The sequence below is a fragment of the Rhododendron vialii genome, chromosome 10a (genome assembly GCF_030253575.1).
Source record: "Rhododendron vialii isolate Sample 1 chromosome 10a, ASM3025357v1".
NCBI classification, from domain to species: domain Eukaryota; kingdom Viridiplantae; phylum Streptophyta; class Magnoliopsida; order Ericales; family Ericaceae; genus Rhododendron; species Rhododendron vialii.
In genome coordinates, this window is record NC_080566.1 from 25,327,111 (window position 1) to 25,388,058 (window position 60,948).

A 60,948-nucleotide genomic window follows, 5' to 3' on the forward strand; every position below is an offset into this window, starting at 1 on the left:
GCACTTTCCTCTCAAACTAGTACGTACCAGCTGGTACGAAACGGTATTAACACCCTTGCTCGGTTTTATCTATGCTTTCAATCCTTGTCTCAAAAGCCATTTGTTTTTTGCATGCTAAGCCACTAGTTCATTCGTTGCATGGACACGTCTATTGGCCTCACATATCCATGTGTGACATGTGACACTTGACAATTCTTCGTTTCAGATGTAATTTAGTTATTTGTTTGACAATTTATCTAATGGGACCCATTGTATGCATGAAAAATCAGTTCTTGCCACTGGAAAAACAAAACACTATATGTGCAGAGGAAAATCGAAGTAAAATCAATAATGAGAGAGAGAGAGAGAGAGAGAGAGAGAGAGAGATCTATTGTTACTGATTTTACTTCGATTTTCCTTTGCATATACAGTGTACACATGAATAATCAGTTCTTGCCACTGGAAAACAAATGAAACACTATATACGCAGAGGAAAATCAAAATAAAATCAGTAACAACAGAGAGAGAGAAACTCTCTCTCAGGTAACACGCAAGTGCTCTCTCTCTCTCTCTCTCTCTCTCTCTCTCTCGTGCTACTAATTTTACGTTGATTCTCCCTGCATATATTGTGTACTCATGAATAATCAGTTCTTGCCACTGGAAAAACAAATGAAACACTATATGCAGAGGAAAATTGAAGTAAAATCAGTAACGAGAGAGAGAGCACTTACATGTTACCTTTCTTTTTCATTCCAGTTTATAAAGTAGGTATCCTTGCTTTCAAATGCATGCTCTAAAAGTATTCTAATATGGTATCGTGTCGTTAATGTTTAAACCTTTGGTACTTACGCCTACCGGTGAACCTGTATTGTGTTGACTGCCACCTCAGAGAAGTCTGAGACTCTGATGGTATGTGGGCTGTTGCTTAAGGTCTTGGAAACCTTAGTACTTTCTTTTTCACAAATAACTGGTTTTCATTTCCTGAGCTGAAGTCTTTTATGCTCTTTATTAGTAGCACTGCCAATACAGTTTCCAGTGCATGCTATTCTTATTTGTAATGGGGGTTAAGGGAGATGAATGCGGATAGGTGGTTGTTTTTGTCTCCTACTTTACCTACTTTACACTTTATTGAACACAGTGCTTTCTCAATGATGGTTGATCCCTGTGTAAATCTTGAACTTACATATTTCTTTTGAAATTCTGAAGAAATGTTCCCACGATCATAGAATCTCTCAGCGTAGATGGATCTAGCGGGCAACTTATAGAATCCTCAAAAATTGATTCGACATCAGGTGCTCCATGGTTTCCACTATTTCTATTTGTTTAGCAACATTGTAATTTGGACATATATATTAAACTGTAGAAATTACCCCCCTTTTTTTCAGCAGGAAAAGCTTTGGTTTCTCCAATTGAGAGATATGCAATCGTTCCCGATGATAACGTAAGGCTTACTTTCCAGCAATCTTCATTGCTAATTTGCTACTGCTTAAAAATAGTTGGAATGTAGAAAACGACTGCTAATAAATGGTGGAAGAGGCAAAATTAAGCGCACAAATGCGAACGCCTCTTCTGTTTTCCAGTCAATTTCTATGATATGAATTCCAACACTTGTTGGTTGCTAGTGTTGAATAATTTACCTACAGGCCCGTTATTCATGCTCCAGGGAAATTTTGAAACCAACAAGAGTCTTAAACCTATAGACCAATGGGGTTCGCTTGTTAATCGTTTCTTTAGACCAGTGGTCCATTGGTCTCTAGATGGATATAGTGAACTTTGATGTCAAGGAATTTGTCAAAATAACTGCCTTTAGACCTTGTAATATTTGTTGGAAATAAAATATGTCGATACTATTCAGAGAAAAATAACGGTACAGTCTTATCAAGTTGTATTATTTGCAAGGTTCTATTTTCCTTCTTATGTACCCCTACCCAGACTCACCTCATCTACCTGACCTTCCGGACTAACAATCAAATCACATGAAAATCTACTAGTACTAGAATGTAGGTGAGCATTCATCCAAATGAGCTTAATGGAATTGAAGTACCGACTTTTGTGCAGGTCCAAGGACAAACAGTAGCTTCAGTTAAGGGTAACGGAAGTGATGTAAGTGTCCCTGAGACTGACGTAAAAAGGATGCGTTTTGGAAATCTTTAGCTTCCACGATAGTAGTACCACGTTTTGTGTTGCAGCAAGTCTACGGACACAAGAATAATTCGAAGCATCAGTGTTCGCAGCACTGCATTCATCTTAAACGGGTGTGAAGTTCATACAGGATGAGTGTAGTGCTACAAAAACTACTGTGCGTGGTTCATTTTGTCTGTAGTCTTATTATTGGTTCTTGTTACTACTGAACTTTCCAGCAACGGTATTTTGAGATGGGACGAATATGATTTATGGAACATGTTATGTCATTTAGCCTTTATCTACTTCTGCTTTCTTTGGCGGCGATTGTATTATTGTTCAAGTTCGATATAAATGCCACATTTAGCTTCCCTAATTTCTAAGTGTAGCTTCAGAATTCCAATAGTATTCTAGTAGTTGCAACCATGCATCTCCTAGAGTCACGATTATGCTTGCCTACGATCAATTGAATGCTTGAATGGCTGCTTTGATGTGGTTGTTATTGCTACCTCTCTGGATCGACAATGGGTTCTTTATCATCCTTGTTCTTTTACACTTGTTAATGTCGTCAGCTTCAGTTGACTTCTATCTGCTTTGTTCCATGCACAGGGCAAAATTGGGTATATAGTTCTCTGGATTGGAGAGGAAGACGAAAATAGTCTTTTACGAGTTGGTTAAATTTATACAATTGAAGGTCTGCATCTACGATTTTTACCATAAAAATAGTGTCCAATGACGTACACTTTGCTTGGAAATATGATGCTTATATCTTCTATGAATCCAATCAATGGAATTGATTAAACATACAAAATTGTAGAACTGTCGTAAAACAGAGGCTAGTAAAAGGATTTCAGAAACTCAGATGTGAATATATGCGTTCTGCGTGTCTTATGTTTCATTTCTTGTATTTACAACTTAAAAGAACATTTCTTGTTTTGGCACACATTGATATAAGCCCGTCACTCAGATCAATGACCAAGAGGTCATGTGAATGCCTTGTCTTTCTTATGAATTTCGTCCACTTGGATAATCTGCTTGAATTGTCTTGGGAAATTTAAGTGTGACAATGGAGTTGTCGAAGTGTTAAAAATGGCCAACTATTAGTGTTCTATTCGAGAATGACCGGCCAGAGTATAGTAATAGTTAGGCGTATCAATGTTGACTCAAAACCCATGAATTTACCTAAGTTAACGCTCTAAAGTCTAGATTCACTCAACTCAACCCACAAATGAGACTGGTCATAATGAGTCTCAACTCAATTCAGCTCATTGTAAATTAGTCCCAAAATTGATGAGTTAAATGGGTCTACGATCTCATATCATTTGCTATCCCCATACCAAGAAAAACACTTGCTTGCTGACAGTAGTTCTTTCCCGCAATTTGATATATAATTGCTGGAAAAAAGATGACACAGATATTGGCAGGATTTTCAAAAAATGCCGAGAACAAGGCTGGAAAGCCTTTCGCCAGGATTTTCCTTAACTTGTCAGAGTTTAACAAAAACCCGCGGTGAGGGCTTATGGCGGTGGAGAAGTTCCACGTAGTTGCCTTTGCGCAATTCGTCCTTGGCCCATCCTTGGGCCGAGAACGGGTCTAATCACCCTCTTGGTGGCTAAGCTTCTCCGCTATACCTCTTTCTCATAAGTCGCTGGTTACTTTTCTTAGCTTTATGGGCCAAGTGAAAATATCCTCAACCATACTCCATATCGGAGGGCAGTAAAGTCATAGACGGGTTGTTTACACCATTTATTAACACTAATCCAGATTATGACAAGTGTCATTGATTAGTGGTTAATTTGGTTTATTTTGAGATGTAGCGGTTTAGCCTTATTTTAAAGGCAGTTACATGTGAAAATAGTTAATTGGACTAGATTAACAAGTTGAGTGCATGCTTACCTGTTTTTACACGTGGTAGTCGACTGTGAAGTACATTTTGATTGCAAGAAGACGCAGAGCAAGCAATTAGATTAACTGCCCTATCCAGAATTTGAAGAGGGAAACTACTCAAATTCGAATCAAAGGAGGGAATTGCTCAAATTCAAAATTCAAGATGAGAAGTCAGCCTATAAATAGAAGAATTGAAGAAGTTCACAAGGACACTCAATCGCCCAACGGCTTATCTTTTTATCTGTATTTGTATTTCCTTTCCTAGGAGTAGTTGTAACTTGTAATCGTCCACTCGACTATCTCAGTCGATTGTACTTCTACTTCGAAGATTAATAAAAGTTTATTTATTATTCTTCTTCCATACCTCACTCACTTCATTCAGTTTGCTTCCAAAGAAACCCTGAAAACGGCAAGGAACCAAATTCCACCTTTCCATATCCACATTCCAGCACTCATTTTAATCATCTCCGTTGATTTCAATCAATTGAGGAATTTAGTAAACACGGGTTTGGTGAAAGAAATATAGTTTGCAGGTTGTTTCAGTTATTGGTCCTGAGTTTCGCTCTACATTGGACCAAGGTGGTCACTTGAACACCCAAAAATAAAGAAAAATCTTTAGAACATATGTAATATTTTTAGTTTAACCCTTTCTTGAACACCCAACCCAAAATTATTTGAACATCCAACCCAAAAATATTTGAACACTCAACCCCAAAAAATAGAACTCAAATTAATCCAATGTAGTAAAGTGCAATCTGTGCAATTAAATGGGGGATCAGTGGATGAAAAATTGCTTGGTTACTTATATTAAACGATGTATATGATATCGTTGATAATGAGGCTATTATGCAACATTTCAAAATATGAAAACGCGTCGAGAGAAATTGTTATATCGTACTCCTCTATCCCACAAAGTTAGTTCACTTCACAAAAACGTGTAATTTTTGGATAAAAAACAAAGTAATTCCATGCATAATTTTTTCAAATTTCTTCACGTGTCGAGGGCAATTGTAATACTAGTCCTTTGTCCTAAAAGGTTAGTCCACTGCCTAGAGACGTGCAATTTTTTTATTGAAATTAAAGTAATTCCATACATAATTTTTCAAGTTTCTTCTCACTAAAAAGAATTTTATTCAGTGCAAAGAAATTGAAAAATTGTTAATGCAAGTACTTTATTTTTTATTCATCGCACGTCTTTTTGTAATGGACTAACTTTTGGGACATTTATGTATTTTCCAGTTTCTCTATATTGTTTATATTAATAGATAGATTTTTGTTTATAGATGTTCTTGTGGTTGTAAAGATATCTGAACACCCTTCTTAGTGTTTTTGGAGCCGCCACTACTTGAGTTAAAGAGGTATCATACATTTGAGATGTAAGTCTAGAACCGATAGATACTGTACCAATGACTAAAAACGGATCATATTTGGTATGGTATTCAGAACCATATTTACTACCTCAAAATAAAAAATATGATCGGACGACCGTGGATGTTACTTTGTACATGTGAATACCTGCCCCTGTGAAGAGGCATACGACGTGATAAGCACCCGATATTGCCATTGAGGGTGTGCTAAGTCTCTAGTTTAGTTTATTTACGTCGTTAATTTAGTTGTTTTTACTTACTTTTGCACGTAGGGTATGTTAGTTCCGTTTTGTAGGAAAATCGCTCAATAAAGGAGTTTTAAAGCCTAAAGCGCGTCAAAGACATTCAAGGCTCAAAGATGATCAAGAACAGAGTCACCAAGACCCGAGAAAGAAGAGTCAAAGACCCGAAGGTGACCCCAATGGCACGAAAGGTCAAGGCAAGGACCAAAAGAACAAGTGTTGGTGCTAAGAGCGTCGGTACCGATACCAAGGAAGCGTCTGTATCACCACTGAGATGATCAAGACCAAAGCCCCTAAAGACCTCGGTACCGGTACCATGTCAGTAGCTGTATCGGTACCGAGTGAGTTAGCAACCAGCAAATGGTGAGTTCGGTACCGATACCAACCCAGGAAGGGTATCAGTACCGAGGGTCTTCGGAGGAGAATTTGTAAAGCATATTTGGGAATATTCTGTACGCAAATGGGGCTTGTATAAATGGCTATGATGTCACCAAATCAAATATACTAGATATTACTCATTTTCTAGATCTAGAATAGGATTTTACTTGCTTTTTGAATTGTTCTTCAATGTTCTTCATTTTCTTAGTTAAAAACTTGCATTTTCTGCTTTAGTTAATCTTAGTTTGTTATTTTCGTCTTCATTAAAGTTGTAGCTACGCTTCTGATCTATCATAATCTCTAGTTTATTTCAAGTTTCGTTGATTCAATATGTTAGCTAGATTTTGTCTTGCTTCTATCTCTTTAGATATGAGTGAGCAGTCTTTTAGGGGCTAGGTCATGGGGTGACTAGCACCTCATGGCTTGAGTTGATATTGCTTTTCTCATCATAAAGTTTGAATCTTTGGTTCGAAAATCGATGTTTAGTTCGGGTTTGTTTGTCAAATCGCTAAGGTGTTAATCTCCTTGATCATGTGTAGGCAAGAGCTTGCTACTTGCCACACATGATGCTTGGAGCTCTGTTACTCGAGGCATTTGCCAAATGAATTCTAGAGCTCGCTTGGTAGTCGAACCATATATCTTCCAGGTTGAGAACCTTAGTTGTGTATCTCAAACCGAGTAATAGGATGATAAGAGTGATTTGACTTGAGTGGTGAGTGTTAGGATCTCCTAGACCAAGTCCTAGACCAAGCCTTTTATTTTAGTTAAATCTTCATTTTAATTTAGCCATTTATTTTCCACTACTTAAAGTAAAACAAAGTTGGTTGTCTAAAGGCCGAAAACCTTGCTTACATCTACAAATCCATCCAAGCTGTAACAAATATTCTCTTGGGTACGACACCCGGTCTTCCGAATTATTATGTTTATCTCAACGTATTAAACCCTACGCTTGGGGTGTTATTCCTTATATCGGAGATGACGAAGCACGACGTCAAACACAAGATGGTCAATATGCAAAACACTTGCTTTAGACACCTGTTGTGCATATCTATGTCGATGGTGCCCCTTGCATTGCTTGTTTGAAGTCGCGAATTGGTTTTAGGAACCAAGAATTCACATCGAGATTTTTAATTTGGGAGCCAAGGGTACGGCAAATGTTAGGCACCTATGTCTGCCTAACCAAAATATTGGCCTCTAGTCATTTGTCATAATACGTTTTAATGCACGCAAAAGTCATGACAGCAAGTAAAACCACACAAGAGAGAAGAAGGAAGGAAAAACATGCAAAAAAAAATAGCAAAACAGAAGCTATGATCGATAGAACATCTGGCCACCGACGGACCATCTGTCGATCGACAATCCTAATCTAGGAATCGGCACTTAAGGTCTAGCTACCGCCACATCCATTATACATCCTGCAACCGCCACGAAGTGTGGCGCTACACTAGAAACTCTTGGTTCAGATAGACGGCAGAAAAAGAGTGATCAAAAACCAAAGGTGGCTAGCCCATTGGGGTTATAGGATCATTCCACCATGATCCCTCAGTGCTCGTGAGATTCAAGAGCTTGATTTCGCAGCTTTTGTATGAACTCAAAGCACGAAGAATGGTTTGAATAGCGACAAACAGTGGACTGGTTGAGGTAACAACACTCTGGGTGTTTTTGCTCACAAATTCCTAAGAACGAGTTAGGGCTTGTATGCTGGAATGGCGAGGAGTTTGTGGAAAGAAATTGCAGAGCATGTATGTTAGAGTTTGGTCATTTATCGGTAAACAACCCCATTGCACGCATTTTATATTTTACTTATTCGTCAAGGATAATTAATTGAAAAATGCCAACTTTGAAAAATAAAGCATAAAGAGGACGATGTAGTTTGGGCCATGTGCAGATACACCTCTTATTGTTTAAAAGTGTGCACGTAACACCTTGTGGTTTGTGAAATGTGCAAACACACCCCATGCAGTCATCTTTCCATCAATATTAACAGAATTTTGAATTTTGGGAAAAAATATAAGGGGAAAATACCCTTTTGTCCTTTTCTTTATCCCTTCCTTCAATCCTTCCAAATGGCATTACCACCGTCGTCGCTACCTCCTCCTCCTTCAATCCCTTCTCCCTCCCACTCCGTCACATCCTCCATCAACAACAAATGCACCAAACTCCCTCTTGCCTATAATGTACCGCCCTTCTCCGACAACTGTCCTTTATTAAATTGCCCAATATTTTAAATTTTTCGGAAAATGGAGTCTACTACAGCTTTTGTCGGTGGGGGAGAGGAAGAGAGAGAGAGAGAGAGAGAGAGAGAGAGAGAGAGAGAGAGAGAGAGAGACGAGGACAAAGTCTTTTAATGCAAATGGAAAATATGACAATATGGGATGTGTCTGCATATTTCACAAATCACAGAGTGTTATGTACACATTTTTGGACCATATGTGTGTTCCACACATGGCCCAAACCACAGGGGTCAAAGTGAACTTTGCCCTAATTTATTTACAAGGTTATGCTTCTCCTTGAATTTTCTTTTTTTCTCAAATAAACAAGCAACTACAAGTAAATAAGAAAGGACCACCACAAAACCAACTACTTGAGGTTTGTAATGGAACATTGATCTGGAATCTACTTTCTTTTTGATAATTCAAGTGTCCGGGCTATCTTACATGCACCTCGGTCTAGCCGAAACATTGATCTCGAACCACTTGGTGTTTTTGATAACTACTTCCTTCTCTACCCTTTAAATAATTGCTAAGGGGAAAAAAAACCTACAGGTTTAGAAACTTGTTTGGAATGGCTTGTAAATCTTGAGATCAAGAACAACACCGGCAATAGAACCAGCAGCTGCTGCAATAGAAATTATAAGACAAGCAATGCTAAGCAATTGGAGGCATATCCATCTGCTACTCCACTTTGCTATCTTCTTCTGTGCAATATACATCTCGACTGGAATATACACTGTTAGCGGCCAAAACCCAATCGCCCCAAGAAGTCCCACCACATCGTTGAAGAAAGGGAGAAGCATAGATATAACAGTGCTGACTATAACAAAAACCGTCCTCCATACTAAACGGAAGAGGTTTAGGTTATACGGGCGAAAACCTGGGATTGGGATTTTGATTTCCTTGATGATGAATTCATTGCCAGGCCATTTCTCTGCTGCCCATTTCTCAACAAATGCAAAAAGTGGCTGGGAGTAAACTTGGTATGCCCCAACAAGGTGGATCACAATTGCAGCATTGGCAATATCAAGCAGCCAAAATGGGTTAAAAATCCCAAAACCAGTGAGGAGGTTTCCAGGTGATAGGTCCCCAAATGCTGCATATCCCATGCATCCACAAAGCATGTAGAAAGCTGTGGTCACACCAACACTTAATAAGGTTGCCTTCTTCATTGTTTTTGCTTCTGATGGTGGGGATTTGATTGTGTCCTGATATACAAAGACAATCAATCAGTTTTAACTCAAAAACCGTCTTTCAGGCTAGAGAAGACCCTAAAAGAAAATTGATCAGTTTGGATCATAGAGGCAAAGGAAATAAGACAATTAAGTGAAGAGTGAAGACCACAACATCATCCTTTTAGTTGGGACATTATTTTCTTAAATCCCTGTATAAAATCTAAGATCCAAACACAGCCTTGGTGAACTGAATGAGTGAGAATGTACCTGGATTTCGATAAGAATCATAGAGTAAGAGTAGGCGAAAGCTATGTCACCAAGAGCTTGGAAGCTCCCCCATATCTTTTGGGCTTGAGTCACAGTTCCAATTCTTACACCAGTAAGACTACCACTAATAGTCCCATTAGCTGAAAAACCCATGAAAATGAATGAGTCAGTTTTCATACAAGGTCAATTTTTTAGCTGAAAAACCAATGAAAATGAATGAGTCAGTTTTCATACAAGGTCAATTTTGTAAGTAAAAAAATGGACTTCTTCATCATTCAAACTTCTAGAGAAATAACGACCTGCAACTTTGGCAATTCCGAGGGCGAGACCAATCGATGAGTAGGTAAAAGACATGACCGCAGCAATAATTGAGAGCCACCATATTTGGTCAAAATCTGGTATCTGGGAAAATATTATTTCAGTGATGCCAAACAGAATCATGTATGGGTTGCTTGATATATGGCATGGATTTTTCCCACCACTCTCATGGAAACAATTAGTCCGTTTGATTGCCCTGTGTATCAACAGAATGTAAACCATGTAATCCGAAATCGCAAAACAATAACCAAGAAAAAGAAAAATGATTGTTTACTTACATCATGCTAATAGATGCTGCAATGGTGTATCCAATTGCAGTTCCAAATAGATTTAAATACTGAATTAGACCACACATCTTGACCTTAAGCCCTCCTGTTTAAAATACTGTAATGCTTTTCAACTGATTAAAATACACCAAACTTGGATTTTGTCTGAAATGGATGGGCAAATTAAGGATTTGAAATTTTCATACCAAGATTAGATTCCACAGCTTCCATGTAAGTATAGTTTCTCTTGCCGGTGACTGGGTCACCAGAGCGGTAACAGTCGGCGAGGAGAGCAGCAGTGTAGTAAGTCACAAAAGAGAAGAGGAGCATCACTGTTGGACCAGCTATCCATCCCAGCTGAGCAATGGCCCAGGCTAAGGAAAGAACCCCAGATCCTATCACTGCTGTTATTATGTGGGCACTTGCAGTCCAAACACTCCCTAACTCACAGAGAGAAAGAGAGAGAAAACCACATTACTTGTAGCAAACGAAGGTTCCAAGTTCCCCCTCTGAATTGTATGAAAATTGCACTTTCAGCTATAATTGTACTACTCCTAATAGAATTTACATCTTTTTTTTCTCAATTCACAATGTAACGTAATCCTTCTAAAAATTATATAAAGATGCACTTAGTGGTATCTTTAGCCCCTATTAGTAGTCAAACAAGTATGAAACTTTTAGGTTATTAATAAATAATTTCATCTGTTCTTACTTATTAGTGCGAAATATAGTAATTGTCATATGTATAGTGCAAAAAAAAATTACTGATGTAGAATTTAATAGTCTATTCTAATATTGATGTGCACACAGGTAATGTAAAGTAAAAATAAGTTTCTTGAATCCGGTTTTTGGACCGCGGAGACACGTAGTTCCAGCCGTTCAAAAGTGTTTTTAATGGTTCAGATTTGCTGAAATGGTACTTTTGCAATTTGATTGTCAATATTAATTTTGTTGAGATGAAGGACCAAGTTTGAAATTCGCCGTTGGACGGCTAAGAAGCCAGATCCTAATCGAAATAGGGGAGGGAGGGAGGCAGGGTGACATTACCGGTTCTTTTGGAGCGGCCGTCGTCGTCGAAGCATTTGGAGGTGTTCCCCGCATCTGCAGCCGAGGATATGCCTAGGGATTGTTTGTATTTATCCTTAATGGCAGCAGCACCTTCACCATTTTCAACCCCCATCTTCTTTGTATGTATTGAAAAAGACCAACAACAAACACAACACCAATTAAGTACTGTAATTAATTAGTCAATACCCACCATGCAGAATTAAGAGAGAGAGAGAGTGATCGGGGGAGGGGGGGTTGTGTGTGTGGAAGGCGTCGGTTGAGGGACGAAAGGAAATCTAAACAAGCTAAAACCCGGAATCGACCGGAAAGATAGGAGACAAGAACGACCGTCTATCCTATATCTTTTTTTGGGTAACTGTCTATCCTACGCGTTATGAAAAAATGCAAGCACCACAATCACTTTACACAAACACATGTACACAAACTTTCTCACATTAATTACAGACCCGCACATGAGTAGTGAGTTGTGTTAGTTGTATGGATCAGGGGCTAAGGCACAGAGGTTTCGTTCCGAGTTCAAAAATAAAATCCGATTCGTTCACCGTGAAGAGCCAGACGTGACCAACAATGTCGGAAATATTGAAGTCGATTAGGCATTGGCAGTTTACTGATCGAATCAAGTAATTTTGCAGTGTTTTTATTTAAAGTGTATTTGTTGTTCATGTCTTGAAGAAAAACTCGTTTCAATCAATGAGTTCTTTAAAAATCAAACCCAGTCCCGTGTTTAAAATTAAACATATTAGATTATGGGAAAAACTATAATCATAAATTGGATTAAAATTAAACAAAGGTGAAAGTACATAAACACCCCCTCAACAATCGTTGTTTCTCGTAAACACCCCCTCACATTTAAAAGTGTCCATGGAGATTCCCTCAACTACTTCCGTTACCCAAGTGACATCCTTCCGTCTTAGAACCGTTTGCTAGAAGGTCACATGTCAGTAATTTGGGCTTTTTTTGGACAAAATGCCCTCTCTCTGTTTCTTTGTCTCTGTTGACACGGCGAAATCAAAGAGGCAAGCATACATATCAGTTCCGACTCAGATAATCAGCTCTCTCTCTTCTTCTTCCCTCCAATCTCTGCTTCTCTCTCCAAAGAAATCAGCCAAGAAGAAGAAGCCCCTATGGAAACCCAAGAAAAACAGTAGCGCACGAATACAAACCAACATATTTCAACGTCACACTGGCGCAAAGGGTGTTCGGCAATGGCAGCGGCGCCGCTAACGCCAAGGCCAATGAGTTCAAGCAGATGGTCGTGGATCCACTCGTCGTGTCGAACAAGTTCAAGCAGATGATCATCTCCTCTGCTGCCGGCGAACAATGGCCCAAAGTAGAAAATCTTCAATTCTCTCCCAAAGCTCACTTACACAGTCAAATATGTCGATAAATTCTCCGATTACGGAATTTACTTGACGAAATTCTTTGTCGGAGATGAAATCCGATCATTGCCATAATGGCGAAATGCCGGATCGACGCGACGTCGGATCTAAAACCGTTGAGAGGTTCCAAACATTTATAGGCCGGCTGTGGAAAGAATATTCGAGGATGGTTATGCAATCGGGGATTGGGGATTTGACTGCTCCGGTTGGGTTGAGTAGATACAGAATAACATAAGTAAATGGAAGGGAGAGAGAGAGAGAGGACCTGATGTTTCCTAGGTCCGTCCATGGGGATGAAGTTGATGTCGGCGGGAGATCAAATCGTGAAGGGGAGAATGATCTAATTTCATCCATGGCGAGGAGGTTGATGTCAACGGCTGGCAGAAGCGCAACCCTCTGATCAGAGTAGAGCTCGTCGATTGGTGCCGGTGGTGGTGGTCGCCGATCACTCTCCTCCTCCTCCTCCTCTCTCTCTCTCTCTCCGAACCAGAACTAGAGAGGGGTGGGGTAAATAATTTCAAGGTTTTTTTTGAAATTATCATGTAAGAGTATAATATAATAAGGGTATATTCGTCAATTTATCCATTCCGTTAACGGAGTTTGTCTTTATTTTGTTTCCAGTAGTTGAGGGGATCTCCATGGGCGCTTTTAAATATAAGTGGGTGTTTACGAGAAACAGTGATAGCTGAGAGGGTGTTTATGTACTTTCACCTTAAAAGATATTAGAAAAATCAAACCCAATCCCGTTTGTCAAAGTTTTCATAAAAAAAATTCACCGCCTCACAGGATGCTAGAGGTTATCGTCCGCGTCTATCTCCCAAAAGGATAAATAATTTTAGTAGCACCGTACAATAATTATTCAGCAAACCAAACTGTGTTTGTTACTTTGTTCCTCTCATGTGAAGAACAAGACTCTGGGATTGGAAGAAGAACTCAGAAAGCTGATAAAAAGAAGAACTCAGAAAAGCTATAGGGACCGACGGATCCCGTAGGGAAATCGTACTGACGGCCACGCCGGGTCGTCTCCGGTCACCGGATGGTCGATCCCGGCTGTCCAAAAAAAATTTTAAAAAAGAGGGGGACTTTGCGAGAATCAACGGCATCAGATGTGTGTAAAATGCTTGATCCAAACACCCTATTTTTCGTGTATATATGTATATATGTGTATATACGAAAAATAAGGTATTTGGATCAAGCACCCTATACACATACATCGGATGCCGTTGATTCCCGCGTAAGCCCCTTTATATATTTTTTTAAGAATTTTTGGACAGATCGGATCGGCCGTCCGGTGGCCGGAGACAGCCCGACGCAACCGTCGGTACGATTTCCCGATGGGACCCTTTGGTCCCTAAAGCAGGACTCAGAAGAAGTTGAAAGAGGAGAAAGAGTAGAACTGATTGCTTGTGTGTCTAACTCCAAAAGATGTGTACCTCGAGCACGCGCATCTCCAGGTGTATGTATTTTCTCCTCGCTTAAATAAACTTGGCATTTGCAATTCTCATTTATCTTGAGAACGGATTTTGTTCATATTTAGGATTATTAAAATAGTGGAACAAGTCTTTCATTTTTTCAACACGGGACACTGTAAAAACTAGTACTCGATCTGAGCAAATGGTATGACTTTCAGCATAACAAATTTGTCTACAAGTGGAGTATACATACACATGTAAAAAAACACAACACAGCACACACGAAAACGAATTAAAACAAACAGAAATAGATGGGTATTTACCTGCATTATTGTAATACGAAGAACAAGAGTACGTACTGCGGGTATATAGAATTTCTGCAATTTTTGCAGTTTGTCACTCAAGCTTTATATAGGGAGCATGAAGCAGTAAGCAATCTTTGTACAGAAGAATAAATCTCATTAATGGTTAATTATTGAGAAAAGGCGGCTTTAATTTGCTTCCATTTATCACGTGCATAGCCTCCCCTCCATCCAAAGAGAATATATGCCCGTAGGTATATTTGAATGGAAGTCAATTCAAATCCGAGAATAATCTCATTCACAAAGGGTTACAGCATTATTAAAGGTTGGTTTAGGAACAACTCCGTGTGTTTTTCTCATAACTTAGGTATTTGGACCAATTTACACACAACTCGACTAATTTTGAGGGACCAACTCCTTCGTTCACTTTTGAGAATTCCAATTAAAGGTAAAGCAAAGTTCTATGAGAACTCCTTGTATTGATTCACATATGCATCCATGAAAGGTGCATACTCGGTGCGATGGACCGATGGTGGCCGGAAGAGCTAAGGACCAGAGTCCTGGTCCCCACTGAATTTTTGTTTTTTTTCTCAATCGTAAAAATATCTTAGAAATTTAAGTACTATAGCACCTCCAAATAAGGAAAATTTTACTTGTGCCCTTAGGGCAGTCCCAATACATTTCTTGACAACATATATGGGACTTGAGACTAAATGTACAAGTTTCACCAATATATGTAATGGAGAAGGGTGTTGGAACACAATGTGGCGGTGCCTTAAAACTACTAAAATAGTTGATTATGCACAAGTTAGCCTTCATCCGCTATATTTTTAATTGTTTTTGTTTCTGACTACTTAGCTACTTTAAGATAATGTGACAGTTAAACAATTTTTTTTTAGTAATAGTGACCGTTTCAAAAAAAATCAAAGTGTGTCATATTCTTATAAAGGAGATAGATTAAAAAAATATCCTTAACAAAGTTGCATGTTTTGAATTGTGCCCCACTAATATGAATTTTTTGCTTCGTCGATCTTTTTTTAAAAATAACTATAACTGGGATGATTTCTTGTAAAAAACAACTAGGATTACAATCATAGTAATCCTATTCCATTACGATCTTGTAATTTTACTAAGATTCCAACATGGGATTGAATGTAATCTTAGTAACTTTGAATGCACTTGGATTGAGTTGTAATCTTAATAATAGAGTTCTTTAAATATGCCTGGATTGAAGTTTGGTAACTTTGACGGAATAACACCCTAATACAAATTTTGGATCGTGGATTTGTTAGGGACAAGAAAAGAAAAGGGAAACGAAGTACAAAAATGTAAGTAAATTCTTTAATTCATTTGAGATACGAAAAAATAAGAATACCAATATATTTCTGGAAAATAAGGTCCATTAATTAATTAAAGGTTTCCTATAAGGCTATAACAAATGCATATTTCTTTTCTTAATTTTTCCTAGAAAAATACTGTACTTTACAAATTTAAAGGTAAGGCACAGACAAGGAAGGAGTATATTCATTTCCCTTGTGTTATTATTCCTGATGGTATGGAAAAAGGGTGGTCAAAATTTCTGTTGAAGGAGAATTAGATTTTGATTTCTTCATGACCATTCAATCTTTCATGGTTAAAATATAAACAGAATGATTCCCTCCCTCGTCTTTCAATCCAATTAAGGGCTCTTTTCTCTTTCTCTTTGTCTTTATATATAAAGTGAGTATCTTTTTGACATGCAAATTCGCTTTACAAGAGTGATGGAAACTCACTCTCTCTCTCTCTCTCTCTCTCTCTCTCTCTCTCTCTCTCTCTCTCTCTCATATTTACCATAGATGACTAATTGAGCTTGTGTTTGTTTATCTTTAAGGATGATCTTGTGATAAGAAGATTACATTTGTTGCCCGCCCCTTCTTATAATGGAGTGGAGTACTGTATTTCATAACCACTAACTCAGGACGTTCGTCTCCGACTCCAGCGGTCTCCTGCAAGAAGACAACTCACTTACTACTTACGTATCACCAGATGAGATCTGTTCCTTGTCCCTCACTCTCTTTGGTCTGATTCACCCTCCCTTTCTTAATCTACTAGTGCAAACCTACTCAACTTCGAAATTAATTAAAGAGCAATTACAGCCAGTGAAACGTTTTGGAGGTTTTATTATCATCCGAGAGATTAATGCTGTAACTTTCTGTACATATATTGTTGGAGTACAAAGAGGCTGCTGATTTTGCTCCTCCATTTTTTGTTAACGCCACTACCCTGCAAGTATATTTTTAGTGTAAAAATACATTTGTAAAAGAGTGACGTTAACAAAAAAAAAAAAAGCGGCAAAATCATTTCCCTACAAAGATATAGCTCCTATATATATAGAACCCAACATATGCACACACAACTTAACTAAAGTACGTATCAGAAACAAAGGAAACGTTCTACTAGTCCAAAACTTCTAATCTTTATTTGCTCCTCTTCTAGTCAAGGTTCCGATTCAGTTTTTTTTTTGGTTGTTTGAATGACATTTAACTCCATTAATCAGCCAAACGTCTATAGAGGAAACCATAATTGGCTGTAAGCAACCAAAGAGGGCTCGCCTCGCCCATGAACCGCTGTATAGAACGGTGTACCTGGTGAAATTAAACTACAAACAAGTCCCATACACTTCAACACTTGATCGATAAAGGAAACTGACCATTTTGTAATAACGAAATCCTAGAAAAATATGGTGCCTTCCAACCAATTGCATGCTCATGGTTGAGCAAGTATTCAGTTCTCACATAACTCTAATTGTCCAATCTTCTCCGATCCGAACATTTGGCTTACGGATGGTGAGAACAATGGGGCTGTGCCCCTTCAGAAGGAAAAGTGGCCCCAGTTCAATGTCAGCCTTGTGGTTTGCTGGTTCAATAAGGGCACTTTTTGGCCTGCCGGAGTATCCTAGTAGTACAATCCTCTCAATACTGCAACCCGAGGAAAATTGGCTTTTGCCAGAGGTATAAGGGGCCATGTTTGAAGAAGTCAGCTTCCCATCGGAGAATACAAAGCGCCGGTGTATGTAGGCTCCTTGTGCAAACTCAAAGCTCTTGCCATCATCGGTATAGAGTTCGCCTTCAGCTTCTTGGGTACTATTAAGGGCTATCACCTAAACACAGATCGTCTCAATTAGCAATTTCAATCCACCTGGAAAGTACTGTCCATACTCCAATACATAGAATACAAGAATAAGAGGAAACCAAATCAGAAGACAAGAAAATGACACACTCTTTCGACCAGAAACTTATTTAACGAACTCAATAAGTAAACAAACAACACATTGAGTGGACCACGACTTCAATAATAACTATAGCATAAAGCTACTGATACATGGAGTACACCCATCCAGCGACAAGAAGTAACGTGTGGTTTTTGCATGCAAGTATGCAACCACCTATTTCTACCAGCAGACACTGTAACAAAAGTGGTAACAAGCTGTTCACAAATAGCTTACAAGCAACTACACGGTTACAACAAAGGAAACTAACACCACCACCTAGTTCGAAAATCTTATTACAGGAAGATCCAGTTCTGTAAATTTCTAATTCTTTCCTTCTGTAGAGTATAGACCAATCATCCACCAAAGACAATATTAGAAACTTCATCACATCAGGGAGGGAAATGAGGAAAGAGGGGTGCATCTAGAGCTAATTAAGCAAAGGAGAGAGAAACTTTTGTATAGCCTACGAAGTCTTTTTGGTTTCCATTTTGTAGAGTTTAACATCTAGGGGGCTTTGACCTAACCTGGGCCGCAACTTTGATTTTTTGATAATGCAGTTTTGTACGTCATTCTGTTGTTTGGTCTTCTGACACACCAAAGGATAGGATAGTATCTTGGGTTGTATCAGCGTGGTGCTCTTGTAATACAATTCTTTAATAAGCAAAGAGAACATTTGCAGCTGAAATTTTTGGATGCCCAAATAATATGGCCAACAAGGATAGAGGATTGGAAAAAGATACTCAGCGTTAAGATTTTGTTGAAAATGGATGATCACTATTCATTTAGATGTTTTTGTAATGCTTGGTGTAGCAAATGACTATCAGGTTGGCAGGTTGCGGATAAAAATATGACTATCTGGTTATAACCACCCATCAAATACACATACCAGAGTGTAAGGATCATTGGCCATTTGTGTGGAGCTTCTACGGAACCGGTCTTTCCTTGGTATAATGGTTCCAGCCCGTTGGAAGGTAGGAACGCTATCTTCCAAAACCTCCATCTTATGAGTCGTGCCTCCTTTGTATGCAGTCCCAGAACTCAGGTAATACCATGATTGTCCACTGGGCAAATATACCGACGCATGTTTCGCTCGCTGGTAGAATGTAATGAATGTATCATCCACATTTTGACAGTTTGACTCACAAGATAAAACAATGAAATAAGAAGAAAACTGAACATAGTACAAACAAGACGACATAGAAACTAAATAGCAATAGCACCTCAGTGAATATCCCTTGCACCAAAAGACTGCTCCCAACCATGAAGGCTTCATCATTGCTGAAAGTAGCTTCATCTGCTGGGAACTCCATCCAAAGTGGACGCATAACTGGAACACCACTTGTGTTTGCCTCTCTGAAGAGTGTATAGAAATACGGCAGCAACATGTAACGAATATGTATTGCTTCCCTAATGAGTTCCGTATTTCGCTCTCTGAAATTAAGGAAACAATAGCTTACTACTAATACAAGTGTACCATAACACTAAACAGAACTACCATTTTTTCACAGCTTGAATCTTAACACCTCAATTTAACAAGTGTTTTTTGCTTTTAGCTCCAGATTAAAAACAATTAATCTCACGTAAGGTAGAGGACAGTTACCCAAATAACCAAGGTTCTCGTCTCTTGGTGTCATGATGGGCATGACCTCTAAAGAAAGGATAGTAGGCACCTAGCTGGTACCAACGAACTAACAACTCCGGCTCAGGATTCCCAAAGAAGCCACCAACATCGGCACCTGGAGAAATGTTACTATGGTAAAATATAACGAAAAGGAACTTCAATGAAATGGGAAAAAAAATAGGACAAGGAAGTTATGTTACCAGAGAATGCGACTCCAGTAAGACCAAGAGTTAAAACCATTGGAACTGAAACCTTGAGGTGTTCCCACTCTGCTGTGTTATCTCCTGTCCAAACTGCTCCATGCCTTTGGCTTCCAGGAAAAACTGCCCTAGACAGAACGAAAGGCCTGTCTTTCCCATTACCTCTCTTTACCAGCCCATCTGCAGTAGCCATGTGAAAGTAATACCCATATGCATTATGTACTTCTCGGTGCTCAACACCTCCATAATGTAAAGCATCTCTGGGCATTGTCACCTGGTCGCAGAGCAGTAGTCAGTCATAGAAGGCCAGCACATCAAATTAAATTAGAATTTAATTCGCTTCCAAAGATGTACATGTAATATCCCTTTCTGTCCATCACCACACAAATCTAGTCAATACATACCATGCAATTTAGGGGTGTGCACGGGTCGGGCGGGTCGGTTTTGACCAGAAACCCGAACCGACCATGTCGGGTAAGAATATCTAGGCCCGCAAACCGAACCGTACAAGTGGTAAGAACCGTCCGCGAGCCCGATTCTTTACTTCGGGTTGGGTCGAGTCCGACACGACCAAAAATTGAATTTAACCTTCAGATTGGTCGGGTCGGGTCCGACGCCACAGGTAAGAAACGCACCATCCCGAACCCCGAACCGAAATCTGATTTTTAACAAAAAGTAAACCCGCACTCATCCGAACCACATGCTCGACCCCGCCCGAGACCCTTCAGGTCAGGTCGGGTCCTCGGGTTTTTTTGCACACCCATCATATAGGCAGATGAGGTAATCACAACTATGCGCTAACACATCACAATTCATGATGAAAAGCATGAGAACAAAGAAAACTAATAAACCTGGATTTTTATCACTAACAGTAGTTTGAGTCTATTTTTTTATCGGAAATAATTTGAGTCTATGTTATTGCATACATTAAGCTGGAATGCTAATAGGAATTTTTGTTAAAATTTCTTAGGTTCCAAAAAAATGCCGATTCTGCTTGGTAGTTTTGGAATTTTTCTGGACACGAGCTGTGCTATAGATCTATGGGCATATTTGGAATCCCAAAAAAAGGGCTACCCGGTGCACAAGGCTCCCGCCGCTACTGTTGGGTCAGGGGAAGAGTTTGATGTACGCAGCTTTATCCCCACAAGCAGATAGATTGTTTTCGCAACTCAAACCCATGACCACCAGGTCACATAGGGTAAATCGTACCTTTGCACCCGGACATATTTGCGATCCAATTTAAATAAATCAGTAAAATGCTATCCATGGTCAAGGATAGTTTATATTATTTCACTATCGAAGTCTTCGGCCTTCTAGATACGGCAAAACTTGAGAATAACTAGAAAATATCTCCGCAAAAACAATAGAGCTTATCATGTTTTAAAAATTCTGTTTCCATAATTTTACTTGACAGCAAGTTTTGACACGTTCAGATTCCACCAATTCTTCCCTATAGCAAAGTAGCAAACTCACTATTCTCACGTTGTTCATAACCCTAACCTGGGCGATACCGATCGACTAGCTGACCTCCCCAAACCGTCACGCTTAAATTAGCCCCAAACCTTTTGTGTACTTACAGACCTTTAACAGCGCCGAAATCCTAAATATAGTTCCCATCCCTTTCATTCTCCCTAATAATTTCTTGGCACACGGTAATCTGTTACTTGGCAAACATCAACCATAATTTTAGGGCCTCACTCCATATTCACAGGGCCACCACCTTATGTCCAACAACGCCCATTTATACAACCTAAACATTGCACTTCGCACCACCGTGAGGTCTCACCTTGACCAACTCCAATAAAACTATATTCGCATTTCACGGAACACAAAACAGCGTCCAAGTTTTGTATTTGATTTTCCTAAGTGGTCCCAAAATCTCTATTCCTCTGAACTACATATCTGGCTTCCACCAGTATGTCGGAAATAGGAATAAAAATTTTAAGGTACATGTTTCCTGTATTTATCCTACCTCTTTATAGATCTACTACTATTCAACTTAGAGCTGACCTTAAATGCCAAAAAAAATCTGAAACAGTGGCGAACAGTTACCTCTGGACCATTAAAAACAGAAGGTTCATTCATGTCATTCCATATGTACAATGAAGGTGTAGAACCGACATAATTCGCATATGAGAACTTGTCAGCCCACCATGACCTGATCTCTGGGTTTAACATATCAGGGTACGAGGAGGAACCAGGCCAGCACCACCCATCATAATCCTTACCACTTGCATCCTTAACATAATAACCCTTCTCTGTAGCCTCCTTATGCAAGTGGAAGGACTCATCCCTCTTAATGTGAGGGTCCACAATAGTTACCATGTGCCTACCCTTCGCATCCAATTTCTTCTGCATCTCTTCCGGGTTAGGGAACAGAACCCTGTCCCATGTGAAATACTTCTTCCCCTCCGTATGCTCAATATCAAGCCACAAAACGTCGTACGGGATATCATGCACATCGAATTTTGAATCAACCTGCGCAACGTCCTCCTCATCCCTGTAATTCCACCTGCATTGATGATAAGCTGTGGCAAAGAACTGAGGCAATGCTGGAGTTCCCGTCACACTAGTATACTGCCGAACCACATCTTTCGGCCCAGGACCCACAAAAAAGAAGGCATCCACGACACCAGCTTCCGATATCCACATAGTATCAATTCGGTTCTGATCCGAAGGCAACCCAATGGAGTCCTCGGCATCCCAACCAGACCCGAGAACATCAATCTGCATCTCAGCAGCATTAAACCAGAAAAACCCCGAAGTCCCCCGAGCTTTACCGTGCGAGATCATTAAAGGTACTGACCCATAAAGCCCGAAGGGCGAATCGTGTATATACTCAAACACGTCTAGATTAAACAGCCTATACGGTTCAGATTCTTCTACCCCGGGCCCTTTCGTCGGCTTGAGAGCAAGACTAGTTGCATGTTCAGGAATGCCGTACACAAAATCGGCCTCGTGAAACGACACGTCGAAGCTAATCGATTGCGGCCCGTAAGGCCTTTTATCGGTATGACTCCTAAACCTCTCCTCCCAATCCTCCCCTTCCTTTTTAACCCTCAACTGTTCGAAATCAAACAAGCCATGCGAATTGAAAGACACAACACGCTTACCCCCTCCTTTTTCTCGGACATAGACCTCGAACGGGTCGTGGCGAAGGACAGCCTCGTACCCGTCCGACAAGTAGACGACCGAGGAGGGGCCCAAATCGCGGCCGATCACCTCCTCGGAGAGCTTCTGCAACCATAGCTTGTTGTTCAAGAACTCAGGAACGATGACGTCGGGCACTTGGAAGCGCTTCTTGGGCGGGTCGAGGCTCGGGTCCTCGTCGATCTGGAGGCGCAATACGCCGTCGTGGTACGCGGAGAGAGTTAGGACCAATGGGTTGACTGGGTCCTCTTGGTTAGGGTTGGTGAGCTTGGCGATGAGGTCGCCGTCAGAGACAGCGACGTGGGTCGCGACGAGGGGGGAGGATCCGGGTTTGCGGGACCGGGCGCGCTTGCAGAACGGGGTTTGGTTACAGGTCCTGAATTCGTCTCTTTTCCAGGATGAGACTGAGGAGATGATACTCAGGGAGAAGAGGAGGAGGAATAGGAGATGTGCCCTGCTTCTCATTGTTTGATTATTGGTGCTGGACCTAGTGAGTGATCAATTCCTCATGCCAGAACTCTCCTCAAGGGTGGTTTTGATTTCAGAACCCTAGAAATGGAGAGAGAGAGAGAGAGAGAGAGAGAGATGTATCCGCGAGATTAGCGTGTGCCTGTATAGAGTGGCAACGAGCCCTTTCCTCCTAATTCGAAAAAAAGAGTTCTCTTCTTTGGACAAAATATAATCGGGGTCGCAATTTGATTTTTCCTGTAATTCTGAAAGCGCAATGTAATCATTATTTTGTTTCTTTTATCAGTAGTTCTTTTTAATTTTTATGACTTATTAATTAGTAAGAAAATATTTAAGGTCAAACTTCAACAATTTAAATATCAGGACTGGTATTGGATTCATCATGCTTCGTTACAAGAAGTTTTGTTGCTCTTCTTTCTTTCTTTTTTGAGTAAATTTTAGTTTTTGTCGCGGTCAGCTCTCGGCTATTAGACTATGCCACCCCGTCACGTTTATATACTTGTAACTTTTTGCCATTAATTTGATGACCAACACCGAACAATTGCCCATGCTAGATCTCATGGTGTGTGAAACCCTTGCAATGTTCCTTATTTCCATTTATTATGCCATACTTGTCATTTGATTCTAGAATATCTGCATGTATGCGCAAAGGCTTTTTTTTTTAGGAAGGGTAAGAGGGTAATTTCACCTATCAAACTCACCTAGGTAATTGCTGACTAGGAAGAGGTAGAATGAACCATTTAAACTCACACACACACACACAAACCCAAACTTCCAAGGCCGACAATTCATCAGTACCAGTGCATCTCTAAAAACTCGGCGCTTTGTAAAAATCTGCAACGGCTCTCAGGAGTTTGGCAACACTTGTATATTGTTTTGCTGAGGGGAAAAAAAACCTTGTCTACTGTTTTTGATAATTTTGCAATTCTCTTAGCCGATCTTTGGCTCGGGGACTCAGTCCCTTGGTGGCTTGTTAGTGTAACGACACTGATTTTTAAAAAAATAAAAATTTCGTTAAATATTTGAATTTTTTTTAATTACTTAGAAATTTCTTTTTAATTTCTAATAATTCATTATAATTAGATTTAAGACTTATAAAATTATATCTTTTCGTCCCAGACGATTTAGTCCTTTCTAAAGACAAGTATGCTTGTAGAAGCACTTGTATATTTTCCTAGCAAGTTAAATAAAATCTTTAGGTTATATTTCTTGGCTAGAAATCATACTTGGCAAGTAGAATTAATTTCCAACCGATTAGTTAGAGAAACCTAAGTATCCATTCAACCTAGTTACATTCTCCTAACCCTAGATGAATCTAATGAACCTTTCTATACCTTAGTTGAACCTTTTCAACCCTAGACTAAGAAATCATTTCACTTTCATGACTAGTCATTTCAAGACTTTATTACTCATCATTACTTCTTCTAAGAATATCTTTTCTCATCATTACCTCTTTACCCATTGAATAATAGTTTGTAGGATAATTTTTATCCTTTAAGTAACAGAAATAAGACTTCCTATTGTCTAGAAAATAGTGCAACAATGGACTTGTCTAATCAAGACCAAGACCAAGTTTGTTCTTCCAAACAACCATGATTATGTATTGTCACATCAAGAATGCCATGATTCATCATCATATCTTTTCTTCCATAAGTAATAGCCTTGAACCTATTATTGACCTATAAGTAGCCTTTCCTAGATTTTTCTAGGTGCGCACACACACACACTAATAATGACTATGTACATATATACACTTTCTAGGAAAAGTATTAACCAATGGTCAATAGATTACACTTGAAAGCTTACCTTTAATCATTATCTTTCCTTAGACTTAATAGGACTACTTAGCACTTGAGTATACTTATATATACATAGTCATATATATAAGTACATAGTCCTAGGAAGAGAGAGAGAGAGAGAGAGAGAGAGAAAAAAAAAGGTGTGTGTGTGTGTGTGTGTGTGTGCATGTGCCTATTTTTCTCCTAGAAAGCTATGCTTCCTTACACCTTCTTTAGCCTTAAGCCTAGTTACCATATGACAACCCATCCCTAGATTACTTTAGACACAAAATCTAAGATCCTACTTGCCTTATATAGCCTTAAGCCTAAAAATGGAAAAGACAGGTCATGGCATGCTTAGAAGGCTTGATTGGACAAGGCCATGTAACAAATCCATGGGAGAGAGAGAGAGAGGGCCGGCCATATGAGAAAGAGAGGGAGCCAATGTTTTGCTATAAATAGGACCTCTCACATGCCATTCAACTCACACATTCACCCTTCAACTTCTCTCTCTAGAAACTCTTGTGTTCTTGCCTTGTTCTTCATTGTTCTTGAGTTCTTCAAGAAACTCATCTAAGACCGCCACTAAACCACCACTCGACCACCTTCTCGATCTAAAAGTTTAGTAGTTTAGCCAAAAACTAGTTTCGAGAGAAACCTTTCTCTTTCGAAACTACCGGAAGCTTACCGTAGGAAGTCACTCCGTTCAATTGCCGACTTACTTTTTTCGTAGCCGCTCCACCACCAAGAAGAACTGTAGAGTCTCTTGTCCACTATCCTAAAGTATAAAAGTAAAATCGTATGTTTGAAATGAAAGTAGATTTTCCCTTACTCATTAATCCTAAAATATAGAAAATTTGTATGATCATGTAGAATTTTCTTACCCCCTACCTCTAAGTATAATTAAAAATGTGTATATCGTCTATATTGCTTGAAATGCATGATAACTTGAAAAGTGTTTTACTAAAGGCTTGAAGAGAACTATGACTATGTTGAATAACTCGACTTTATTTTTCGGAAAAACATATGTTGTTTTGAACTTCCCAAAAAGAAATAGAGGACGGATTTTGGAAACATAAACTTGAATGAAAGTATTCGTATTTTGATCTTAAGGATAGTTATGTGCATGTATATGTGATTACTTGGATTACTTATTTGATGTGTAATAAAGCATAAGTAATAGGGCTCCTTGTTTATAAGGACATACTATAGGGTTTAACAAGCAATTAGTCCATCTAAAGAATTTATAGCGGCTCCAGTCCTTTTTATCACACGCGTTCTAAAATTACCCATATTACACGCGTTTTCAAAAACATTTCAGAGACGAAAAAACCTAATCGCGGTCTTTCTCGTCGATCCTTTCACGGTCGTCATCGTCGATCTTTTCATCGTCGCTGCCATCATCGTTATTGTAGGCGTTCCTTTCACCATCGCTGTCGTCATCTTCGCTGGTTTTCGACCATTTCAACAGGTAATTTAACTTTTGTATTCGTTGCTATCGTCATCGTGAACAGCGTCATTCCGATCATCGTCACTTTCCTAGGGTTTTAGCGTCATTTACTGGTTTTGTCACTTTCTTTATGTTAGGGCTCATCAATATGTTAAATATTGTATAATGGAGTATTTGCATGTGTTTACATTGTGATATTCGTATCTCCTACTTTATCCCTTGTTGTAAAATACAACCAGAAAACGTTTTCGATGAGATAACATTATTTCTTTATTAAGTTTGCGAGATACCAACACTATTTATCTGAGATACTGTAATCTCTTGCTCATTTTTGCCAATACACTATATTTCTGGCAGATAGAGTTATTTGTGATATTAATATCTCCTACTTTATTCCTTGTTGTAAAATACAACCAGAAAACGTTTTCGATGAGATAACATAATCTCTTTATTAAGTTTATGAGATACCAACACTATTTATCTGAAATACTGTTATCTCTTGCTCATTTTTGCCAATACACTATATTTCTGGCAGATAGAGTTATTTGTGATATTAATATCTCCTACTTTATCCCTTGTTGTAAAATACAACCAGAAAATGTTTTCGATGAGATAACATTATCTCTTCATTAAGTTTGTGAGATACCAACACTATTTATCTGAGATACTGTAATCTCTTGCTCATTTTTTTGCCAATACACTATATTTCTAGCAAATAGAGTTATTTGTGATATTAATATCTCCTACTTTATCCCTTGTTGTAAAATACAACCAGAAAACGTTTTCGATGAGATAACATAATCTCTTTATTAAGTTTATGAGATACCAACACTATTTATCTGAAATACTGTTATCTCTTGCTCATTTTTGCTAAGATACTGTTTTGTCATCTGTTTTAACAGGAAAAAGATTCAAAATGATACAAAACCCTGAAAACCCTCCTGAAAACCCTCTTGAAAATCCTGAAAAATCTAGAACATATAAAAAATTCAAAATGATAGCCTGGAAGAAGACTACAAAGAAACCACAACATCAAGAAGAAAAAAGCATAAAAACAAGGAGTCAAACAACAAAGAAAAGGAAAAAGGAAGAGACAGAACCACAACTTGAAGAGGAAGAGAGAGAAGATAAACCCAAGAGCAAAACAAAAAGACAAAAAAGACAAGAAAAAAAGGAGGAACCAGACATAGAAGAGGTGAAGGAAGAGGAGGTTAAACCAAAACGTTTGCAATACAGGTAACTACTTGGCGTGCCATTCTATACAATAACCTGAAGGTGTTATTTTTTTGAGATACTGTTATCTCTTGCCTCATTTTTGCTGATATACTGCTATTGTCTTGTAACTTTTATTGTAGGTCGAATCTTTACAGCATTGTAAGCCTTCTACATGATGTAAAGTTCAATGAAGTACAATCCGAACAGATTCAGAAATCACCTTTTGCGAACATGTTGTTTGCAATTACTCAAGGCAGTATTGATGAGCAAATGGTGAAGAAATCTGATCCTGTCCTTATCAAGTCGATAGAGACATATAAGAGAGGTCAAGCAAAGTTTTCCCTAGCAGGAAAAGATATTCCTCTGACTGATCATGACATTGGTGTCATTTTTGGAATAATATCTGGACCGGTGAAGATCCACATCGCAACCCACGGGCGAAGGCCAGACACAGAATTTGCCAATCGAAACTTTGCTGGGGCAAGCACCATGCACCTTCCAACAATGAGGGTGACAATTGAAAATATTTTGAAACCTCCCGTCAAGAAGAAGCAGAAGAAGAAGCAAAAGCAAGTATCAGAGATAGAAGCTGCAAAAGATTTGGCACGTCTTCTGACATTGTACACCATTGGAACACTGTTTTTCCCAACAACAGGTCCAAACCTGAATTGGTCCTACCTGAAGCTTGTTGAGGATTTGGAAAATAGTGCAAATTACAATTGGTCAATGTTCATCACCAATAATCTTGTTAACGAACTCAACTCCAAGAATCCGGCGATTGTTGGTGGTTGCACCACTGCACTCCTGGTAAAAATCTTCTAACCTTTCTTGTAGTAAAATATCAACAACATCTGACACATATTTTCATTGAAAACAGTACTGGCTTTGTGAACATACCCACATTATGGAACCAGCTCAACAAACTTTTCCAAGATTTATGAAATGGAAAATGAATGAGCTTGCTGCTAAACTGTTGGAGGCACCACTGAGCAGCCTTCCAGAGGGAATGGTAAGCATCATTACCTATTGGATTTTATTATGTATTATGGTCAAAACTAGATAACGGTATCTCATCAAAAATAGTGTATCTACCAGAATAAATCAAGAGATAATGCTATCTCAAACAATAAACTCTATATAAACACACAAAAAGAAAGAGATACCAGTATCTCAGTCAAATACAGTTTGCAAATAAAATGAGACATAACTCTATCTTAGTTGAAACATTATATCTCATGAATCTATAATCTGAATTTACCTCTTTTAATTCATTGTTCCCTTCTACTCTCAAAGGTCAAACAGGAAGAATTGGAGCTAACTGAACAGGAGAGAGGGTTGTTTGCAGCTCTAGTCTTGCATGAACAAAAAGGTACACACAAAGAACCCGAAGCCAAAGAGAAAAACCTTACGGACCAAGAGCCTTTAACCCAAGAAGAAAACCCTCAAGAAGAGAACCAGGATGTTAAGAATTTGATTTTAGAGCTTGAACAACGAATTAAGGTGCTTGAAGAAGAGAACAATGTCATGAAAGTTGAAATTGAAGATAGGGACAAGAAGATCCAAGAAAGGGATCTGTTGATTGTTGAGTTACGCCAGAATGTAGAATCCCTTCAACATGAGCTTTCAGGTTATAGAAAACAAAATGCAGATTATACAGATATTGAAAAAGAAACTTGTAGTCTGCATGTTGAGGTGGAGATGTTGAAGGAAGACATAATCGAAAATGGGGTTGAAATAGGCGGGTTGTATGTTGAGAAGGACATAGCGGAACAAAAAATTGAAGAGGTGACAGAAGAGTTGCATGACATTGCAGCACATTGTGTTTCCCAACATTACAAAGATCAGAAGATAATTGAAGAGTTGCAAAAACAAAAAAATAGCTTGTCTGAACAAAAACAAAGCGAGAATGTGCACCATCATGAATCTCCAATTCATGATGAAGAAGTGACTGAGGAAGAAATAGACCAAATGATCAAGTCCACAATCTCAAGCATTCAAGCAGAACCACAACAAACAACGAAGAAGAGATTGAGGAAAGGTCATACTGTGGACCCATCGTCGTTGACAAAGAGAGTGAGTAAGAGGGAAGATAAGAAAGAGAAGAACATGGAGGATTTTCAAGTCTATAGGAGGAAGAAAAGCACAGAGAAATAAGTAGAGAAAGCAGCTCCAGAACTACCATATATGGTTGTTGAAACAACAAAGCTGGCACATCTCGTCCCAGAAAATGACAAGATCTTCTTAAATCACATATTTGAGTGTGAGAAAGACATCAGGTTAGTAAAAATGCACCAATTTGCTTGCTCAAATAGATGTTATTTGTCTGAAATACTGTTATCTCTTGATTCATATTCATTGCTGATGTACTGCTATTGTCTTATAACTTTGCAGAATCCCTATCTGGGATAACAACCTCTTTGATGGTACAGTAAGCTTGCAAGAAGTCATAGAAATCTTGAATGAAAAAGATGTACAAAACACGGTAAGAAAGGCTCCTTGTCTTTCTCAAACCGTACCCCTCCGGTACTCTTTATCAATCCCTCGCTTTCCATTAATTCTTAGCTCTTAGTTTATTCGGTTTATTTAGGAATTGAATTGGCTGACATTTACATTGTGATATTACTATCTCTTGCTTTATCCACATTCGCATGTGTATACATTGTACTACCAGTAAATTCTTTGGATGAGATAACATTATCTCTTTATTAAGTTTGTGAGATACCAACACTTTTTATCTGAGATACTGTTATCTCTCGCTTCATTTTTGCCAATACTCTATATTTCTTCAGGACTGTTACCAATCTTTTGTGCATTTAAGTCTCACATGAAATAATGTGTGCAGCTCATCGATTCGTTTACATTCATATTGGAAAGAGAGCAAGGAGATGAAAGTAAAATACTATTTTTCAAATCCATATTGTGGGTAAGTAAAGCACTAGTCTCGCATGACTACTTGATCTCTATATCTATTGCTTAAATACATGTTATTTTTCTGTAATACTGTTATCTCTTGTTCACATGCACTGTTTTTTCTCACAAAGAACAACAGATAAGAATATCAAAAACATATTATGTGTTTGAGATACTGTTATCTCTTGCTTCTCATATACTGTTTTTGCGCACAAAGAACAAGAGATAAGAATATCTCACGAATTCTATGTTCTGAATTATCCATGAGAAACCATGAGATATGGTTATCTCAACTGGTATATGGTATGTATTTTGTCGCATGTAATTTGTAAAACACTTCCTTCTGACAGAGCCTACTGAAGGACCAGAAAAATGAGGTCAGAAAGATGTTCCTTGATGACAAGCTGCTAGAACTCATTCAAAAACAGCATGCCTATCGCTACTTGGTTTTCCCCATGAATTCCTCAGGAGGTAATAAAGAGAACGACAACGATCCATACCATTGGACTGTCCTGGTTTATGACATTGAGGATGGGCAATGGAGGCATTACAACTCCATCAGACCAACTGGAAGAAAGGCAGATGCATACCTTAAAGATGCTCGTTTAATGGTAAAAATACTGAGACTTCTTGTAATCCATACTTAAATGACACAAAAATAATAATAAACAAATATTTAACCTTGCAAATGCAGAAAAGGTATGTTGAAGGATTCGTGAAGAAAAATCATACCCCAACATTCATCCTCTCATCACAAAACGAAACAATCTTTGAAAAGCAAAAGTTTGATGCTCCAATAATCTCACCTGCATCTCCGCAACAAAGACCTGGAACGTAAGCCAATTAATCTTGTTCAGCATCTTATTTCGATACTACTATGCACGGTGTTATTTCCTGTGCACTCTATTTCTATCCTTCTAAACTCTGATTATGACAACTTTTGCAGTGTTGACTGTGGAATTATAGTTTGCTACATCATTGACAAGCTTGCACACGGAGAAAGCATCCCTGAGTCATTGACAACTGATGAAATCAGAGAATACAGAGTGTTATTGTTGATGAGGTTCCTGTATGATGAACCAAGAACATGGACAGAAGCTCTTTGGAAAGACCGAAACTTGAAGACTGACTAGGTGTTGGAAAGTTGAATAGGACTAGGTGTTGGAAAGTTGAATAGGTATTCTTTTGCTGAATAGGTGTTTTTTTGCTGAATAGGTGTTCTTTTGTTAAAAACTGACACATATGAATGGTCGACTCCGAACAATTAGAATTCGCCATACCAGGGTTGTACATGAAATGTCTTGGCTGCTCTGTTAGAAGTACGATAGGTGTTCTCTTTTGTTAAAACTGACACATATGAATGGTCGGCTCAAAACAATTGGAATTCGTCGTACCAAGGCTTGTATATGAAATGTCTTGCCTGCTCTGTTTTGAATTACAGTAATTGTTCTTTTGTTTAAAACGATATATATGCATAGTCGGCTCCGAACAATGGGAATAGCAGGTCATCGTTTTGTTATGATAACAATTCTGAATCTTTTCATTTGATATATAACTGATGCTGCGAAATAGTCTATCTACCAGAATACAGCTAGAGATAATGCTATCTCAGAGAGAAAAATCTGTATCAACACAAAATTTAAAAGAGATAAAAGTATCTCAGCCAATACATTTCGCAAAATAGAATGACAGATAAAGCTATCTCATACAAAACATTCTTTGTGAACTTTTCATTCAATAGTTGTTCTTTTGTTAAAATTGACACATATGAATGGTCGGCTCAGAACAATTGGAATTCGCCGTACCAAGGCTTGTATATGAAATGTCTTGCCTGCTCAGTTTTGAATTACAGTAATTGTTCTTTTGTTTAAAACGATACATATGCATAGTCGGCTCCGAACAATGGGAATAGCAGGTCATCGTTTTGTTATGATAACAACTCTATATCTTTTCACTTGACACACAACTGATGCTGCGAAATAGTCTATCTACCAGAATAAAGTTAGAGATAATGATATCTCAGCCAATAAAATCTGTATCAACACAAAAATTAAAAGAGATAACAGTATCTCAGCCAATACATTTCGCAAAATAGAATGACAGATAAAGCTATCTCATACAAAACATTCTTTGTGAACCCTAAACCCATAAACTGTAAAACCTAAACATGCTCTGTAAAAACAAAATAAAAGATATATCAATATCTCAGCCAACGTTCAACCTTTCATTCAATGTCCAATGAATATGAATCAACAATAGAACACAATGAATCAATCACAAGCTTCCTTACATCTCTTCCTATTATGATTTCCTAACTTCTTGCACCTGCCACACCTTATTTGCCTCACCTTCTCACCCCTTGACCGGATTCTTGCAACCTTGGGTCTACCACGTGGCCTCCTAGTCTTAGGAGGAAGAATAACAGTAGAATTTTCAGACACTGGTGCAACTCCAAGAGTAGAAATAGGAACAGGATGTATAGGGCAATCGTAGCAGAATCGGAAACCATCAGCAGTGTATAATGGATCAATATAATTGGATACATCTATGCCATTCTTCTGAAGAACTGTGAATGCATGCACACAAGGGAAACCATAGAGCTGCCAATGACAACATGTGCATGTCCTGTTTCTTATGTCAACCACAACAGCTGGTAATGAAGACACTTCAAAAACCTCATCACTTGATCCAAACACAGTCCATGTCCGTCCTTTATTAAAGAACTCTCTCAATTTCGCATCATATTCAGGACACAAAACACTATTCAATTTTCTTGATAACTGTTTCCTTTCACACATTTGAGTCATGATTTGAACCCTGATCGTATCAACACATTTAAGGACTAGCAACTTACGAGCTTCAACAATCCAGTTGTTGAAAGACTCCACAGCATTTGAGGTCATTTCCCCATATCGTTTACTTGGGAAATATGCATTTGCCCAATTATACACCGGAATGGAAGCAACAAACTCCTTAGCTCTGTCTCCACCGACCTCAAACAATTCGTTTACACAGTTTTTAAAATCTAATACTGTAGGAGCAAGAGCACAATCATTGAAGAGACTCACTACTCGTTCCCGAAAACCATTAGGTGCTCTTCCTGACATCTTATCCCTCAAGTTATTCTTCAAATGCTGCAGACAATAAGAATGATATCCGTTTGAGAAAACCTCTGGCACATGCTTCACAAGACCAGTATGGCGATCTGTTATGAAAGTAAGTTCACGAGCTGACAGAATAGATCTCAACTTCAACAAAAACCAAAGCCAATTATCGTCGGTCTCGGAATCAACAACAGCATAAGCAACCGAAAACAAGCCTGCCCAAAAAAACAACAGATAATAGTATCTCAGCTATAACAGTCTCTGTATCTACCAGAATAAAGCAAGAGATAATGACATCTCAATAAAAACATTCTCTACAAACCAGAATAAAGCAAGAGATAATGGTATCTCAGGAAAAATAGTTTCTGTATCTACCATAATAAAGCAATAGATAATGCTATCTCAGCCAATAATCATAAAACTAGAAAGAGAGATAACTCTATCTCAGTATAAGCATTCTCTGAATTTGAAAAAAAAGAAAAAAACTAACCGTTATCAGCATCCTTCCCCACAGCTGCGAGCACAGTTCCCTTATATCTCCCTGTCAAAAAAGTACCATCAAGACACAAAAAAGGCCGACAGTAGTTGAATCCTTTGATGCATGCATCGAATGCCACAAATAACCTTCGAAACCGATTATCTTCACAGCATTCAACGTCCACAACACTACCGGGATTTTTCTCCTTCGCTACCTCCGCATACAATCGAAGTTTGTTAAATGACAATGCATAATCACCTTGAGTATCATTGTTCGCCATCTCAACACCTAACCATGCATGGTGATAACCGATTGTAGTACCGTATCGTTGTCTGAAGAATCTAACAGCATCTATAGGCTTATACGACGCCTTTGAACGAACTTCATCACGAACTTCTTCTGCAACAAGCTTTGAAGACATCCGAGAATTTTTTGAATTACAAATTGTAGCACCACATCTGTGTTCTTTTTCAAGCACCTTAATGCAAAAAAATTGATTTGATTTGTCTAGAATTGCATGAACAAACCATTTACACCCATCTGCCTTAAAAGCACACTCAGTTGTCACTCTTGATTGGTCATTCTTCAAATACTTGAACCTGAATCCAACTTCAATTGCATACTTACACAAAGATAACCTAAAATCCTTAACACCACCTCCAAATTCTTGACCAACATGACTAATCAAATACGCCCAATCAGCAGAAAGTCTTTTTGTCTCATGATGAGGACAAAACTTTTCAAGAGGATCCTCAACAATTTCAGAATGTGAACTACTAGTTACTCCACCATTTCCATTGCTACTACTGCTTTCACCAATTTCAAAACGGCTCCTAATTCTACAATTACCATCTTCAACTGATACCTCGACACAACGAGCACCATATGCAGCAGCTAAATCCATCATATTACAAAAATCATCATCATTCTCAAGGAGTATATTACGATGATCACAAACAGAATACAACAACCTCATTGATACCAAACCATTCCACTTGTTAGAAATACTTCCAATAAGATCGTCAAATTGATAGCCTTCTGTCACCTTAACAACAAGACTATAGGATCCATATTTGCACAATAGAAGAATAGAATAATCCATTTCAACTTCAAAAACCAGTTCAGTCTGCAAACAGATAACATTATATCAGAATAAACAAATCAGATACACATATCTCAAAAAAGTAGTTTATCTATGAGAACAAAGTAATAGATAATGTTATCTCAACAAAAACAGTCTCAGTATCTACCAGAACAAAGAAATAGATATAATGCTATCTCAGCAAATAAACAAAAATAGAAAGAGATAACAGTATCTCAGAAAATACGGTTCACTGTGATACACATATCTCAGCAACAATAATTTCTGTATCTACCAGAATAAATCAATAGATAATGTTATCTCAACAAAAAAAACAATCTCAGTATCTACCAGAATAGAACAATAGATAACGTTATCTCAGCAAATAAACTCTATAAAACACAAAATAGAAGAACACAGCAAAAATCAAAACAAATACTGAGATAGAGAAGAACACAGCGACAGAGAAACATCAGCACAGAGATCGCGAACAGAAACACTCCGAAGACAAAAGATCGTGATCCTGATCGGGAGAGATCGTCACAAAGCGAAACGAGATCGTGATCGCAATACAGAAACGAAATCGTGAAAGTGATCGTGATCCAGAAAAGAGCTGTGATCGCAGGAAAAGAGAGAGAGAACTGAGCTCTGATTGCGGGAAGAGAGATAAATAGAGAGAGAGAGAAAGGCGCATCAGAAACGAGCTCGATCTCGTGATTGTGCTGCTCGAGATCCAGAAATGGTGCCCTATCCAGTAATGGCGCGTTGGGTTGAAAGCAGCAGGGAACAAAATTTAAAAATAACACATTATATATACACACCAGTCAGGGCATTTTGGTCTAGGGACTGTAGACCTAATAAATGTTACAGTAATGGACCTTCACCACTATTACACATTGGGCTGGACTAAACACCCAAAAACACCTTTAAAACGGACTCTAGCCCAATTTACCGTAAGTAATATCCACTCCAAAGGTGTCCATCCATGTGACACTATGCTTTATATTGTGTGCTAAATATTTGAGTATGACTACTTGATAATATGAGCATGATAAGTAATATAGAGTTGGATGATCTTGCTAATTTAGTTTCAAGGTTACAATGAATGATTTATTTGTACGTACGTTAAAAGTCCTACCGCAGAGTCTATGCATGTAACAAGACACAAAAATTGAGAAAGTAGAAACATCATATGACACCTAGGGTGTGTTAAAGACAATGTGTGGTTTTGAAATCGCAATGTGGCCGGACTTGCCCATTGTGTGGTGTGTGTGTATGTTTTTCAAAAACCCAATAGGAACCCGGAGCGGCAGAACCAATGGATGAATTGTGGTTTGGTTATCCGTGGAGAGGAGCCAACGCAATTGTTTTAATGATTTTCGAAAACCCAAATGGGAACCCGGACTGGCGGAAGCATTGTGAGGATACTCGGGAACTCGGAGCGGTGGAACCGAGGGTTTTGAATTGTGGATTGGTTATCCGTGGAGAGGAGCCAATGCCAAATTCCATATTTTTGTGTGCCAATGGGAACCCGGAGCGGTGGAACCATTGTAAGGATACTCGAGAACCCGGAGCGGCGGAACCGAGGTTGGGTGTGTAAAAACGATTTTGGAAATGTTGATTTGGTATATGAAAAATGGTGACACGGTCTACGACAAGTCGCGTAGGAAAAACTCAGAAAATCATGGACACCAACGTTAGAATAGTGAATGTGGATGTGTCATTGTTAACTGTTTGTTAAATATGCATGTATTATGTGAAAATCATTAACTTTATGATCTATTGTTTGTAAGTTAAGGGTTAGTGGGTATGGATTATTCTATTGAGCTCCTGTAGCTCATGGTGTTACATTTGGTGACCCTGACATATTATACTGGTGGCGACGCTGGTATAATGTGTTAGACTTTATAGATGATCAAGGTGAACTGTACACCTTGGAGGCTTTCGAAACCGAAGAGCTGGCAAGAATGGAGGAGCAGGCGGAGCTGTAGTTAAGAACCTTAGTGTCCCTTCCCTTGTATAATAAAAGTACTCTCATGGGAGTTATGATGTAATAATGAGTCAAACTCTATTTAAGTTTTCAATAAAAATGTTTATTTAACGTTCCCAAAATTAGGGTCGTTACAGTTAGTATGTTTGACACTTTGCCAATACTGTGAAACTTTTGCCGTTCGACAAAATTTTCAAACTTTTCTTTAGTAGTGTGACAATTCGATAAATTTCTTTACAAATTTCGTTGGATCTCTGAACCATTTGTTTGCCCACCAAACCTAATCGGTTTGAATGCCTTTCCACACCCGGTGAGACCGAGATGCTGGCTTCCACAAAGCCTCGCTCGGCAGTACATTTACACTACACTAGGCAAATTTTATAGTACTATTTTGCATCAAACAATGTTCAACTATATGCATATGGTTCGCCCAATCCATCGACAATAATCAACAATTAAATGACAATAGTTTGAGGGAAAAAGCATTCATTTCATTAGTTCAATTGGAAGTTCGGATTCTGGAATTTTAACACTTTGTGGTAAATTTTTCGTAAGTTGTATGCATCCCACGGTGGTGGGACTGCAGTGTTATCTATTTTCCTGTTGTCCTGAAGTTGGTAAGCCCATGTCTCTGCCTGCATGATGACGCTATAGGGACCTTTCCAAGTCGTCCATAACTTGTCGCCAAGCTTCTTTTTTGTTTTTGGCAGGACACAACCACCTTCCTCAAGACCAAGTCATTCAACTTGAACATCCTTTGCCTAACACTCCGCAACACCATTTCGCCAGCTCTGGTTGGTAGATTGCCCAGCAGATCCTAGACGAGCTTCCCTTCTCCTTGGCAAGGTCCAGGTCCAGATCGTAGACAAAGCTTTTATCATTTGGCTCTAGACTAAAAGTCTTGGAGTAGGCGGTGGCAATCCTCCTTCGAGGGAAATGACGACGGCCTCAATTCCAAAATCAGACGAATATGGTGTCTGTCCAGTATACCAATAGAACGTGGTACAAATAGTCAACCCAATTTCGCTTTGCCGCCTTTAACCTCGTCCTTATCCCAACTTCTACATCTTATAGAATGCTTCTGCCTATCCATTACTTTGCCAGGAGCTTCTACATCATATAGGAAGCTTCCACCTATCCATTACTTAGCGGCTGGCTCGGCGTAGAGATCTCCCACAAACTGCATCTTGGTTCTTAGAGACGAAGCATATAGGATGCCGAACCAAGAACCAATATTTCTCTAGGCGAGGAAAACGTTTACATGGTCTACTTGTAACCTTTGCATTCATATCTCAGAGCTTTTCCTTACATAAAATCTTTTCCAATTTTCTAGGGAATAACGACTATAACCGCTGGTTGAAGCTCATTTTTCTCAGGCTACGTGAGTGCAAGAAATTTGTTCTGAGGTTTGTACTTATTCTTAGAAGCTCTGGGGAGTAACTCTCGGGTTAGGTTAATATACTTACGCTTCTGTCAACTTTGGTTTATGTTGCTTAAATATAAATGAATTGACGCTTAGCTAGAAATATCTAAACTAGATTTATTAGTTCTTCGGCGATTTATTACTCGCTAGTCACCACTTTCAGGGTCGGTTTACGGTCGTGACAAGGTGTCACCAGAGCATTAGTTTACAGAATTATTTTTTGAAAAAAAAAAACCCTAGTGCTTTAGGAGTCGCTAAACAATTTTTGCGCAAAAGACATGCTTATGTGTTATACCTTTCAGTTGACCTTTAGACTTAGGAGATGCCTCGAGTTAGACCAGGACTCAGAGAAACCTATCTTGTGTGCCATATGAATGATCCTAGTTTAGAGAAATGACCCTTGAGGAGGGTACTGCCTGAGATTAACTAGTTCACAACAAATTTAGACTAAACTTCTACAGCACAACTTACGTTCACGACAAATTTAGACAACTTCTACAGCACAACTTACGTTCACAACAAATTTAGACTAAACTTCTACAGCACAACTTTTACAGTAGTACAATCAACCGTGATGCTAACTATGTTGTGATGCTAACGGCTTGCTCTAACACTAGCTAACGCTAACCTCTCTTTAGCCTATCTGTCCTCCTCGCTACCTCTCAACAGTAAACTAGTCGCTTAGCTTTCTAACAAAGCAAGTAGCTAGTGCATCTCTTCCCTCTTCGAAGAAAGCATCTTCCCTTCCTTGAAATTCTTCTTTTTTCTATGTTGCTTTGAAATCACTTGCCTGTGTTTAGGTTAGCTCTCTACATTCATCTCTGCTTGGCCTGTCCTCCTCGTTTCTGTCTCCATGTTGTCAATCGAGAACCAACAAGAATAGCTCAGAGAAAATTCTTGTGGCCATTGTATCGTGCCTTTGTTAGACATTGATCCTAGACCCAACACCGTACAATGAAGAAGACTCATGTGATTACCAAATAATCATAGATTGCGTAGAAAAAACACTGAGATTGCTGTAATTATAGATGATGTAAATCACTACCAAGTCGTTGAATAAATTGGTACTGCTCCATCTATTCTGTAATAAATAAAATACCAAAACAAAAACACACTGAGATTTTCCGAGTCCCCCAATTGGATCTTCATGATAATAGAAGTTCCCAGCGACCTATTCTAACCTCTCCTTCTCCCCAGCATTGAGTCAAGACCAGCAGCCTCTTCTTCCTGCCAATGTGGAATGAAAATACCGGAAAAGTTGGTTACATTCACTGATGGAGCAAAGCTCCATGCAAATATCAGTTACTTACCACCCATGCATTAAAGTCAGTCTCCTCATCAATTGCACTTGTTATGCGATGGTCCTCAAAGAGAGTCTGTTTCCAAGCACAAATTCGAGGTTGAGATGAGAGATGGGCCATCCAAAGCAATCATTCAGAAACCAGATTCTAAGTTTAAGCAAGATTTATCATGCGGTGTAAATATTTGTAAAGTTACTCACCACCCCTCACAGGAGAAGCAGTAGTACATAAATAATTCGAAACAATCAAATGAATGCAAATATATGCTGTAGTACAAATGCATATAAAATGCAATCCTCTATACAAATTCCTAAATTTTTCAGAAAGTGAAAAGGACGAGTGACCAAGTATAGATCTACATTGTTCCTATTTCAATAAATTGTATCCTATCTTGTTTTTTTGAACTTGTTATTTCAACTGTAAATAGGTGACGCAGATGGGTGAACAACAAGAGAAGCTAGTGGTGATAAAGGTCCTCTACAGTCTGTCATTTGTCGTAGCTGTCTCAATCCATAGGGCTAGGCTTGGTGAGACCTCAGGTGTTTGTTGTTTTCAATTTTGATGTACTATGGAAAAAGAAAAAAAAAGAGACGTCGATGTGCCCCCAAGCATTTTATTTTGGGCGAGAGGTACTCAAGCGCAAAGGTCTGTTTGGGTCTACGCACGAGGCACAAGACGAGGTGCGGGCCTTATTGAAGTGAGGCGTACCTAGTCTAGAAAATATAGCAAAAATAGCACACAGAAACTTCAAATAATGAATTTACCAAATATCATATAGTCAACAATTCTTGCATAAACAAGAACTACAAATTCAATTCAACAAAAGATAAGCATCCAACAAAATGAATTAAGAATTAAAGCAACTAAGCATCCACCAAATTTCTGTACTATTGTATTTCCATGGGGGATCTTTTCTACAACCTTCGTTTGCCACATAATTAACCTATAAAGTAGTTAGTGATTATGAAAAAAAATGAATGCACAAAAAGTCCACAAGCTATCAGCAATTCACAAATAAAAAAAGCAATTGGGAATTTAGCAGATCAAAAGGCAATTGGGTAAGCTTCCTCTGCCATTCAAAAAGCAATTGGGATATTGGCAAAAAGAATAATTCAAAAGAGTAGATAAATTTATCAAAAAGCAGCCAAAAATCAATTTGCCCCCAGTAATTTGTCACAAGCAATCTGTATTTTTTTTTTTTTTCCCATGGCAGAAATTACAAAGGATAGAAAATAAAGTTTGTTTAATTCTATTCGGCAAAGTAAGAGGACATACGTTTGTTGTCTAATACAAAAACTAAAATATCCGGTACCTAAATTTGCTACTGCTAGCCTACACAGCCCCAAAAGCATACTGATGCAGTCATGAAAGAGAAAGTCCCGAAAGAAGAAGAAAAACAGAACCTGGTGGTTCAGTTGCAGCACTTGGTCAAGAAGAGAGAAAATTGTCGAAGTAATCTCCAGTTGCAGAAGCAATGACAGAGGGTTTCAAAGTCCCACAAGGCATTACAAAAACACAGGGCTTTGTTCGCCTAGCATTATCAAAGCCCGATACCCAGTAATTTTTTTCAGGGTTTTTTCTAGCCCAACTCTCATATTTTTGGTGAGACTGCAATAAGGCGAGGGTTTTGTGCACCTTCCAGCTCTGTCTAAGGCATCGCCTTCTTCAAGTCGTCCTGCCTGAACCTACCAAAGGCACAGGTATTGGGCCCTGACGCACCTCGCACCAAGGCGCATCTTTGATAACTACGCCCCCAAGTTTTCACAGGGTGTAAAAAATAAGCCGACGCGTATGGCAATAACGGACTTTTCAACAACTTAATAACATGCCCTGTGAGTGATGGTGGCAATCACATGTTTGACATTGAAACCTCACCGTCATTCAATTGTTCGTGCTTATATTTTTCGTGCTTCTGATTATTCTATGTACATGAAATCAAAATTCGTCTTTTATTTGTGTTACAAGCATCGTTCAAAAAGTTGTGAGGCGTTAATCGGGTGGCGGAGGAGTGCCTAGCACCTAGGCTGACTAGTCGCCAATTAGTCAGCACCTAAAGATTAGTTGGTTTTTTTATTCGTTAAAAAATCCCCCACACCCCACCCCCTGCCTAAAGTTTGAGTAAGTAGAACAAAACATCAAATAGTATCCAAAATGAAAACATCAAAAATTCACCCATATATCTATTCATCCTTCAAAACCAAATGTTTTAATATTCAGTTTTGCACCTGTTAGAGTATTGGGTCTTGTCCCACATTGGTTAAATTAGTCTTGTACTGAGTCCTCTCTTAATATAAATAATATATCACTGTGTTAGGGTTCATTAACACCCTATACACTTTCTCTATCATTCCAAACAACATGGTATCAGAGCTTCTTAACCCTAACCTTAAACCACCACAATAGCCACTGATTTCGTTCCTAATCGTAATCCTAACCCTAATACCACCACCCAACAACAGCACCCATAAACTATTTCTTAGTCCTCTTTACTCTTTATCATCAAAATATTTTTTTTTTCAGTTTTAATGTTCATTTGTTTGCCGCTTCATTCTTCCTAGTCATAATTTTTATTACCAAAAGGTTTGCGTTGCTGCAATTTAGAATTGTGTTTATGCGATTTAGGGATGTTGATTGTTGGGAGAACTCAGAAGTTATTACCTATGTTACTAGGGAACGCTACTACCATAGCGAATTGCGTTTTGGTACGAACATTCCAAAACATGGTACACTACCGTTTCAAAACGGTAAATTTAGCGATCCAAAGTGATCCCCTTAGTTTTCCCCAAAATGTCAACTTATTATGGTCAAAATAGAGAGAGAATTGAATTTCAGTGGGAGAAATTGTAAAAAGTTCAATCGTTATGCTTCTAGAAATGTGTTTTGTATGAATAATTTAACAAACAATATTAAGTATTTAAGTTTCACTAGATGTTTATCACTTGGAAGGGTAAGTTGTAAGTTCTAGTTTGTTATCTATAGAAGCCTTTATTACTTGGAAGAGCAAGTTCTAGTTTGTTATCTATAGAAGCCTACCCCTAGTGTACCACAATTTAAGCACATGGTGTACTGCGTTCCCGTTCCCGTTCCTCGTACCGGAACGATCTGCATTCCAGGTAACATAGGTTATTACATTTTTTTGGGGTAAAATAACAATTTGCACCCTGTACTTTATACTATTATATGTTTAAACCCGTGATTCCAATAAATTACAGACTAAATCACCGACTAGTCCCCACATGGTGACTACACCCCGCCTACTCAACTAATCCTGCCTACCTAATCGCCGACAGATCCCGCCTAACTGACTAATCGCCGACTAATCCCACCTAACTGACTTATCGTCCCGCCTCCTTGTGTACCACCTAGGACCCTAGTTGAGGTGGCGGACCGCCTACTAGTGCCTCGGCGCCACCTAGGCTGACTTTTAGAACACTGATTTCATCATTTATCTCTATGAAAATGAAATTTCCTTTTGCCGAAAAAAAAAGACGCCAAAAATAAAGGATCAGCATACCAATAAACTGCCACTTTCCTATAACTATTTTTAGAGATCACATGAAGGCACCATGCCACTGATAACATACAATCGTTATCCTTTAGCAAAAATTGGGACATCTGATTTTTCCAATTTTCAGGGAGAGATTCATCAATATCAGTGCATGCCAATGAACTTCGGAACGAATAACATCAAGTTGCGTGGCTCAATGAAAAGGAACATCCATGGTCATGTATGCACTGCAACTACGTAATGAGATGGGTGGGTACCACACCAGATGGTCTACAACTACGACTGGTTGACCCCATAACCATTGGGAGAAGAAGAAAATTCACATCTCTGGTTGCTGCCACTGTTACACTACGGCCGGTGCCCCTGCAACCGCATCATCATCACCGTGACCATTACGGCTACAGCAACCACTATGTAAAACCTTGGGAATATAGCTGTTCAGGTCTGTTTATGCTCCAAATGCAAAATGGCACATCAGAACTTGCAACTTGCTTTCACATCAGCCACATTTATAACCTCATTTATGCATGTATTGTAACCTTTAAGCCGTGGACATCTTATTCCAAAGATGATTATTCCTGACATTATACAGTCCAACTTTGCATATATACATAAAGGGAACGGCAGAAAGGATGGGGTGGCTACAAGAAAAAACTCATCCACTACTCCATCCGCGAACTCCACTGTTGGAAGTGCTGAAAAGCTATTCGTGGGAAGGGAAAGTTACGGGATCTTACTGATCTGCCTAAAGCAAGATTAATGGGGTGGGAACCGCAACCAAAACCATCTTCTAGTGATGATGGATTTTGGAAAGAAAAAAAAAAAACTGATTATGAAGGACAGGATTAACGCTGTACGACAGCATTAAAATCAATATAAAGAAGCAGAACTACAATAGATAATGAAACTATGATCTCCAAGCAAGTAAGCAGAATCAATCAGGAATCAGCTCTTCAATCAGCACCATGGATAATTTACAGATATTTACTATTGAGAGACATCAGGATGCTTACCTCATCCACAATTTTCAAGTGACCATTCTGATCCTGCATTCGAAAAATGGTACGAAAAAAGATTAGGGAAAAAAACTTTTCAAGTTCTGGGTGCACCTCAAATTCAAGAATCATGATCGATGAAGATTAAAATCAAGTTTTCCTGGCTAAAAGTAATTTGCAACTAGGTAACAGGGTCTTCAAATTTAGTAAACAGACCAATATGGTAATTAAGAACTGCATGTGCAGCTGCTTTCAAGAGTAGCATCACTAATTTCCTTATGCACAGAAAAGCTAGTTATTTACCTTCACGGCAACCATAAGAAGAGGATCAGATGGCGTATAAATCATGTAATGGCTTCCATCCTACACAGAAAATTTTCAACATTAAAAGGTTAACTAAAATCATTATGGTAAAGAGCTGTTATCCCTGGAGGCGTGCAGTCAATATGGCAACTAAAAATCACTGGTTGGATATAAATACAAAAGATGCCAATGAAAAAATTCAGTGAATTCACATCGCCTCACGTACGCTTTTGCCTCAAGTGATAATTCTTTCAAAGCGTCTTGCCTCAGCACGCCTAGAATGCTAGACTTGCGCTTTGCTACACCTCAAGCCTGGGTGCACACCTAGGCATGCTTTTGACAACTTTAGTAGTATGGTGGAATCACCCCAAGTGCTCCAAGGTCAAACTACAAGAACGTATGAAAATTTCCCTTAATAACATAATTTACCCGATGCGAATGCCTGTGGCTAAAGCCACTACCGACAGTCTGCTCTAGTGTTGATCATCACCTCACACTAACCTAAGTCATTTGAAATTAGGATTCTAGTTGGGTGTTTCTACGCAACGCTTTATAGTCATAGCATTTGTTTCTCCATCTATGGTGTCATCCTGTTGAATAACCACAGAAAAAGTATTAGCCCTTCCTACTGCAAATCAAGGTCTTTCACACAGAACAAACCAATGTATCTAACCACTAAGAGGGTTCACAAACAGAGGGACATAACAAGCTAGAACCATCAATTATTTAAGATGCATAACCAAGAAAAGTAAATTACAATTCTAACTAGACAGAAGCAAAACCAAAGTAACGCATAAGTCCCTGGTCTCTCATTCACACGCTACTAAAACAACTTTACATGCTAAAGTCAAACACTTTTCTCATCCTAGCCAATAACCCATTCTAGCAATACTTTCAATCATATTCTGACCATAATCCAAATCAATCACAAAGTCCTGCTATTGACCAAACCTAACGCACTTCCTAAATCCACTTGGGAAAGCTTCAATACAATCCAATCCGATTTTTATAAGAGAGGAGACTATAGTGAAACCTTTTAATCTAGAAAATAGCAATGTTCAGCATCAGCCTATAATCCAATTCAAGCAACACAAGGGAAAAGGATCTGTGATATAACAAATACAATGTTCAACAATTATCATTTATCAAATCATGTGCAAGAACATTGAGAATTAACATATTTCTCAATGCAGATTGAGAATTGTATTCAATTAATGCTCAATTAGTAAGAGTATCATCTAAGATGTTCTTCAAGAAACTACATGCCCGGGGCACTGGACCTTCAATGTCAAGGATTTGTTTTCTTACCAAGACACCTTTGAGCATCCCCTCTATCAGCAGGTTTGTCTACAGGTGTTACCTCTCCGTCAGGCATTCCAATTTATTCCCTGTATATCACCACCTCCACTGTAGGGAGGTATTCCCGAACACATACACTTAGTTGCCGAACACGTGATATTCGGGAGCACGTGGTAAGTATGACAGGACTTACCGCCGGGCAATATAGTGAACAGCAATATGGACCAATGATATGAGAAGTCATTGATCCATGCTGTCTGTTCGGCAAACTAAGGGCCAAGTTACATGTGAAGTAGATGGTCCAAAGCAGACTGTTCGGTTAAAAATAGCCGAACAGATGAAGCAAAGAACCAAGCACGTAATACGAGGGATCACGGGTTAAAAAGCAATGCAAATGGTATGTGGGACCATAGTTTGAATATAGGCAGGACAGTCATCATGCTAAACAAATGTTCGGCAAGATGGACCAGTGACATGAGAAGTCAATGGTCCAAGCCGTCTGTTCGGCAACGAGATGGCCGAACAAAAGAAAGAACTTCAGTCAAGTATTGAAGCATAAGGAACATTCTGGAAGAGTCCAGAAACAATAGTATTCCGTTAAAGGAATAAGATCCCGAGAATATAGGATCTGATAAAGATACCCAACGAGTATGGGATGTTCGGCTTGTTATGGAAAAGAGTCCTACAAGGATTAAGGTAATGAACTAATAAAGGAAACGAGAATCCTTGATATCCTGGGATTCCTATACGAGTTAGGAATCCTAGGGCAACAAGGATGCTTGGCCAGCAAGCATACACAAATCTATAAATAAGAGGTAAACCTAGAGGTAAAAGGTACGCAATACACTATATTCTTATTGCTTTCCTACTGATAATTAGGGTTCAATTTCTAGTACGTGATACTAACAAAGACATCGGAGGGCCTTTGCCACGAGAGTCAAAGGTGCACTCACCCCCTGTCTATTTTGCAGATTAGGGTTCAGACGACGAGTTAGGGTTCCGGTGAAGAGGCACGAATAAGCCGTTGCAATCCAGTTGGTCCGAAGTACCAATTGTTTTCATCCCCCTACATCCACCACCTATCGAAAGACCAAATTGAGGCTGTTCTTGTCTTCTCGATACTCATGATGTTGGGTTCTTCTTTGGGTGGTTACTATCACTATCTTGTGCAGTGTAAGAGTCATCCTAACTCTGATGCTACATGGATTAGAGAAGATGAGCTTCGCCATTTTGGTTTGACCTATTGGAGCACTACCTTCGTCACGACTCTCCGAAGGAGAGTTCTTTTCACCCAGAGAGAGTTGATGGGGATCAAGGAGGTGTTCAGTGCACCAAGGTTAGGAGAAAGAAGGGAATTTAACAAAAAAAAATAGGCATTTTAATTTATTAGGATAGTCATTACTTTTGCTAGGATTTGATTAATTTATTAAGGATAATTGCTAGTTTATTTCTCTTGTTGAGTAGTAGGTTGAAAGTACATGTATGTGCGAAATTACTCTTGAAAGGGGCCGTTGAATAATTATTGAATAAGAATCTCTCTTATCTCTCAAGATCCTCTTCTCTTCTCTTCTCCCATTTTTCTTTCTTCTGGTCCGACAACAGATACACAATAGGAAACACGATTGGATATCACTGGAATTTTCATACCCAACTGTGCATTAAGAGTTGTAGTCTCCTGTGTGGAAGGTTGCACCAGTTATACGACCAAAAAAAAAAATGTTTACAACAACGTTCCCAACAGCAGGTATAGTGATAGGATAAGGGGACTAAGGTAACAGAACATTGCACATATTTCCTAGGAGCATCAATAAAAAGAAAATTCATGGAAGTAGAGGAAGGCTCCAAGAAACATATGTCAATATTAAAAGTTTCATGGACACAAGTATATAAAAGGAAGCTGACTCATCGGTGCATGTTTTATATGCAAAAATGGAAACTGACTCGTAAGTAAACCGACTTCCTGAACACAACCAAAATACTCTCCAAGCCTCAAACCCACGTATAGGTTATATAAACGGATTGGATCGCTCCGATCTCACTCACCTGTGAAAATCCATTGAAGCTAAAAGCATGGGTTTTTTCCATCCTCTGATCCCACTTTCTCCGACGACAGGCAAAGGCCAACAAAAACTTGTCGCAAGAGATTCATTTACAGGATTGGAGCGGTTATACACTGAAATAAGTTTTAATTGTTTTTGAACAATAAAGGAAGTCCATGAAAGGAAGATTATTCCTCTGAAAGCGGACTGTGGAGCATGGGGGCGCGGATAAAAGGATTCAAAATCTTCAATTCCCACTATTGTTGGCTTTGTTCAAAACCATATCCTATGATTGAGTCAAGGCAATCGCATCCTTTCCCAGTGCTTCTACAGAGCACAGCCAAAAAGGAAACCTAATAGTTAGAAAGATTAACCAGGACTTCACAGATGGATGATTATTTGAACAGTTAGTGCAAGTAAACTAGTGCAACATGCATATTGTAGTGATAAGCTTATAGCTAATAATGTTCAATAGGAGAATCACATCGGAGCTTTGCGCCAGCTTTAAATGGGCCTAGGTGTTGTCAACTCTTAAGGGGCCAGTCCATATGGGGCTTTGCCCCAGCTTTAAATGACTCCTCCCGCAAATGCATTGTGGGAATAGTCCCCGAGGATTAATCAAGGTGCGTGTAAGCTGGCGTAAACACCCTCTAAGTTATCAAAAAGAAAAAAGGAGAATCACAACGCATAACCATAAAACATACAAGAATTCCAAGATAGTTTATTTCAATAGATGCAGAACATGAATGAATAAGAGCAAAGGGCTACCAAAAATGCCACACAATATATTCCAGATGACCCATTGAGGGATATAGCATAAAACAAGGATTTCTGAATTACAAGGTGTTCATTGGTGCAAAGGTAAAAGCTCCTTCCAAGTGCAAAACTGAAGTTTCAAAACCACAAGCAGCTTTTTAGTGCATTAATAGTGCCAAACATTAAGCCTTAAATAAGGCAACGCTCCCAACTCCCTTGCTAATTGGACCAAAAGATAGTACTATTTTTCAGTTTGTGATAGTTGTCAATATAAACATGATCTTTGTAGAATAGATTTCTGAAACTTACCACATTGAAGCTTGTAATTTCTATGCCTTCATTTGGCAACCCATCCGCATGTTCACCATCTGCAGAAGAGAAAACATGCTTTGTTCAATAAATTCAAAATAACATAAGACCTTATCCAATAGGGGTAACAACTATGAAAGTTTAAATGAAGATATAAGGCCAATATAAGATCGGGTGTAGCAACTTTTTCAATACCGAAAATAGTTTGAATACCCGAGAAACCATCACATTGACAAAGTTTCTCACTAAAAAGCCAATTTTGACCAAATCATACATACAAGATACCAATGTACTTATCAAAAAAAAAAAAAAAGATACCAATGTAGGTAGCAAATGCATCATAATAGGATAAAATGTGCGGTATACCACAAAGAATCACCATTTTGGCCATATGAGGAGCTGACAGCTCAAAGAGCTTAAGGTCTTAGAGACAACAAATTTCAATACTCCGCTCAATGTGAGGCCTATTGCAAACAGGCTATCCAACTGTGATACAAGATGAGAGAGAGAGAGAGAGAGAGAGAGAGAGAGAGAGAGAGAGAGAGTTGCTAGAATGGCGGAGTTTATCTTAACTTCTTCAACCATGAAGCAACAATGACCAGAATTATGCAGTACCAGTCTACCAACCAGTCAAAACCCAATGCTTTCAGTCCCTAGTTTTAATTTCCACCATCTCAGAGATTAACAAGAAACAGTTCAAACTGTTATAGTAGGAAGAAAAGGATATTGTCCTACAAGTGTGAGATCACAATAAAGGATTTTATGAAAGCAATTCACTTCCAGAAGTTTGTAAAAACCAAGATTACTAGTCTGCCTACGTGCCAAAACCTTGTCTTCCACAGTTCCACACGCTAATTTTTCCTACTTCAAACAAAAAATAATGAAACAGTTTCAAACTAAACGGTTCAGGTAGGAAGAGTAGTATGTTGTTCGTAATGCTTTGTATTAACAATATTGGATTTTCTGAGAGCAATGCACTTCCAAAAGAGAAAGGAAAAATTGGACTACATTAGCTTCACTCTGGAAAACCATCACTAGAGGTTCTTGATAAAAACGCTGATGTGGAAGTCTTTTATGGAAGAACATGAGAAATGAATAAACCCAATGGTTGATTTCATGTGGGAACTAATCTCTTAAAAGGAGTTGGTTTGTTTGCATAGTTGAGAATATTGAAGACTGGGTAGACTAATGAAGGGATGCATGGAATAGTAGGTTAAGGAGTCTCTCTAAAATGATTTTGTATTGGAAAGATTGGTCGATTTTCTGAAATGTTGTTTAAAGACACTTTCTTGCACTGTTTGGTAGGAATGGTTGGGGAATGGATAGAAACAATCTGTCCAGTCTTCAACTACTTTCAGAGGGCTTGTCAAAGAGTCATCCCAAAGAGCAGTGCATTGATAGGCCCCTTTTCTGAAAAGGATATCCCTCTTTGCACTATCAGCGTTTAATATAAGTGGGTAGTATAGCAGAAGGCAATAGATATTACACCTTAATGGGGTACGGAGGTCCAGTGAACCAGCTATAGCTAGGGACGTTTGGAGATACCAATTGGATTTGGCTGGGGCTTCTTGGGGGCCAAGGAGAGTAGTGAAGGGAAATGGGAATTCACATATGCCTGACTGGTACCATCAATTGTATGAGAAGCTTCACAGAATATCTTACAAGCAATGCATGATAGATCAATAAGTTAACATACTTAATAATGAGTCGGGAATAAATTGAATCTTCAGGTGGACTCTAATATTACCATGACTTTAGAGTCCTAAACTAGAAAACACAAGGGAGACTTAAATATTCATCCTCAAACTTCATCCCAATTAAGTATTCATCCCAGTCATTTTGAACAGTTATGTTTTCATCCTTTCAGATGATGAATTACCTATCTTACCCTTTTAATAAGATATTCATATGTGTGTGTAAATTAACTTCCTAAATTAGTGGGATTCAACAATTTTCTAATTTAGTGGGATTCAATCTCAATATTTACGGGAGATAATTACAAAAAATAATTTTAAAATTAAAGAAAATTGTAATAACCAAATTTCACCAATTTATTTTTCATCGATTTAAATTGGAAGACCATATTTATTTTTCCATGTATTATCATAAAACCTTTTGGAACATGGTGGATCAACCATGTTTTCAAGAATTATTTTTTGCAAAATTACCGTAAAAAACAGTTTGGAACATGGCAAATGAAACTGAAAACCAAATTCATATACTTTGAAACAAGCATATTTCATGGCAAATGAAGCAAATAATTTATCATGAAATCAAATAAAACTAAATAAACCAAAATCATGGTTTCATGGTAAATGAAGCAAATAATTTACCATGAAATCAACTAAAACTAAATAAACCAAAATCATGATTTCATGGTAAATGAAACAAATAATTTATTAATTTACCATGAACTAAATAAAACTAAATAAACCAAAATTGTGAATGAAGCAAATAATTTACCATGAATTAAATAAAACTAAATAAAATTAAAATCAGAGAACCCAGATTGGAAAATCATATTTCATGGTAAATGAAGCAAAGAATTTACTGCATGAATACATGATGATACAGAATACACCATGATTGGCCGGAGCCCCAAACTAGATAAGAAATTATTTATTTAGAATACTAACTGCATGATTTCGATCGAGTGCCCATTTCATGATACCCATTGTAGATTGAAGATATACCCCATGATTTAATCAAAAAAGGAATACAATTAAAATAAACAAAAATACCATTATTTAATCGGTAAAATGATTTCAGAATATGAATCGATTTCTGAAATCAATTTACCCATTACAAAATACAACATGAGGATCGATTTTCTGTTCTACTCAACCTCGTCGGCGGTTTGAGGCCCACGGATTGGGCGTCGGGATGGGTGACGAAACTCGACGGTGGGTAGCGACTCAATTTTGACAAAAGATGGAGGGGTTTCGTCCCCGCTTTGAAATAGAAGCTTTGAAACGGCGACGGAGGAAGGCGATGGCAGGATGGGTGGAGAAACCCCATTCGGGTTGTAGAGGAAGATCCATGCGCTGATTTTCTCCCTCAAATGTTGCTACGATGGAGGACTGGTGTGTGTTTTGCCATTTAGGATTTTATTCAAACAAGGGGTTAAAAATTCAAATGGGGGGATTCCATTTGAGGGGAACAGAGGAATCAATATCTACGGCAAGATTTGCGGGATTGTGTGGCGAGATTTACGGGGACCAATGCCTGATTAAACGGTGGGACTTGAAGTCTTAAAATTTCATCCCAAAAATCAATGCTATATATATATATATATATATATATATATATATATAGAGAGAGAGAGAGAGAGAGAGAGAGAGAGAGAGTCCCCTTCTAATAACGACCACCTCATTTTAATAAAATGCGGACCTCCCTTTCCTGATCAAATTTCGACGATCCGAGCCGCTCAATGTGTTCAGAACGTGATTTTAAGGGTACCCGCGATGAATCAGCCAAAAAAAGACCGGGAAGGGCTTCATCCGAGCAGTTTTTGTTTGTTTTTATTGAACGGTTCAAATAAAAACTGCTCAAATCAAGCCCTTCCCGGTCATTTTTTTTGCCGATTTCTTGCGGGTACCCTTAAAATCACGTTCTGAACACATTGAGCGGCTCGGATCATCGAAATTCGATCGGGAAAGGCGAAAAATGGGGAGGTCCGCATATAAGGTCCTTATTTTAAGGTCCTTACTTGAAGATTTCTATATATATATAGTTCACATATTATATAAGGGCAATCCTGAAATTATTTAAAAGCGAGCATGGAAACATAACTGTTCAAAATGACCGGGATGAATACTTACATTGAATGGAGTTCGAGGATGAATCTTTAAAAACTCCAAAACAAAAATACCCCTAATTCATATAAACCTTCGCCATTATAGAAGAATAATAGCTAAATATGTTATGGAGCTAATTTATGGCCATTAACTTCTCACGAAAACTAGCCCCACTCGTATAGAAAATCACCATCCAAATAATACCAGAAGTCATTGGGTTCATGAGTAAGTAGAAGGTCAAAACAAACTTAATATTTCACTGTTACCAAGAAAAACAAAAAATTAATATTTCACAAGCTTAGACGTAAAGATGAAGACATTGCCTGCATAATAATTAAAGACGTCATCCTCCGTGAAGCAAAATCCTCCCCGAGCTGTTAAAAAAAACCTGGATGGAAGACAGAAAACAAATAGCTGAACGATACCAAACTACCACGTGAATATAAGAAAATTACTTCCTGATTTAGCAAGTAAAGAATAACAAGGGAATCAGAGTCGTCATACCCGCTATGTACCAGATGCATGTGTACCTTGGCAAGTGCATAAGCTACAGTAGGAAGTAGACCTTTAACTTCTTCAACACTGACCTAAAATGGAATTGCAGGAAGATCCAGACGTTAAGGAATGTGAAGCCAAGATTTGCCTAAACGAGACAGGATCAAATATGAGAGAGGGAGAGAGAGAACGATGAGATATATTCCTCACAATGAGCAGAAAATATCAATGTCTTAATTTTTTTTCCTCAGAGAGTCCTTAAAACCAATAGAAACTATTTCCATGGAGGAAGAAGCGAAGTGAGAGATCATTTAGAACAAAAAAAGTAACTCATCAAAACGCATAAAATTACATAAATTCCTATTAGTCCTACATGTTATGACACGCTGCTACCTTGCTTTAACTCCATCTGTTTATCAATTTCCCCCATGGTACAAGGAATCCAGATAAGTATGGGCTGCTAAGAATGACCATAAAGAAAACCCTAATAACACCATAAAGACTACACTATCCAATATAAATGACAAAACATTTCTAAAAGGTTGCCGCCCAGGCGCTAAGCGACCACCTAAAACCTAGATTTTAGGGTTTATGTGTTATTAGGTATTTAGGTGATTTGTACATTAGACAGGAATCAGTCGGGGATTAATTGGCAAGGTAGGGTTGAATGTGAAGTATTAAAAAATACTGGAGTTAAACTTTTATTTTCACAAAAACGAAATATATATCACATACCAATTTTATGTGTTAAGTACTTCATTTCATTTTGTTTTGAACTTTGAACATCGAACTTTTTATTTGACTAGTTATTTGTTATGACTTACTACTAACTTTTTAGTTGTTACTTTAGACTTAATTCTTTTCATCTTGGTCTTATGTCATTTCTTAATCAAACTTTGAGAGAGGTGGTGAGATATATTTTTAAAAAATAAAAAACCACCTAATCTCTGGGCCTCAATTAGTCCCTGACTAGTTGGACTTGGCCTCGACACTAGGCGCCTCTCTTCTGTCCGACTAGCGTCTAGCAATTGTTAGAACATTGAAAATAGTAATGTTAAAAATAATTTCATAGGGCGAGAGCATCGAGAGTTCACCAAGCAATAAACGAACGCAAGCAGTACTGTGAGTCCTAATGAAGAAACAAGTCAACTATAGCAAAGACGGAACAAACTGTAAATCAATAATGCCTAACAGAAAAGCTGGTGAACAAAATGACAATCAATCTCTATGTACTTATGTGTCCTTGGAAAACCGAATTATGGAGATGCCCTACTAAGAAGCTCCCGGTCGCGTCAAGCCATGACAAACTTACAAGTTGTTTGTTGCAATATTGCACCAAATAATCAAGTGACTGCAACACAAGGGGCTTCATAAGAGCCAACTGATCACAAGTTGTCATTTCAGTATGAAATTCCGAATAGATTTACCTCTCTAGGTAGCACCCTGAATATACATATCAAGTTCATACTACTTCGCAAAGTCGGACTAAGGATAGATACACCTTGAAATGATCCCATACTTTCTTTGACGTGTCATACTTCAAAAAGTTCATAACTATGCTTGGTTGTACTGAGTTATGCAACCAAGGACCGTGCATTTTCATTATCCCATGCGGCATGACCGTTGCATACCACTCAACTTTAGGATTGGACGGCAGTATTGTGGAACCTGTTACATATCCGCACATACCATTGTATACCACTCAACTTTAGGATCGAAGCTATGGAGCTTGCAAAGAACCGACTGAAGGTAACGAGGACAGAAGACCGGTTTACATATCCCTGTGTTGAATACCTTGATATTTGTTGGGCCTATTACCTAACAACTTAAGCTTTTGGGACAGTCGCATTCTGTTTCTCTCTATCAATGAAAATTTGCATCTCCACATTCAAGATGGAGTTGCACGTAAGGTAGGGTGTTGATTAGCTTGATATACATTGTTGGGCTCATTTCCTGGCAGCTCAAGCTTATGGGCCAATTGGTAACTTAACACCCCACATAGTACATACCGGGGCATACCACTCAGCTTTAGGATCAAAGTTACAGATCTTGCAAAGAACCAACGGAGGGTAACGAGGGCCAAACAACACTCCAATGATACTGACGTTATATTGATACCTGATTGGGGTTGAGACAATAACCCACATATACAACACCTGCTGCAGCTAGGAGGGAGAGACCCATTGCTGCTATTTTGACAACATGCGATGTCGATCTAGCTCTACCTCTAATACCGCAAATAGAGGAGGCAAAAGGAGTATATTGCTTTGAACGATTAAGCCATACACCCCTAATGACAACAAAAAGACTGAACAACCCCAATACAAATGATAAAAGACGATAATATTAAAACAATGTTCACAGCTCTGACCTCGTTTTGAAAGGACTTAACAACTCAGTAGCAACTTAGTTCAGCTTCTTTCCACCTGTTGTAGTTGCAGCTAGTTGCCCCTCAAATTATCCCATACTTTCTTTGAGGTGTCATACTTCAAATTTTTCATAACTATATTCTACAAAGTTATGAAACCGAGGACCATGCATTTTCAATACCCTATGTGGCAACAGACGTTGCGTACCACTTGACTTTAGGATTGGAGGGCAGTATTGTGAAGCCGGTAACATATCCACACATACCGGTGCAAACCACTCGACTTTAGGATTGACAATATGGAGCTTGCAAAGAATCAATGGAAGGTAACGAGGGCCGACGACACCGGTTAAATATCCCTACATACTGTTGCATACCACTTAGCTTTATGATTGATAATAAGGAGCTTGCAAGGAACCGACGGAATGTAACGAGGGCCGACAAGGCGACAACACTCCAGTGATAGTGACCTTATATGGATACCTAATTGGGGTTGAGACAATAACCCAAGTATGCAACACCCGCTGCAACAAGGAGGGAAAGACCCATGGCTGCTATTATGACAACATGCAATGTCAGCTAGCTCTACATCTAATACTGTGTAAGAAATAAAAATGAAGACAGAGGAGACAAAAGTAGTAGTATATTGTTTATCGAAAGATTAAACCATACAACCCTAATAACACCAAAAAGACTAAAGTCACTGAACAACCCCAATGGACAATACAAATGATAAAAGACGATAACGCTAACACTATGTTTGCAGCTCTGACCTAATTTTGAAAGGACTTAATAACTCAGTAGCAAGTCTACAACTTTGTTCATCTCCTTTCCTCCTGTTATAGTCGCATTTAGTAAGGGCATTTTAACATCTAATAAAGAACTAATATCTTCTTCAGGTTAAAACCAACACAGTAAGGAACGATAACTCAGCCTGGTGCAGCGAACAAAGACCAACACATGAGAAAATACAGAAAAGTCATTGATCCAATGTTGTGATCAGATAACGGCTCAATGAGAGTTGCTATCAGAAACGCAATAGTCTCCTCTAACCTTCCTCCACGGTCCACAGAGTCGTAGTTACTCTGGTCACAGAAATACATTCGCAAATAAGGAAAATTCTTCTCTCAAGCACAACATTCATTTACTAGCACACTTCAAAACAAAATTGTGTTGATGTCAAAAAATGCCTCAATAGAATACTTTGGATCAGCTAAACAACTTGTATTAGACAAAATGAGACAAAAAGACATACAGATGACAATCCCTCCATATTTTTACTCTTCACAATCCGAACAGGCCTGCATCAGCAAACTTAAGATTAGCTACACTCCTTGGAAAATTTGAAACATGATTACATCCTTTTGAGATGCATGTGTAGTAACTAGTAACAATGTGCAACTTCACTTACATATCAGCAGGGCAGAGCAGCATGCACTCCTCCCCTTGTGCACTTCTAAATACTCTTCTAATGATACACTCCAATGGGAGATTGTTAGAGTCAACCTGTCCATGAGTGCTTTCAAATTAGTGACTGCAAGGACCAAGAATAAATTGCCCAAAAGAGTAGGATATCACTGCATTGAAGAAACTTATTATCTCAAATCTATACTAATTCCTCTGTACGCTAATCACCAATAATGTGTAAAACAGGCCTAATTACAAATATTAAGAGATACACATAAGGAACTACCGAATGAGGTTATAAAAATCAAGATTCATGAGCCAAACCAGACCAGACAGTTAACTAGGGGTGGCAAATTGAACCCAAACCCACCAACTAAAAAATAGACCCAACCCAACCCACTTATAAGTTGGGTTAGAATGGATCTCAACCCATCTAACCCATCTATTAATGGGTCTCAATTGGGCATCTATTGGGTCAACTTAAATGACCCAACAAGTCATGCACATGACCCACAACAAAAAACAGTCGAACACAAGTTGATCTCCTCCCCCTCTCCCGAGTCTCGTCCGTACCTCTCTCGCATAAACAATAAATCCTGAAGCAAATTCTCTCTCTCTCTATGTGTGTGTCTCTCTCAACCACACCATCCCCATAAAACAAATCCATTTCAAAAGCAGGGAAATCCCTTGGAAAAATATTGCTTCTGATTTCAAAGGATTTAAATTTCAAAGTTGATTAAATTATTCAGCATGGCTATTGTTTAGTTTTCCTAATCATCCAGCCTTCATAGTTACTCTTGGTATCAAACTTGTTCGAATGTCTAAGAGACTGGACAAATGTGTTTACATTCTAGGATCATTTGGAAATGGCATGAATTTATGAAAGGTTGACTGTTCATTGTTACCCGTTAATAACGATTCTACTCTAAGAGCATCCACAATGTAATAATCAAAACTGGCGTTGTCCCCGTTCCATACACGGATGAACACAAAAAAATTGTTTGTAGATGGTGAACAACACGAAAATCGATTCGACATTTTTTTCGCATTCCCGTGCACTGAATGCTAGCATTGTGCCTGTTCGATGTGCGGAACAACAAAAAAAAGAGTTCACTTCAAGTGTTGTCCCAAATATCAAATGAAGCACAATGGTAGCATATAACACACACGAGACAACGAAAAAGAGGTCAATTTTTGTGTGCCCCATTTACAAAATAGGAGTACGTTTTTTGTTGTTTCATGCATCGAAATGGGACGTTAGTAATCACATTATTCACATGATTTGATATAGCATTACTCGACAAATTTATTTTGCCAAAAAATCTAAACATTATTTACTCGGTAGGAATTACCCACATTCTGGTTTAACTCTTGACACACTTTCAAATATGCATTGGGACCAGTAGCAGCGTAGTCCTGTAGACGCCTGATGTACAAAATGTGTGTGATTAAATGTATTTCAAAGACTCCAGATCATACATTCATATGTTCATACATTTTTTTGGGTAAGTAGGGTTCATACATTTAGTCTTGAATTCCATGATGTTTTGCAAGGTTGAAGGACTATCGAGGTCACTCTGACATTTCAAAAAAAAAAAAAAAAGATTGTCGAGGTCTACAAAATAATAAAACAGTTCCCATCATCGAAATGGGCCCAGAAAACGATGTCTGGGGCAAACCTGGGGCTAATATGGACAAAATAAGCTAATTTGGACAAAATAATCACCAACAATTTAGAAGAGAAAATCAAGTAAAAAAAAACCCAAAACTCTAAACTGCTAAGTCCAAAAATCCCTAAAATTTCAGCAGAATCTCCATTCTATTCAGTAATTTTAGTATCCAAGGGTAATTTGGTCATTTTAGCATATAGGGGTATTCTAGTAATTTTAGTATACAAGGGTAATATGATCATTTCAGTGTATATGGGTATTTTAGTCATTTTAAATTTCAATATATATGTAATTGGGTTAATGGGCGGGTTGGGTTTAATTTCAAATAAATGGGTTGGGTTGGGTTGGATATGGGTAATTGGGCTCATAACTAATTGGGTCTCAATGACCTATTAAAGACCCAACCCACTAGTAACTTACCCAATTTGGCCCAAACCCGCCCATTTGACACCCCTACAGTTAACATAGGTTCCATTGATTTCCTCCTCAACACCTACAAGCAATTTTATTTACATATATTCCAATGTAAACCTAATAACAAGAATTAGACAAGATTTTATTAACATAATCACATAATGTACTATATCCACCCCTCCAAACTTCCAAAAATTAAATAAAAAGTATCTCGGTAGTGGAAAACAATTACTTTCTTTTATGTGTATATGTATGCTTTGCCAAGTATATGAATAAAAAGTGGCTATATTTTACTTGTCCTTAGATATCATGCTTGAATTTCAAACTATACGCAAGGAAAACTTCAATATTTGACAACCATGCAATGAATTTCGAGTTCAATGTTTCGGCCTCCACCTAGGGCTGCAAACGAACCAGCTCGTGGCTCGGCTCAGCTCTACTTGTTTAGTAATCGAGCTCGAGTTTTAGGCTTTGCTCGGCTCGTTTATTGGTTCTGCTCGTCTAAAGAGGCTGATTAAGTAAAATAGCTAGGCTCGGATCGAGTTCTAGGCTCGTTTACCGAGCTCAAACACTATAAAGCTCAACTCAGCTCAGTTCGTTTGCACCCCTACGGCTCCACCCTATGTAGATCGTAGCTCGGTCTCCTGTAGACATAATAGACAGACATATAGATATACAGAATACATACCACGGTGACAATTCGTTTGTCAGACACCATTAGCACTTTGTCATCGTCGTCTACCACGAACCCGGCCGGGGGAGTGATTATTTTTCTAGACGAGCCCCCCCATTCTCCGTCATCATCGTCGTCGTCGTATTCAACGTCGTCCAGGCTCAAACCCCTTGAACCGTCCCGTCTACCGCCACCGCCACCGAGTTTCTTTTTCTTCTTCTTCTTCTTCTTGTTCGTCCTGACGGGGGGCCCTCCCTGCTTCTTGGCGGCGTGGCAGAGAGCGAGACGGAGAGTGATTTTAGTAGGGCTAGAGATGGAGAAGGTTGACGGGAAATGTTTTGGTCTGAAATGGGAAACTGAGAGGTGCCAAGGAGTGGTGGAGACAGAGAAGGCCATTGCTCAATTGTGGTAGTAGTAGCGTAATTGGTGTCCTTATCTTTGAACCCATGTTTTTACGCGGTGTGACTATTTGGAGGCCCGTATTTTTTTTCGTCGTCCGTTAAAAATTTCAAATTAATTACAACATGACTCTTTAATGCAAAATGACCTATTTACCCTTATACCTATACATGAAATAACCTATATGCCCTTTAACCAAAACCCCTAAATTATCTTCTTCCCTCTTCCCCTAAATCATCATTCTCGTTTTTTTTTTTAAAAAAAACACACACTAGGCGACCTCCCCCTATTCTTCATCTTCTATTCTCCTGTTCTTTCTTTTCTCCTCCCCCTGTTCTTCATCATTCTCCTATTTTTGTTGTTGTGGCTTCTGGGTTTACAAAATCCAATTTTTCGATGTGTCTAGTCCGAATAGAATAAAGTAAGTAATTTCGGTAGCTAACCACTGTAAAATATTACCATACTTGACAGTTAGTTACCGAAATTAAGAAACATTTTTAGCATCCAATTACCGAAATATATGTTTCTTGTTTTTGTTGTATGCATTTCCGATATGTAGTTACCGAAATATAATCTTGTTTTCAATAGCTATTTACCGAAATGTATGTATGATTTTCGTATATAGTAGTTCGGCAATTGTTTACCGAAGGTTGAATATATTTTCGATATGTAGTTACTAAAATATAATCTTGTTTTCAACGGCTATTTTACCGAAATGTTATG

At 38.6% G+C, this 60,948-nt stretch overlaps 7 protein-coding genes across 13 annotated transcripts in view; 3 read left to right on the forward strand and 4 right to left on the reverse strand.

The window, feature by feature from the left end:
• Positions 1 to 2,405, forward strand: part of LOC131303660 (ultraviolet-B receptor UVR8) — a 20,172-nt gene extending 17,767 nt beyond the window's left edge. For 3 of the 6 annotated variants that reach the window (XM_058330630.1, XM_058330628.1, XM_058330624.1), the window contains 3 exons: positions 1,186 to 1,271; positions 1,365 to 1,420; positions 2,038 to 2,405. In XM_058330630.1, the coding sequence (XP_058186613.1) occupies positions 1,186 to 1,271; positions 1,365 to 1,420; positions 2,038 to 2,133 (238 nt within the window). In that variant the 3' untranslated portion in view covers positions 2,134 to 2,405. Of the gene's footprint in view, positions 1,273 to 1,364; positions 1,421 to 2,037 lie in introns of those variants that run through there. The other 3 variants (XM_058330629.1, XM_058330625.1, XM_058330631.1) reach the window with 2 other exon arrangements.
• A 5,930-nt stretch (positions 2,406 to 8,335) lies between these two features.
• Positions 8,336 to 14,519, reverse strand: LOC131304139 (amino acid permease 3-like). 2 transcript variants are annotated; one of them, XM_058331268.1, is made up of 7 exons: positions 14,396 to 14,519; positions 11,261 to 11,393; positions 10,420 to 10,653; positions 10,226 to 10,319; positions 9,929 to 10,143; positions 9,630 to 9,769; positions 8,336 to 9,395 (listed from the first exon to the last, which is right to left on the reverse strand). In XM_058331268.1, exons 1-7 carry the CDS (start codon positions 14,399 to 14,401, stop codon positions 8,742 to 8,744), a joined length of 1,476 nt encoding a protein of 491 aa, XP_058187251.1. In that variant the 5' UTR covers positions 14,402 to 14,519; the 3' UTR covers positions 8,336 to 8,741. The 2 variants fall into 2 exon arrangements, with proteins under 2 accessions (XP_058187251.1, XP_058187249.1); XM_058331266.1 differs by having other exon boundaries at positions 11,261 to 11,396; positions 14,396 to 14,447.
• A 2,417-nt stretch (positions 14,520 to 16,936) lies between these two features.
• Positions 16,937 to 23,310, reverse strand: LOC131302743 (probable glucan 1,3-alpha-glucosidase). Its single transcript, XM_058329550.1, has 6 exons — positions 21,498 to 23,310; positions 19,446 to 19,719; positions 19,225 to 19,360; positions 18,845 to 19,055; positions 18,511 to 18,717; positions 16,937 to 17,513 (listed from the first exon to the last, which is right to left on the reverse strand). Exons 1-6 carry the CDS (start codon positions 23,058 to 23,060, stop codon positions 17,145 to 17,147), a joined length of 2,760 nt encoding a protein of 919 aa, XP_058185533.1. The 5' UTR covers positions 23,061 to 23,310; the 3' UTR covers positions 16,937 to 17,144.
• Positions 23,311 to 28,055: 4,745 nt separating this feature from the next.
• Positions 28,056 to 29,660, forward strand: LOC131303034 (uncharacterized). The gene is made up of 3 exons (XM_058329827.1): positions 28,056 to 28,313; positions 28,384 to 28,515; positions 28,800 to 29,660. Exons 1-3 carry the CDS (start codon positions 28,233 to 28,235, stop codon positions 29,658 to 29,660), a joined length of 1,074 nt encoding a protein of 357 aa, XP_058185810.1. The 5' UTR covers positions 28,056 to 28,232.
• LOC131303035 (uncharacterized) lies at positions 29,651 to 31,549 on the forward strand. Its single transcript, XM_058329828.1, has 5 exons — positions 29,651 to 29,782; positions 29,898 to 29,988; positions 30,767 to 31,027; positions 31,111 to 31,250; positions 31,363 to 31,549. The coding sequence occupies exons 1-5, from the start codon at positions 29,691 to 29,693 to the stop codon at positions 31,547 to 31,549; spliced, it is 771 nt and encodes a 256-aa protein (XP_058185811.1). The 5' UTR covers positions 29,651 to 29,690.
• Positions 31,550 to 32,613: 1,064 nt separating this feature from the next.
• Positions 32,614 to 37,850, reverse strand: LOC131303036 (uncharacterized). The gene is made up of 4 exons (XM_058329829.1): positions 37,728 to 37,850; positions 34,011 to 35,124; positions 33,271 to 33,735; positions 32,614 to 32,821 (listed from the first exon to the last, which is right to left on the reverse strand). Exons 1-4 carry the CDS (start codon positions 37,848 to 37,850, stop codon positions 32,817 to 32,819), a joined length of 1,707 nt encoding a protein of 568 aa, XP_058185812.1. The 3' UTR covers positions 32,614 to 32,816.
• A 1,633-nt stretch (positions 37,851 to 39,483) lies between these two features.
• Positions 39,484 to 60,276, reverse strand: LOC131303538 (uncharacterized). Its single transcript, XM_058330438.1, has 10 exons — positions 59,842 to 60,276; positions 57,074 to 57,168; positions 56,918 to 56,963; positions 53,304 to 53,386; positions 53,118 to 53,187; positions 49,003 to 49,080; positions 44,600 to 44,659; positions 44,315 to 44,347; positions 39,803 to 39,868; positions 39,484 to 39,719 (listed from the first exon to the last, which is right to left on the reverse strand). Exons 1-10 carry the CDS (start codon positions 60,220 to 60,222, stop codon positions 39,669 to 39,671), a joined length of 963 nt encoding a protein of 320 aa, XP_058186421.1. The 5' UTR covers positions 60,223 to 60,276; the 3' UTR covers positions 39,484 to 39,668.
• Between the last annotated feature and the right edge of the window lie 672 nt (positions 60,277 to 60,948).

Coding starts and splice junctions, on each gene's coding strand:
- LOC131304139 (XM_058331266.1), bottom strand. Junction 10,320..10,419: donor AGCTGTGGAATCTAATCTTG/GTATGAAAATTT, acceptor TATTTTAAACAG/GAGGGCTTAAGGTCAAGATG. Junction 9,396..9,629: donor TGATTCTTATCGAAATCCAG/GTACATTCTCAC, acceptor TTTGTATATCAG/GACACAATCAAATCCCCACC.
- LOC131302743 (XM_058329550.1), bottom strand. CDS start 23,060: ATGAGAAGCAGGGCACATCTCCTATTCCTCCTCCTCTTCTCCCTGAGT. Junction 19,056..19,224: donor CGAGAACCTTGGTTATTTGG/GTAACTGTCCTC, acceptor CCTTAATTTCAG/AGAGCGAAATACGGAACTCA. Junction 18,718..18,844: donor TGCAAGGGATATTCACTGAG/GTGCTATTGCTA, acceptor ACATTCTACCAG/CGAGCGAAACATGCGTCGGT.
- LOC131303034 (XM_058329827.1), top strand. CDS start 28,233: ATGTTCATCACCAATAATCTTGTTAACGAACTCAACTCCAAGAATCCG. Junction 28,314..28,383: donor GTTGCACCACTGCACTCCTG/GTAAAAATCTTC, acceptor CATTGAAAACAG/TACTGGCTTTGTGAACATAC. Junction 28,516..28,799: donor GCAGCCTTCCAGAGGGAATG/GTAAGCATCATT, acceptor CTACTCTCAAAG/GTCAAACAGGAAGAATTGGA.
- LOC131303035 (XM_058329828.1), top strand. CDS start 29,691: ATGGTTGTTGAAACAACAAAGCTGGCACATCTCGTCCCAGAAAATGAC. Junction 29,783..29,897: donor GAGTGTGAGAAAGACATCAG/GTTAGTAAAAAT, acceptor ATAACTTTGCAG/AATCCCTATCTGGGATAACA. Junction 31,028..31,110: donor TTAAAGATGCTCGTTTAATG/GTAAAAATACTG, acceptor TTGCAAATGCAG/AAAAGGTATGTTGAAGGATT.
- LOC131303036 (XM_058329829.1), bottom strand. CDS start 37,850: ATGGTGTTGCGGAGTGTTAGGCAAAGGATGTTCAAGTTGAATGACTTG. Junction 35,125..37,727: donor GTTATGGACGACTTGGAAAG/GTCCCTATAGCG, acceptor ATCTGTTTGCAG/ACTGAACTGGTTTTTGAAGT. Junction 33,736..34,010: donor GGGGAAGGATGCTGATAACG/GTTAGTTTTTTT, acceptor TTTTTTGGGCAG/GCTTGTTTTCGGTTGCTTAT.
- LOC131303538 (XM_058330438.1), bottom strand. CDS start 60,222: ATGGCCTTCTCTGTCTCCACCACTCCTTGGCACCTCTCAGTTTCCCAT. Junction 44,348..44,599: donor TTCTTATGGTTGCCGTGAAG/GTAAATAACTAG, acceptor TTTCGAATGCAG/GATCAGAATGGTCACTTGAA. Junction 39,869..44,314: donor ACTTGAAAATTGTGGATGAG/GTAAGCATCCTG, acceptor GCTTGGAAACAG/ACTCTCTTTGAGGACCATCG.